General features: G+C 40.2%; 2 protein-coding genes across 8 annotated transcripts in view; both read left to right on the plus strand.

Annotated features, from left to right (window-relative positions):
• The first annotated feature begins 2,641 nt into the window (after positions 1-2,641).
• API5 (apoptosis inhibitor 5) lies at positions 2,642-38,503 on the plus strand. 3 transcript variants are annotated; one of them, XM_069091450.1, is made up of 14 exons: positions 2,642-2,799; positions 14,464-14,625; positions 16,487-16,580; positions 18,398-18,463; positions 19,240-19,391; positions 20,163-20,369; positions 23,174-23,278; positions 26,405-26,494; positions 27,547-27,728; positions 29,272-29,365; positions 30,700-30,756; positions 33,200-33,276; positions 34,811-34,947; positions 36,415-38,503. In XM_069091450.1, the coding sequence occupies exons 1-14, from the start codon at positions 2,731-2,733 to the stop codon at positions 36,495-36,497; spliced, it is 1,575 nt and encodes a 524-aa protein (XP_068947551.1). In that variant the 5' UTR covers positions 2,642-2,730; the 3' UTR covers positions 36,498-38,503. The 3 variants fall into 3 exon arrangements, with proteins under 3 accessions (XP_068947551.1, XP_068947552.1, XP_068947553.1); XM_069091451.1 differs by having other exon boundaries at positions 36,420-38,503; XM_069091452.1 differs by lacking the exons at positions 34,811-34,947; positions 36,415-38,503 and adding an exon at positions 33,794-33,934.
• Positions 38,504-43,761: 5,258 nt separating this feature from the next.
• The window catches only part of TTC17 (tetratricopeptide repeat domain 17), a 123,990-nt gene continuing 95,859 nt past the window's right edge, over positions 43,762-71,892 (plus strand). For 4 of the 5 annotated variants that reach the window (XM_069091453.1, XM_069091456.1, XM_069091457.1 and 1 more), the window contains exon 1: positions 43,762-43,963. In XM_069091453.1, the coding sequence (XP_068947554.1) occupies positions 43,793-43,963 (171 nt within the window). In that variant the 5' untranslated portion in view covers positions 43,762-43,792. The remainder of the gene's footprint in view (positions 43,964-71,892) is intronic. The other variant, XM_069091455.1, reaches the window with a different exon arrangement.

Below are 71,892 nucleotides of genomic sequence, written 5' to 3' on the forward strand. Positions count from 1 at the left end.
ATTGATTTTTTTTTGGAGGGCAATTGGGGTTAAGCGACTTGCCCAAGGTCACACGGCTAGTAAGTATGTCAAGGGTCTGAAGTCGGATTTGAACTCGGGTCCTCCTGACTCCACGGCCGGTGCCCTATTCACTGTGCAACCCAGCCGCCCCTAGAACAGTAGTTATTGAGGATAGAAAGGTCAGGTGAGTGATTTGGGGTGTTTTTTTTTTTCAGAATAACAGTGACATAGCTATGTTTATAGACAGTAGAAAATAAGCCAGTAAAGGAGAGATCGAGTGAGGATGGAAAAGGGGGCAATCTGATGAAGGAGATGAGATGAAATGAGATCACTTGAACAACTAGAAGGGTTACCTTTAGTAAGGGCTAAGGCTACCACTTCATGTGAGATAGGGGTGAAGGAGGAGAAAGTGACAGAAGGTGCCTGAATCATAAGAGATGGGGAAGAGGGGAGAATAGGGAGTTGAAGAGCAATGGCCTCAATTTTTCCCACAAAATATGAGGCAAGATTCTCAGCTGAGAGAGTGGGGGCAGAGAGAACTATGGGAGATTTGAGGAAGGATGAAAAGACTTGGAAGAGTTGCTGTGGAGAGTGGAAGAGTGAGCTGATAAGAAAGGTATGGCAGGATTGCTTAGCAGTAGTGAGGGCCCAGTAGAGTTTATGTAACATAAATTTGCAAAGGACCAAGTCAGAATAGTTGCAGGCTTTTCTCCACCTTTGTTCAGTATCATGTGTGAATGAGTAAAGTTAATGAATGGTGGGAGTAATCCAAAGGAGAGGCTTGGTTGGGTGTCATCAGGGATGTGATAAAGGGGCTAAGGGATTCAAGGGAAGATGACACTGTAGAGTTGAATGATTCACCAAGACGTTAAGATGAGGAGAAGAAGAGAGAGAATTTAGTACAAGGCAGATGGCCTGGGAGACAACTGAGGGGGTTAAAAAGATTTTACAGTGTAGATGAAGAGTGAGTTTATGTAAGGGAAGGCAGATGGAAAGGTGAAAAGCCAATAGATTGTGGTCAGATAAGGTCTTTAACATGGAGGGGTACATTTGTGGATGATGGCAAGATCAAGGGTGTGGCCATCTTTGTGCATAGCTGAGGGACCAATGATATATATGGTCAATGTAGGGAGGAAAGGGGAGGAGTGTAACACTCCCTCCAGATCCACATTCTCCTACCCCACTTGCTGCCCTCTGGGATAGATATGATCTGCCTCTTCAAGGTGCTCCTAAGCTTGGACCCCTCCACTAATTCACTGATTCACCAATGGACCACATGATTCTAGATTGATACATCTGTCTCCTCAGTAAGTACCACCACCTCTGGCAGAGTTGTTGATTCAGTTGTTAGTGGGACCTTGGAATGTCTTTGATGGATCTTCCAGTCCCACCAGCTGCCTGGGCACTCCCATCTCAGAATGCTCATTCAGCTAAGATCAGGAAAGAGAGGCACCAGGGGTTCAGGGACACACAGCAGCCAGGTGGGAGACGGGGAAGTCTCCCCCCGCCTCCCACCCAGCAGCTCTCAGCAGTCTTCCTCACTCAGAAAACAACAAAGAAAAGAAAGGCAAACTTTTCCACCCAAAACTGCTACATGCACACTCAGTTCTAGATCAGCCTCTCCATTATCAGTTCTTCATATTTCTCAGTCATCTAGAAGACCCTTCACCACTCCACAGTAACAGCCAGCCACTCGTGATCAGAAGGACGATCACCAGGCCTCCCATGGCCAATCAAAAGTGGACAAAGAAGACTGCACATAGTCTAATGTGAGGGTTAGGGCACTGCCATCACACAGCTCCAGAAGCAAGTTCACCCTAAGCTTCTACACACTTGCCTGCTATTTCAGGGAAGGAAAAGTGTTCCAAGGATTATCACATATATTCAGGGTCCTTAGTGAAATACAACATTTGACCCATCTTCAGACAAGATTGATTGTCTCTGACAAATGAATTGCTTTCAAGTACTTCTAAAAACTAACTCTAATGAGGTGATGGGAGGTGAATAGTCTTGGGTTGTCTGTTAACTAGATTCTGTATGGTCCTTGACTCCACACACCCTGAAGCCTTGTTTAGACAGACAGTGTGGAGAGGAAGAAAGAGTGACTGACCTGCAATCAGGAAGACCCAGCCTCAAATTCTCCCTCTAACACTTAACTGTGGTTACATGACCTTGGGCAAAGTATTTAACCTAAGCCTTGGGACCTTCAATATCACTCTCTTCCTGAATCATAGAGGCAAGAACAAGAGAGAGTGCCCTAGAAGCAGCACGACTTTTACAAGGAACAGCTGGGACGATTTGACGCCTTCCAGCTATTTAATCCTTCTTCTGTCGGAGCCTCAGTGTCCCTATTTGCACGAAGGAGCTATTGGATGAAAGGACGCGGGCCCAGCTCCCGGGAGCGTCACACGTGGCTTGTGCGGCTGCGTCTCGCTCCTCCAGTCGCTAGCGGGCGCAGGCGGCGAGCCAAGGCGAAGGCACTCGGAGGGGCGGCCGCTCTCGGTGGCGTCCGCCGTCAGGCCATGCGACGTCACGCCGTCACGTCGGCCCGTGGGCGCGGGGCGGGGCACGCTGGGCGGGTCTGTGCGCGGCCGCTGCGACGACGACGGCGGCGGTGCTAGGGGCGGCAGCGGCGGGACTGAGCGGCGGCGGCGGCGGCGGCGGAGCGGGAGCCCCGGCACAGCGGCGGCGGCGGGAGCGGCGCCCGAGCCCGGCGCGCACCTAGTCATCATGCCCACGGTGGAGGAGCTTTACCGTAACTACGGCATTCTCGCCGACGCCACGGAGCAAGTGGGGCAGGTGAGCGAGCGGGCCCGGCCGGGCCGCGGGAGCAGGCCGCGGCGGCTGCTTCTCGGGTTTGAACGCCGCCTCTGCCTCTGCTCCCCCATGAGACCTTGCGCGGGTCTCTCCTCGGCGGGCCTCAGTTTCTGCATCTGTAAAACCCTTCCGGCGCTCTTCCCGGAGCCTCGGGCTCCCCGTCTGGGGAAAGTCGTTAAGCTCCGTGGGCCTCGCCTCCCATGGGCGCACCCCTGCTGCTCGGGCGGCCGGCTAATGCAGTTATCCTCGGTTTCCCACTCTGTAAGGCGCGGCCCTGGGCTTCGGTTTCCCTCCCGGTACCAGTCCGAGGCCTCTCTCTTCGCCTGGGCCTGGCGCTGATCCATCGATGGGCCGACTGCTCCGTCCTTTCCCGGTTCCCCCCGCGACCCTGCTCAGCTCGGGATCTTCCCTGTTTCGGGCCAGGCCGGGCCCTCTGCGGGCAGGACCTTTTGGGGCCTGCGTGTGCGTGCGGCTGTGCCCCCGGGTGCTGGCAGCCGCGTCCGGCCTTCCCCGCGTGGGTGGCTCTGGCCGCCCGTGGCGGAGCGGACGTGGCCCCCTCCCGGGGCCTCCGAGGCCACCGCTCTTTCCGCGGCAAGACGCGGTCGGGGCCGCAGTAGAGGCTGTGCCCCCTCCCGGGTCGCAGCGTGGAGCTGCTCCGCTCGGCCCCGGGGTGCGCCATCGATTCCGGCCCTGCGGGCACTGACGGGAGCCCGTGACGGGGCGGGCTGGGCCTGACAGACGCCGCCGGCGTTCGTCCTGTCGCTTCCCGGGTTGTGCCCTGGCCCCCGGGGCCGGACCGCGGCCGGATCGCTACTGCCCACCACCCCCAGGCCGGCGCTGCGGCTGCCAAGGGCCCGACCCGGGGTCTGGGTCTCAGGAAGTACTTTCAGAAAAGGGGGACGCCTTTTCTTTAAATATTCGGGGTTTATTTTTAGTCAACCATGGGTGGAAATGTGCCCATTTCTGGTTTGAGTTTAAAACTCCATTTTGCTTTTTTCAAATTAACTGTTTTTAATTAATTAATAATTCAAATTAACTAATTTTCAAATTAATCTCTAACAAGTCTCAGGCGTTTATTAAGCTCTTGCTGTTTTCCGAGCTATTTGGGGCCGCTGGGTGAGGAAGTAGATAGTTCTGGGCCTGAGGTCAGGAGTTCAGAGGCGGCCTCAGGCACTTGCAAGGCTCTTACTGCCGTTTGCCTCAGTTTCCTCGTTTGTGAAACGAGCTGGAGAAGGACCTGGCAGATCATTCCAGCGTCTGCCAAGCAAAGCTCAGATGGGGTCACAGCGTTGGACACTGCTGAACAGTAGCAGATTGCCAGGGCTGCAAAGGAAGGCAAAAACAAAAAAGGGTAATGATAAGTATCTGTTGTTTATAGGACAGTGCTGGACGAGAATCAAAAATTTTAAGGTGCCAAATTTCTGTCCTTGAATAAAAGGGAAAGAGAGCTTACAGAGGGTTGGGTGAATATGGTGCTGGAGACAGGAGGACCAGCGGTGTGACCCTGGGCATTTTCCCTCAGCCTCAGTTTCCTTATCTGTAAGTAAGGGAGTTAGACTCGATGGCCTCTAAGGCACTTTCAAGCCCCAATTCTATGATCCTGGGCACTCAGCCTTGAATTGTTTGTGCTAATGGAAAGGAGGCTTGCCGATTTGATGATGAAATGCTTTGTGCCTGTGTGTGGTTTTACCTTCTTGATTATTTTGCTTCAGCTGAAAAAAGTTTATTTTTCCTTGAATACAGACCACCCAGAGGTGGTGAATATGTGAAGTGGAAAGAGAAACTAACCTAGGATTAATTTTTTGTGAATTAATTACTGAGGGTTGTTCTTGTGGCATCTCTATCTGTAAAACTACAAATTATTTTCTATAAAGTGTTGAATATAGCTCTCAGCACACAGTCATCCAGTTCTGAGTAAATAAATGTTCTCTGCTCAGTATCCTCATGACCACCCTGGTGCCCCAAATATGAAGTAACAGTTTTAGGTTATTGAGAGACCTTGTCACAATGAAGTGACTTTCCTTAAGTTTAAGTAATGGAGTTTTAAGGAAGTAGATACCATGATACTGAGATATAACCATGAGACAGGATTTTCTCCTGTTACTTCTCTAGAAGTAATAGGGAGACAGTATACACACATAAGAAGTGATCACGGAGTTTCTGTTTATTACCCTGAAATTGTGGGAAGTCTTTTGACCAAATGAGGAAGAGGGCAGAGCCAGGTTAATGAAGGAAGTACCAGTCATCCTTTTCATTTATCGCAGAAGGAAAATAACCATGCCTTTGATATCCATCCTTCCTCCTCTAGGACCTTGCTTCCACTATCATTCTTTTTTGATTATCTTCAGCTTATCCCTCTATTCCATTCTTCCCCATCTGCCTGCAGAATTGACAAAGGTTCCCTTCACCCTTCTACTCACCTCTCTGTCCTCTCCTCTTTACCAACAAACTTAGGGAAAAGTAGTCTTCTAATAACCATTACCTCACTTTTTTACCTCTAGTCTCTTTAAACTTTTACACAGACTTAAATCCACATCATTACTGAGACTTGCCTCAAAAGTCAACGGTGACTTTCTTATTGGCTAACAGAATGGTCTTTTTGTTCTCATCCACCTTGACATCTGCAACATTTAATGTGAATGACCACTCCTTAACTGCCTTTTCCTGTAGCTTCAAGATATCAGACTCCTGGTTCTAACAGCTTTCTCTCTAGTTCATTTCACTCTTTTTGGCCTCTGAAAGGCTATGTTTTCCAAGATTTGACCCACAGGTCTTATGGCTTTTCCCTGTGTTTTGTTCTGTGACACCTTGTTTCCCCTGTGGCTTCATCTGTCACTTCCTCCCAGATAATTCTCAAGACTGTGTATTCAGTGCTAATCTTTCTTCGTCTCTTTTTTTTTTTTTTAAAGCAATCAGGGTTAAGTAACTTGTTCAAGGTTACACGGCCAGTTATTTCTGGGTATGGTGCTGAGTATCTGAGTCCGGATTCGATCCCCAGGTCAGTCCAACACTGGAGCTGGTGCTTTTTACTGGCTGAGCCACCTGGCCACCCCTTTTCTTCATCTTTCTGGAGCATACAGGACACTTGTCCCTGAGGTCCTTCCTGGCAGCAGAGTCAGCATAAAGCATGGTTGGAGCATATACCTCTTGGGCAAGGTGTTTCTCATATATAATTTGAGGAGATTATCCTCACTGATTTCTAAAGCCAATTCTAGCCCTGGATTCTTTGAAATATCCAAAACTGAGTTTCTTGTTCTAACTTAACCTTTTTTGCGTTTGGCAAGATCACTGATCCCATTTTGCTTGTTTAAAGTCTCAGGGTTTTCATTCACCCTTCCTTTTCTTTCACCTACCTTAGTCAGTTATTAATTTCTATTTATTCCCCCTTCACAATATCTCTGTTCTCTTCTAGCACACGTCCAGACATTCAGTAATCTCTGCCTGAACTCTCTTGTGTTAGCCTCCTGAAATAAAAAGTTTTCTCCCTTCCACTTCCTCCCTAGTCTAGCACATTGTATGTGCTGTTGTTGAACTATTGCACATTTCTAATGATGTCCTTGCTCTGCTTTAAACTCTCTGGCCTACCAAGTAGAGTTTTCAGCCTGGCTTTCAAAACTTTCTCATGGGCACCTCTTATCTTTCCAGTCTTAGCTCTCTATCACTTCTCTTGATGTAATCTTTGCTCCAGTCAAACTGGATCATTCCTTCCCCCTTACATAGGCCTTGTTTTCCCATTTATGTCTTTGTGCATTTTCTCTATTCCTGAAATCAAACCCACCCTCCCTGTGCCCCTGAATTCCTAGCCAATTTTTTAAAGACAACAAACACAGCCTATTTCATACAACCTTTTCTGCATCCTTGTTCCCAGGCCTTTAATGACAGGGAATTCTTTGAATATATCAACTCACCTTTCCTTCCCAATCTCCTGAATTTGGAAAGGACTATTAGGGGCAGGTGGCAGGAGGGTATTCTTGGGAGTCCCATCCACAAAGAATTTGTATTTTGTATGATACTCCCACCCAAGGTAGCTTACCCACTTGTAAGTACATGACCCTCTGTCCAAGGGAACTTAATTATAGAACAGAAAAGTAGGTGGGGTGGTCAGTCCTTCTGGGGATTCCAAAGCAGGCCGCTGACCAGAAGCCTGTCTCCAGAGAGAAAGGAGGAGTGTCCATTAAGAATGACCCATCTGAGTCAGCCGTCTCAGTTATAAAAAAGTGGCTTCTGATGTATGGGTGCCATCCCTACTGGATCCCCAATTTTTTTATTCCAGATATTTTTGTGTGTGGTAGAACAAAATTTTATAATTAAAAGAACAAAAAGAGAAGATTATTGAGAGTGTTGGGTAATTTGAAGGAACATAACGAAAGGGGAATTTTCTTAGTTATAATTTTAAAACATAAAGAGGTAATTATAAAACTTTTATATTAGGGAAGAACTGAGAAAGTAGTTTAGTGGAACTGAATAGAGATCTCCAAAATGTTAATAGATACAAAAGGTTCCTATTTGAGAAACAGGTGGATGTTTAAGAGAAGGGAATGAAATCCTAATTCAGCAAATAAGGATGGTAAACAGTGGAGAGTAGTAAGATGAGAAATAAGCTTAGGTGTCTCATAGTATATATACCACAATAAATTCCCCCTGGACTTGAACATTAAATATTTTTGAAGTTCAAATAATAAAATTTATTTTATTGTTGAATGGATAGTCAGTTTTTATTTATCAACTAAATTCCTTTTAGTGAGAAAGCAATAGATTTGGCTGTTTAAAAGAAAAACTACTGGGGCGGCTAGGTGGCACAGTGAGTAAGGGGGGCCCCAGAGTCGGGAGGACCCTGGATGGGTTCCGGCCTCAGATACTTAACACCCACACACAAAAAAACTGACTGTAACCTTGGGCAAGTTACTTAACCCCAATTGCTTTAAAAAAAAATAAAAAAGAAAAACTACTCAACCAAAAGATTATCAAAATAAGAAAAGTCCATTATAAAAATTTAACATTCATTTTCTACAAGTAATTGATACAAATTCATAAGGACAGTGCCTGGTCACCAGTAGACACATAATGAAAGGCTAAGAATAATAGAAATTGTAAATAGATACAGTTATGAAACAATTTTCTTTAAAAGCAATGAAAATTATTAAACCAGTGTTGAAGTGGTAATCTCATACCCATCAAAATGGCAGGAAATAACTGAAAAATGATAACTAAGCCTTTCAGTATCTCTGGAGACTTTCTCATGCTAAAAGTTGTGAAGAAGGGGTTAACCTGTAGTGGTTCAGGGCGTTTCTTCCCTCAGGAATTGTCTCTACCCATAGAAATACAAGTAAAAGCTCAGCCCCAATAGAACCACACATCCATGTGGATATGAATCAATACATAGAAATAAGTAAGGGAGTTAGAGAGGAAGTACTGTGTAAGTTGTGATTCATTTGTTAGATTTTTTTTTCCTTTTAAGACTTTGTAAATATAAGATCATACGGTAGTTTTTGTTATACTATGCTCATAATATTTTTTAAAGGAAGAAGCTTCCCCCCTCAGACTTTTAAACATCCATCCAAAATGTAAATTTTCTAGTCAGAATATCCTTATATCTATCTTAAGTTTTTCTATTATTTAGTAAAAATCTGTTAGATCTGTTGTCATTCCAACCCTAATTTTTCCTATTAATTTTTTCTTCATTTGCTCTAGAGGATGAAGGAGTTTGGAAATGTAGTGATAATTCATTAGTCATCTTTTTGTAAGCATTTAAAAAAAATTTTTTTTTGTAAAATTGAGCCAGAAAAACTCATAGCTTACACTGACAAATGCAACTCCTGAGTAATTTGTAAAAAAAAAAAAAAAACACCTTAGTTTTGTGTGAATTGCAAAGTGAATTTTTCCTTCATTATAAGAAAGAAAATGGTAACTCAGCAGCATCTGGATTATCCACATGTTTGCTTTAGTGCATTGCTGAAGTAATTCATTGGGTGGAATCAGGCTCCTTTCTTACAGCACCTTGGACACAAAATACAGTCCATTCATCCTAACATTTGATGATTCATGAACTACTTTTAAAATTTGGTTGTATTTTGGAAATCACTACTCTGACTAATCACTGGAACAGTGTAGCTTCGTCACTTCATCACCATGGAGGTCTGGAAAGTCCTTTCTTTTGTGGTAGGTAGAGTCCTGAATCAGCTTGTTTGGATGAAGCATTTACTCTGATACTCTAAGGATTTTCTTAGGGCTTCACTCAGTTGTTCAGTTGATTTGTGAGGGGAAAGAGCATAAATATAGTTAATTTATCAAATGTTAAAAGTGATTTACAGTTTGTGAAAGAGGCGCTTCATTTATTTGAATATCTGAAATGTATTCATCAAACTGGAAGAAGAAAAGGCAAAAAGCAGGCCATGCTTTAGCTGTGAGCACGTTTCTGCAGTTACCTTCCCTTTGCCACTGACTCCCTTTGAAGCTCTCCAGAAAGCATCCCTTTGGGTGTGCTTCCTGCTTTGTCAAGCACAGATAATATCTACCTCGTGAAGGTATTGTGAGAAGTCATGCCTGTAAAGATCTTTGAGATCTGTAGATCAAAGAGAACAGTCACAACATTTTGTTGGGTTGGTTCTTCAAGAAGCTAGATGAAACACAGTTATTTACACCACCATCAACAATACACATGAATCTACCTGAGAATTGTACAGAGAAAGACTGACTTGTATCCTGGCTTATTAAGAACACAACTGCCTATAGAAAACCCATTAGCAACATCTTTTGAATTATTTTCTGTTTATCTTCATAACTGACCCTTATAAATGCAGATATAACAACTTTTGTTCCAGTCTCTTTATAAAGAAGTAAAATACTATTTGTTGTCAAAATGATTTAATCTCTTTAGCTTCATTGTTTGAATATCACAGCTGAAATTATCCATAGAATCCTTGCCTTCCAGTGATAGCCTGTGGATAGTCGTGGTAGACTTACCTTATGTCTGTTGTTGTATACTACTTCATTTTGTTAGCATCTAGGATCTTAATTAGGTTAAAAGGCTGTGTGTGGTTAAAGCTTATATTTGTTTTTTCTGGTTCCTTTTGCTATTAATTTCAAAATTTCATGTTTTAAATAAAATTTCTGTGCAAAGGGTTTAGGTTAGACCTAAGGAAGAACTTTGGAGCAATAATGATCATTACACAGTTTGATGGTTCACTAAAGAAGATTATAGGATTTCCTTTTCTGGGTGGAAAACTTAGAGTGACCTGAAGTTGGCAAGAAAAACTCTAGGAAGTAAAAGAAGTTTTCAAACCAGTTGATCACAAAAGGAAATTCAAAGACAGATAGGCTCACTCTTGGGGAAGGGAGGATGAGAAGACAGAATTAGAGCTGGTCTGTCTGTTCTCCCCTTCTCTTTTCTCTGCCAAGAAGTATGATGGAAAAACTGGAAGTACAGAATAAAAATGGCTGCAGTTCAGGTTACTGTACTCAGCATCCTAGAATTCTGAAAAAAATGGCAGATAAGATTGATGAACCATTGTCATTGATCTTTGAAAAATGGTAGAGAATTGTAGAAAGTATCACAGGATCAGAGGAGAACAAAGGTCCCAGTTTTCAAGAAAGAGAATAGTCTTCGAACTCTAAGCTAATCAGCTTCACTTTCAATTTGGCCAATATTCCAGGGCATAATATCCAGGACAGTTACTGAATATCTAGAAGAAGAAATGTGGTCACAGAGAGCCAGCAAAGTTTTACCAAGAGCACCATACCAGACTACCTTCCTTTCCTTTTTTGGCATAATTACCTGACTAGTAGGTCTCCACAGTGCTCTAGAGAGAATTTGCCTAGAGTTTAGCAAAACATTTGACAAGATCTCACATGTCATTCTTTCAGGGAAGATAGAGGAGTTTGGACTAGCTGATAGTACAGTTTCCTGAGTTTAAAACCAGTTGAATGCCCAGAGCAAAGTGTAGTCATTAGTTGTTCCAGATCAACTTGGAAGATATCCAGTGGCATTCCCCACAAAATTTTGTGCTTTGTTCTGTATTATTTCACATTGATAAAGGTATGGGGGAGGGAAGGGAGGGGCAGATCCAAGATGGCAGAGTAAAAGCACAAACTTGGCGAGAACTCCCGCTCCAATCACTTCCAATACATGTAAAAAACTGACTCTAAACAAACTTTAGAGCTCCAGAACCCACAAAGAGACAGAGAGAAACAAATATCATGCTGAAGGCAGCCTAGCAGGTGGATAGGAAAGATCTATCCCACTGAGCTGGGAGCTGAGCTCAAGTCCCACAGGAGCTGTGTGGTTTTGTCCCCAGGGAGTGAATCACCAGTAGCTGTGGTGGTTTCCAGACTTAACCCATAAATGCCAAAAACAAAGTAAAAGGTCAGTGTGGAACTCTGTTGGAATGGGGGGAGGGGGAGACAGAAGAGCCTGGTCTGGCCCCTGCCCCCTGGGGGAGAGCAGTGGCAGAGGTGAGGCTACCTCAGGAGTTCCTGGCCTACAGATAGCAGGGGAACCAAGTGACCATTCAGAGGGTAATCGCTCTTGTTTTAACCTGCATCACGGTCTTGGGTGGTGGTCCTGGGGTGTGTGCCTGTGAGCCAGAGCTTATGGGGGCTGTAGAGAGGGCACCCTCCTAATAGCTCTGGAAGCAGAGTTTTACCGTGGTAAAGAGCTCAAAAGTTAGGTAATTGGCTGGCAGTATAAGCGAGCAGAGCACAAACAGACCATAGAATCCTTTTTTGGGGACAGAAAGGATCAAGGCATGGAGCGAGAGGAAGACAGCAAAGTCAGAACTCCTGCATCAAAAGCCTCCAAGAAAAATATGAATTGGTTACAGGCCATGGAGTAGCTCAAGAAAGATTTTTAAAATCAAGTAAGAGAAGTGGAGGAAAAATTGTTAAGAGAAATGAGAATGATACAAGAAAATCATGAAAAGTGAGTCAACAGCCTGCTAAAGGAGACCCAAAAATACACTGAAGAAAACACCTTAAAAAAAAAGATAAAGGTATAGGTGGCATGCTTACCAAATTTACAGATACATATTAGAGTCTTGTGCTGCAATGGATCAAAGCTCTCTTGTTCTCATTTTACAGATGAAGACCCTGAATCCTAGAGAGTTGTTAAGTGACTTGCCCGTGGCCAAGTTAAAATCAGGTCTGGAACTTAGCTTGTCAGACCCCAAATACAGCCTCTTTCCCATTGTGCTATGCTACATTAGATGATGCCTTAGACCTGCAGGGCTTCTTAAATTTTTTTCCACACACCGCTTTAGCACTTCTTAAACTGTGGGTCTGGACCCCACATGGGATTTTAGGAGTTTGAGGCTCTGCTAGACAACACAAAGCCAGCAATGACACCCCTCAGATTTGTTTGCCAAGTCAGGATTGAGAAATGGCTTTCAGGCTCTAGAACATTTGGATAATTCAGATAAATAATTTAATACAGTAGGTCATCTCAGGTTTTACCAAAATAAACCACAAATAGTTAAAGGAAAAAAATGAGAAAACTTTCAAAAATTAGAGCTGTCCCAAAATAGAACGAGTTGCATGTGTAAATAGTAAGTTCCTTAGGTTAAAGATCCATAAGCAGAGGTTGACTGACCACACATCAGGTATAGTGTAGACAGTATTCTTGTTCAAGTACTGGTTAGACTGTGCAGTCTCTTCCTTAGCTAAAATTTTTGGGGATTTAAAGTGCATCTCTCAGGGGTGGCTAGGTGGTGCAGGGAATAGAGCACCAGCCCTGGAGTCAGGAGGACCTGAGTTCAAATGTGGCCTCAGACACTTAACACTTATTAGCCATGTGACCTTGGGCAAGTCACTTAACCCCAATTGCCCTACCTTCTCCCTCCAAAAAAAAAAAGCAAAAAAAATTCATATTCTTGTGAAATTAAGAGGTGAGAGAAGAATATAATGAGAGGAGATGAGGAGAGACAAAATGGGGTAAATTATCTAATATAGAAGAGGCAAGGGAAAACTGTTAGAATGGAGGGGAAGAATAGGAAGGCAAAAGGGAATGAGTCAACCTTATTTTCATTGAATTTGGCTTAGGGAGGGAATGACGTACACACTAAATAGGGTATCTCACCCTACAGGAGAGTAGGGGGGAGGGGAATGAGAGGGGGGATAATGTAAAGGAGGGCAGACTGGGGGGGGAGTTGAAAGTACCCACTTTTGAAAAGGGACAGGATCAAAGTAGAGAATAGAACAAGTGGGGGGTGGGATAGGAAGGAGAGAAATAGTCTTTTACAATATATCCACTATGAAATGTTTTGCATAGCTATACATGTACAACCTATATTGAATTGCTTATCTTCCCGGTAAGGGTGGGTGACAAGGGAGGAAGGGAATGAATCTGGAATTCAAAGCTTTAAAATCAAATGTTTAACATACACACACACACATATGTATAGACTATTATTAATATTATTTTACATGTAACTGGAAAATAAGATATACAGGCATTGGGGCATAGAGATCTACCATGCCCTACTGAAAGTCAGAGGGGGTTAGGGGAATATATGGGAGAGAGCAGATTGGGGGAGGGGATATTCAATGGGATCGCTGTTTTTGGGTGGTGGGTAGAAAAAATGGGGAGAAAATTTGTAACTCAAAATCTTGTGGAAATCAGTGATGTAAATTAAAAAATAAAAGAAGCATAAAAAAAAGTTCATCCCTCTAAGAGGAAAATTAAAAGGAAATGAAATGTGGGCTCTTTTTGTGGGGTCTTATATAACCATTAGTTTTGATACATCATTTCACTGACTACATCACATGAGAATTTGATTCTTGGTGGTCATTGTTGTTTCCATCTTTTGAAATGAATGAATTTGTGAAAAAGCATTGATCTACAACTGAGTATGTGTCAAGTACTTAGGACACAAGTGAAACAGGCCCTGCTCTAGGAGCGAGTGCATGCCCTAACTAGGGGAGAATATATAAAAGGAAGATCAGCTGCAGAGCAGATGAAAGAAGTGTGAAGGATGCCAAGGGCCAGGGTCTTCGATTATATGAGGAGGTCAGATGATAGTAGCAGGGGACTTGGTAAGACTTGATACTCTTGCTTCTCTTTGGAAGGAGTGGAATTGCCAACACCAGTCTCATCTAAGCTCTGTGTAGTCAGTTTAGCTGCTTAGGAAAAATAGAGAGGGTGCCCCCAACTAGTGGTCAGTCTTTCTGTTGCTTAGATGATTCACTTGGTTCATGGGACATCAGGACTGGAAGGAGGGAAAGCTTGCTCCCAGGGGGGGTAAGTCTTCCAAACATCCTTTAAGTTGCTTGATTTCAGAATGACCTCATTCATATCCATTTTGATTTTTGTGCATTTGCAGGTGTGAATTTCATGACATTCCTTGAGGTGATTGGGTCTATCTGGATCATGTAGCCAAATTAGGGATGATAATTATGACACTCAAAATAGTTGGGAATGTTTCTACTCCTAATTAATAAATTAATTTGATCTTTTTTCAACTTAATTTGAGGGGACCTAGCCCCTAAAATGGGGATTCTTGTGGATTTTGCTCATTTAAAGAAAAAATTCATAGAATAGTCATACTATTTCCTCACACTGTAAAATTCCTATACAGTAAAGGTTCAGTCTTGATGCAGTTGTATACTCATCCATCTCCTAATCAGCAATGTCATTTTTCTGTATTTTTTTTTCAGCACAAGGATGCCTATCAGGTGATCTTAGATGGTGTGAAAGGAGGCACGAAGGAAAAAAGATTAGCAGCACAATTTATTCCAAAATTCTTCAAGCATTTCCCAGAATTGGCTGATTCTGCTATTAATGCACAGCTAGATCTCTGTGAAGATGAAGATGTGTCAGTAAGTATTTTATCAGAAACTTTTTAGGAGGCCTAAAGATGGCATTTACTTAAAATTCTCCCAACAGATTTTCTGTAATTGTCACTTTAATGGGTATATTGAGCTTCAGAAGTGCACTGGGAAGTCAGACATGATTTCCATACTTTAACCAGCAGGCTTTATTACTCTTATGAAAAGATAATTAGCTCTTTAGTTCATTTTGCTAGGTAATAACAGAAATAACTCACATTCCTATAGCACTTTTTAAGTTTTTCAAAGCAGTTTCTTTAAAGCAACCCTGTGAGGTGGGTGGTACAATATTTTATCCTCCCTCTTTTACAGATAAGGAAATTAGAGTTCAGAGATGTTAAAGGAATTGCCCAAATTAAACGAGCTAATCTAAAATGTGGACCAAGATCCTTGGCTCCTTTGCTTGGCCCATGATGGCAGGCTGCTGCTGATAGATACATGCACAGCATAGAGCAGGATGTAGGATGTTGTAAATTCTGTATATCTGGTAGTTGGGATTTGTCACATGTTGTGTGTCTATTTGATTTGGTACTTTAAGAATCCATGACTTCATCAGTCTGACTTTTCCTTCTACCAGTACACAGTCTTTCTGTGACCTAATCTTTGAGATAGGATATGGCTGATAAGTTCAGCACCCTATGACCATCCTGGTGAGTCCACCCAAACTTAGCTAGTCTAGTTTTGAGGTGATGGGAACATAGGCCACCAAACCTGTACTTAAAGGCTTTCCTCCCTAGTTGGAGCTGACAGAACTTGCTCCACTGAAAACTTTCTGAAAATCCTTCACCTTAGAAGGAGGTATCAGATGAGGACTTTAGGGAAGAGGTCACTATGCTTGTCAGCTTTTAAGTTTAATAAGTCCTCCCAAAGCTAATTTATAAGAGAAAAAAATTGTCACCATTTGCCTTTTCTGCAGTCCTCTTTATAACATATATTTGACCTTTGATTCTAGAAAACTTTACCATTGGACTTTAGGCAGGTCCTGCCTGTTAGATTGAAAAGGCTTTTGAATGCAGGCCCATCAAGCAATGGCCTCACTTTTTTTGGAGGGCCAACTCAGTTCACCTCATTAACATTTCTTACCAGAAGGCTCACCACCAAATGAGGTTTTGTTTTTGGGTTGTTTTTGGGGTTTTTTTGAGCCACAAGACCTCATAAAGACTGCTTTAGCACTGTTTTTCACAGTCAAAAGTGCCCATACTGATTCGACCAAAGATCCTTAGAGTGAGTACCTAGTAAACCTAGTAATAGGCAAGGTAAAGGATTGTTTTTTTATGCCCTTGTAATTCTTAGAACAAGTTACAAGGCTCTCCTCACACAGATTCCTAAGGAAATGAGGAGCTGCTTAGACTCCAGATGAAACTAATGAGTCATCCGCATTAGGTACTGCCTAATGGGCCTAAGAGAGTTTGGATCGGGGTGTTTTTGTTTGGCTTTTGGCTTTTTGATGAATCATTTGGAATTATTAATTCATATAACCTTCCAACCCCTGGGGAGTCAGTTTGCTGAGCAGCAGCAGCTTTGTCTTCTCAGATCCCACAGTCTGCAGTTCACCTTTTGTTGTGTTACTTTCCTTCTCTGAAAATCTTCCTTTTGGAAGCCTTTCAGTCACCAAATGCCAGCAGATTTCTGAAACTACGAGGGACACCCGTGTGTTTCGCCTCTGAGACTTGTCACAGTGGCATTACCTTTTCTCTGTGGTTCAGATTGTTTACCTGTTGTGGTGCACCATATATAGATTGTATAAGATCTCTACATAATCTAAGATTATTTAGGATGAATGATTTCTTTTTGCATAAGAATAAATTTTAAAATGATAAATTTGTGTTACTTTTTCTTCCATTAACAAAAGATTAGACGACAAGCAATTAAAGAATTGCCCCAGTTTGCTACTGGAGAGAACCTTCCCCGAGTGGCGGACATTCTGACTCAGCTTTTGCAGACAGGTGGGATCTCAGGTCCTCTTTTTACCTTTATAAGTCTGCTATCTTAAAGGCAAGGTCTGGGTAGCTAATAATCAGGGCTGGGCAGGAGCTAGCTTGGAGCTGTAGGTTTTCAGTGTGAGCATTTTACATTTTGGAAACCAGCAAAGGCTACAAATCAGGGTTGGATTTATTGTTGTTGTTTAGACTTAAGAAAGATAGAGAAAATAGGTATCAGATTAGGCGTAAAATTTAGTGTTTAGTGTGCAGGTTTTCTTCTACTTGGAGAACCAGTCACGAAACACTTATCAGCACCCCACTACGAAGAGCCCTGTCCATGTCAGACAGTGAGTCCTCTGTTCATCCCCGAGGGGGCTTGATTGGAGGTGTCTGGTGGCCCGACCTAACTTCTGCTTGTGTTTGCGTCTAGCGCTTGCCTGTAGTTTTTCATTGTTTCTTTAGCAAGACTTGAACTATACAAAGCCTTAAGGACATAGAGTGCTCTTCATTTCTTCCCATGACTCTTGTCCATGATAAACATTTCAGTGCTGACCACATGCCGGGAGCTGTGCTGAGCAGTAGGAAGAAGAAGACAAGAAATGAAATAGTCCCTACCCGCAGGGAACTTGCGTTCTGTTGAGGAAGACTCTGTGCACATATATGCAAAATAGAAAGTCATGGGCTGGGGGATTAGGAAAGGCCTCGTGTGCCATGTGACAGTTTGAGCTGACCTTTAAAGAGTTGGGGGAGTGAGAGGAGCCGATGCCAGGGCTGAGCACAGTCTGTTTACAGGCAGAGATGAGAGATGGAGTATTGGAGATGAGGAACAAGAAGACCAGTTGGAGTAACCTGGAAGTTTTCATAGCTAGTCCACACCTGCCTCTCACTAAATTAGCCAGCACTGCTGTTTGGGCAGCGAGTCATGTATATGAGGAGGCTGCACAGATAGGTTGGAGCCAATCTGTAAAAAGTTTTAAAAGCCAAAAAGAGGATTTTCTGTTTGATCATAGGGGTAGTAGCCATTGTAGTTTATTGAGTAAGAGACTAGCATAGGGGTGGGGAACCTGCAGCCTTGAGGCCACATGTGGCTTTCTAGGTCCTTGGCTGTGGCCTTTTGACTTGAGTTCAAGTTTTACAGAGCAAATCCTGTTTTTAAGGGTATTTGTTCTGTGAAGTTTGGATTCAGTCAAAGGGCCATACTTGACAACCTAGAGGGCCACATGTGGCCTCAAGGCCACAGGTTCCCCACCTCTGGACTAGCATAAGCAAGATCTGTATTTAAGGAATGTCACTTTGGCATCTATAGGGAGAGGAGTTTGGGGAGGCAAGAGATTTGAGGGGAAGGAAAGACCAAATACAGTAGTCTGAGAGAGGTTGAAGGCCTGGATAAGCACGGTGGTCCTAGGAGTAGAGAGAAGGTAACTGATAGGAGATATGGTTTATAAATAGAATGGAATAGATTTGGCACCTTATTGGATATGTGGGGTGAAGGAGAGAGAAGAACCACTGACTCTGAGGCTGCAACCCTGGGTGGCTAGAAGAATGGTGGTGCCTTTAAGCATAATAGGGGTTGATTTGGGAGTTGTTTGAGACGGATTCCAGTTGACAGTTTGTGACAGGACATTAGCTCAGGTGGGAGATAAGGGCTGGATGTAGAGACCTGAGAGATATCTGCATAGAGAAAATAATTAAACTCATACCTTTCTAGAAAAGATTGTGTTTCATGAAAATCAGAAATGAAACAGGCTTGCTTTTTGAGGTTTGGGTTTTGTTTTGGTTTTTTTTGCTTGGTTTTTATCTTTTTTTTTTTTTTTTTTAACTTTGTGTGACTTCTTCTCCAGATGATTCTGCAGAATTCAACCTGGTGAACAATGCCCTGCTGAGTATATTTAAGATGGATGCAAAAGGTAACAGACCAAATTCTAAGTTGAGAATTACCTTCTTTTTTAATAGAGAGGAGTATGTGTTTAATGTATGATTCTCAAAGGTATGATTCTTGTAGGGATTAAGAAGATGATCTACAATTTAGTATTGTTCTCCAAAACAAGATTTTATCTCCAAGTTTATAGAAATTCTGATATTTACTTTTTTAAACTATTTAGTTGCATAGTTGATTTTTATATATTGATAAAGCCATCAGAAATGATGACAGAGATGGAAAGAATTCAAAGTTTTCCTTATTAGCAGTTTGTCATAAAACTTTTTTATCCCCCTTTTTTTGTTTTTTTGGAGGCAGTTTAGGGGTAAGTGACTTGCCCAGGTCACACGGCTAGTTTTTGTGTTCAGTGTCTGAGGGCAAATTTGAACTCAGGTCCTTCTGGCTCCAGGGCCAGTGCTCTACTCACTGTGCCACCTAGCCGCCCCTTTATCCACTTTCAAGAAACATAATATATAAGCCATCTTTAGGAAAAAGATGGTTTAAATAGAGTATGGGGAGTACCTGAAAACTCACAAGTACTTTACATGTTCACATGTACAACACAGGTCCAGCTTTCCCATACCAGAACTCATTCTGAGCTAGGATTTATTGGGGATAGTTTGTTGGCACTTGGTGGATTCAGGAGCAGACACTCTGTGTCTCTTGTGGGGATGCTTTGAAGTGCATTTTGTTTTGCTTCGATTTATCTCAGACAGTATGGCATTGTTGGCATTGCTTCGGTTAATCTTTTTTGTGTGTTTTCAGGGACATTGGGCGGCTTATTCAGCCAAATTCTTCAAGGGGAAGACATTGTCCGAGAACGTGCAATCAAATTCCTTTCCACAAAACTGAAGACTTTGCCAGATGAAGTGTTAACAAAGGAAGTAGAAGAACTCATATTAACTGAGTCTAAGAAGGTAAGTGCTGATCCTTTCTTGACCTAACCTGTGAACCTGTAAGATCTGTGTTCTTTGAAGTAGTTGGTGGCGGTATTTTCAGTTTTCACCAAGAGTGTCAATGTCTTTTCTTATTTAGTGACTTGGTGTCTCACTTGGCTGATGATTTTTTGATTGAATGGTACTCTAATTAAGTACTTTCAAATATTATTCTTAAAGGCACATTGTAAACATTCATTTTCACTTCAAAGCATCCCTTTCATTTTTTTTTACAGCACAGTCATTTCCCAGATATGCCCTCCCTGACAGAGCCTTCCCTTTTCACATTGAATAGCAAATTAAATGGTACTGGCCCAGTGACTGCATTTGAGAGCCTGTGCAGTGTCTGTCTGCCCACATACATGTGGAGAACATTCTGTGATTATTCAGGTGTTAGAGGCCCCCTCCAGAGAATGACTTAACTTTGGCTTTCCTCAGAAGGTGCTATTCTGTGTCTTACTTTGTACGTATCAGAACACTCCCCTTGTTTTCCACTCCATTGAAATGGTGCCCCATAAACCAGAGCAATGCTTCTCTTCAGCAGAGGAAGCCAGACCAGATGGAGCAGTAGCTTCCCTGGCCTGATGATCCTGTACTGGGAGTCTGGCCCTGTGCTGACCTTTCTTCTTGGTGACATTGCATGCTCCTACTGAAATGACTTCTGTACGGTTCCAGTAGCAAGTGATACTGGCATCGAATTTAGCTGCTATGTGTTACATATGCCATATTCTGGATTTTTTTAATTTCTTAAAGGTCCTTGAAGATGTGACAGGTGAAGAATTTGTTCTCTTCATGAAGATACTCTCTGGGTTAAAAAGCTTGCAGACAGTCAGTGGCAGGCAGCAGCTTGTGGAGTTAGTGGCTGAACAAGCTGATTTAGAGCAGACTTTCAACCCAGGCGATCCAGACTGCGTGGACAGACTTTTACAGTGCACGAGGCAGGCGGTCCCACTCTTCTCTGTAAGTCCTTCTTCATTTTTCTCTTAATTAATTGAAGTCATGCACAAAGATAGACAGAAATACATGTAGAGGAAAAATTAGGATTGTTCTGTTTGGGCCCTGGGTTGCAAAAGGAGGACCAGTCGTTGAGCATTCTAGGCAGCACATTTCACTCAGTCATTCAAGGAGCTTTCCCAGTCTCAGCAGCCCACAGGAGCACCTGGGCTCTGTGAGAGGCCCAGGCTGAGATCATCACCTGTCAGGAGTATTGAAGAGGAAGTTCATGAACTGACATCTCTGAGAACTCATCTACTGGACCTCTCTCCTTTTTGGAAAGTGGAGTTTCAGGTCACGTCAGCAGCTTGTCAGCACTCACTATGTACCTGGAACTGGGGATGTAAAGGAAAACAAAAGCCATCATGACGGAGATAGCGTGAAAACAGCCATGTTCACAAGAGATAAATCTGAGCCAGTCAGCAGAGGGGAGGGCGCTGGCATTAAGAGGGGTTTGAAGAAGAAGCTTAAGGTGCTTAGTGGGTGAATCTGAAAGGATAAAGCAGCTTTAAAACCTTGGACTCAACTGAACTTTGGAAGAAAATGGAGATACTAAAAGGCAGAGGTAAGAAGAGAACACATTCCAGGTGCGAAGGACAGCCTTCAGAAAGCCACAGACAGACTGTTGTATATGACAGCTGTACCTGAGATGGCATTGGCATGCTTTTCTGCTTTGCAGATGACACCAAGCTGGTCAGGGACCAACATGGGCAGCCATTGGGCCAAATTTGAATAAGATGGAGTTCAGTAGAGTGAAATGAAGTCTTATACTCACAGGTACAATATTGGAGAGGCAAAGCAATTTGTTGAATTGCATTGGAAATGCTTAAAATATTTTTGTGGGTGGAGAAAACCACGGAGTCTAAAAGTGTGGATTGTAGTGTACTTGGCAAGTTCTCTGTTAGTTGTTCTTGTGATATGGTGGCCAAGAAAGTGAATACAGTCTTGTGATGTACTCAGAGAAATGAAATTTCACTAAGAATAAAGGGACAGTGAGTAGTCCTGCCTCACTCTGCTGTCTTCAGGCCCCATCTGGGTTTGGCCCAGATTTTTGGGTGTCTCATTTCAGGAAGGACATTGCTAAACTGGCCAGTATCTCAAGGAAGGCAGCAAAAAGACTGCCTTTTGAGGTCATGCTTTATAAAGGTCAAGTGAAAGACTTGGGTGGATTTAGTCTAGAGAAGTATTAAGGGACAGCCACATGATAGTTCTCTACAAGTATTTGATGTGGAAGGGCACACTAGGCTTGCCATTCTTGACCCCAGAGGACAGAACTGGGAACAATGGGTAAAAAGTGGGGAAGAGACAACTTTAGACTTGATTTGAGGCCATCCTCAAAAGTGGAATGAGCTGCCTTGGCCAGTAATGGACTTTCTTTCTTTGGAGATCAAAGCCTAGAAACCCCAAGTTAGGGAGAAGATTCTTTATTCAGCTGTAGATGAGACTAGAATCCAGATGGTCTCTGCCGTCCCTTTCCAGGGCTGAGGTTCTGTGACTTTGTGTTGTCTTTTTGAGACTTTGACATTTCTTGCCTGTACATCAACCTTTCTGGATGTGGTTCCTCATCTGTAAAACGGGGGAGCAGCTCCCTAAATGACTTAGACTTTCCATTGCAGTTTAAAATCTGTGATTCTGTGGCTTTTGACCTACATCCTATTAGTGAAGTACAAACCATAGTGAGCTACAGTGAACTTTCCTCTCAGACTTAAAGGGCTAACCTCAAAAGTCTCCCTTTTTCCTCTGCTTTTTATATAACTCCTGTTTTCCTGGAGCTATGAGACATATAAGAAATATTTAACTTTCAAGCCTCTGTTTGAAAGCAAGATGCAGCACAAGGTGAACTCCCTTGGAACATCAAAAGGTTTAAGTAGATGGAGCTCCGTTGAAAAGCACAGCTCTACCCAAAGTGAAGAGTTTCGAGAAACTGAATAAAATAAATGGCCTTGTTGTAGAAGAAAATAGTCAAATAGAGGCTGTCGAGAAGGTCATCCCCAAGAGAGTCAGCCTTGAAAATGGCCCGTGTCACAAGGGCTTAAGAAAGGACTGATGAGTAAAATTGACCAGATCATTCAGTTTGTTGATTTAACAAGTAGCACTTTTAACTTATGGTTTGACATATACAGTATATACCTGGAAAAGTTAAATTCCTACCTCAGTTTCACTCAGGCACATCTCCTCATCCCAGATCAAGCCACTGCTACAGCTGTTGGGTATTTTGTATTCTAGTACATCCCTCTGGACTATCCCGTGACTCACCTGAGAATGGAAAACACATCATGGCTAAACTTGTCTTTCTCCCTATGCTGCATATATACACATGCATATATGCATACAGGAGGTGCTCTAGGAATGGAAAACCATGAATGAGGACTTGAGGCCGCTAGGTAGCACAGTCTATATAGTTCTGGGTCTGGCATCAGAAGCCCCCGATTTCAGATTCAGCCTAAGAAATTTCTTGTTAACATGACGTTGGTTAGACAAGTCACTTGATCTGTTTACCTCAGTTTCCTCAAGTGTAATAATGTGGATAATAATATGATCTGTGTTCCAGGATTGTTGTGAGGATGAGATGAGATAAGATTTGTAAAACTCTTAGTACCATGCCTGGCACATAGTAGGTAGGCACTATATAAATGTTGCTACTTTATAGTTATTACCATCAAACAATATCCATTCTTTTTATATTTCTACTTTTCTAGTGAATTTGATTATGGTTTAAGTCAGAGTTGTGCTGGTACTGAATCACTAAAATTATCTTAAATTTTTTACAGAAAAATGTTCATTCCACAAGGTTTGTGACTTATTTCTGTGAACATGTTCTGCCAAACCTCAGCTCCTTGACTACTCCAGTGGAAGGCCTTGATATACAGCTAGAGGTAAATTAAATTTCTCTCCTTACTAATGAAATATATTCTGATTTTATTAGTGGCTTTAATTTAAAATTATTTATAATTACATTTACATAAGAACATAGTTTTCAATATTTACCAGAATGATTTAGACATCTTGGTTAATCAGAAGTTTCCTAGGTCACAAAGTAGCATAATTTAGTACATAGAGAAGCTTCATACAGTGTTATCAGGCAGTTAGCATCTAATAGTGGAAAAGCACTGTCTGTATTTGTGGTGATTCTGCAATAACATGTAATGCATAATAAATCACTTTAACTTTATAGTAACCAGAATAACAAATAATTCACCATCATGGACTATTAAGGGAGTATGATCCAATGAGTAGAGAGCTGGCCTCAGAACCAGGAAAATCTAGGTTCTAGTCTTAGCTTTTTTTTTTTCTTTTATGGAGGGCATTTGGGGTTAAGTGACTTGCCCAAAGTCACACAGCTAGTAAGTGTGTCGAGTGTCTCAGGCCAGACTTGACCCCAGGTCCTCCTGACTCCCAGAGCTGGTTCTCTATCCACTGCGCCACGTAGCCGCCCCTCTAGTCTTATCTTTGACACGCACTGGCCTGTGTGACCTGGGCACATTTCTTATCCTCTCAGTGCTCTAAGTACCCTTCTAAGGTACACACTGGCATTTGTTCTCCTAGGAATTGCCTATGCCAGTTAAACCCCAAGTCCAGTTAATATCCTGGTGTTTTAGGCTTAAAATTTGTTAATGCGTTTTTCAGTGTGTTTTTAGGCATTTAATAGTATTTAGCACTATGTTTTTATAGCTCATGTGTGACTCTCATCATAGCTACAGATCAGAAAAGCGTTTTTCTCTTAGGAATTGGCTACAAGTAGTTTTTGAAGTACAAGTACTATTGCACTATCATAATGGTACCACAAGCACTGTTTCAATAAAGTCCTCTGGTGACTTGTGTTGTGGAAGCAGCCTAGAGTTCTCTTAAGATTGTACCATAGGACCCTGTTGATATCTCTTGAGGGCCCACCAGCCAGTGTGGCAAAGTCCAGACTTCCTTTTCAGCAACCAGCCCATCAGGCAATAGGCATTTAATCAGGGACCAAAAAGTTAGCCACTGGCTGATGCATTTGGTGGCAACTGCAACTTGTAAAACTCCTGCTAAGATATAGGGGAAGGAAGGTGCTCCTCCTGATGAAAGCTTTTCAAACATTGAAAGTATTAATTAGTGCCGTAACTGTTGCATGATTCTTCAGGACTGAAAAACTCGCATCTCTTTTTTACATGAACAGTTCTGCTGCATTGTAGCCCAAGGGTGCTGGTCTAATGAATGGGTGTAGAGAAATCATACATAAAACGCTGAGATCAGTAATTAGAGGCAAGTTTAAAGAATAAAATTGTATTGATAATAATAGTAACAAACATCTGTTCAGTTAGATACTTCTGTAACTTCTCTCATTTACATTTAATTGTAAGGACATTTGCTTAAGCTTAAAGACTTAAATGTGCCTGATTTTTGTGCACTACCTTTTAAAAATTGTTTTGATTGATTTCTCCTTAAATCCTTCCCCTCCTTCCTAAAGAGTATTCCTTTATCACAAAGAATTTCATTTATTTATGTTAATAAAAGGAGGAATAAGACAGGGTAGAGAAACCTACCATCATCTGGCTATTGTGCCATTTATATCCCTTTACTTTTTATTTCCCATTACATAAATGACAGTGAGTAGACTTTTCTTAAATTGATGTGTCCAGCATCAACAGATTTTAGAATGACAGGATATCAACCTATTTAGAAATAATCATGACCCATCTAAGGACATTAATGAAACTATAAAGACAAATAAAGAGAAACCTAAAGAATTGGAAGAAGATTAAGTGATTGCAAATGATTATTATACTACAGATGGTGGGGTTTTCCATCAACAAGCATTTATTACCTACTATGTTCAGGCAAAGTATTTCAAAGTTGATTTATGTATTTAATATAGTACCAATCCAGATATCATGGTGGGTTTTTAAAGTAAATTATAATGAAATTTAAAATAAAATATGGGCAGTGTGGTCTAATGCCCTCTAACTTTAAAACATTACAAAGCAGTAATCATCCAGGGGAGTTGTCTCATCTGGGAGTTTCCTCCACCAATTAAATCACAAGTCCAGTCTCCATCCTGTTTTATATCACCCTTTCTGAATATATCCTTCCCCTCCCCAGAGAGCTATCTTTTGCAACAAAGACTTATAAAAGGAGGGGGGAACAGAGAGAGAAAGGAGTTCAGTAGAACAATGAGCACATAGGCTCCTACCCATCGAACTGTCAAAAACACAGAAAATTCAGTGTTGTTTTTGGAGAAACTTTCATTGCAAACTAATAGAGTCTTTTTATAAAGCAATCTGACAAAACACCTTAGAAGTTACAAAATAAGCATGCCCTTTGACTCATTTCCAGGGTTTGGGTTACTTGGATTATTTTTTCTTAGTATAGGAATTTTTAAAAAGTTTTTTGTGTCTTGGAACCCTTCTCTGAATAATACTTTTAGATGCATAAAGTATAATATGCAGGATTACAAAGAAGCCTGATTATATTCAAAGTGTTTTTAAAAAAACAGTCATGGACCCCAGATTAAAAACCCCCTCTGCGCCTTTGCACATTGGGAATAGGTTCAAGGAGTTTTCAGATTATACCCTTAGAACCTGATCAACCCCAAAGAGAACTATTTCATTCAACAATTTTTAACAGAAACAATATTTGTAATTGCAAAGCAATTTCATACTACCAGATGTCTTAATTATAGTATGTAAATGTAATGCTGTAATGTAATTAGATCAATAGGTATGAGGTACATACAGCAATCTAAAAAGATATTTATGAAAGAGTACAAAGCAAAAGACAAACAGAAAGTTCTCGTTAAAAGATTCACCGCAGAAGAGAAAAAGTAAACAGTGTCTTGGTGAATTCTTAGAAGAACTAACCGAAAAATTAAGACTTTTATACTTTCCTATTTGTTTAAATTCAGAGTTACAAAGCAAATTTAATGTGTTGGTAATTAATATTGTTTATATTCTTATTTGAACAATTGGTGAATATGAATTATAACCAAGTATTTGGATTCTTATTTAACAATGAAATATTTGTTTTAGGTTTTGAAACTACTTGCAGAGATGAGTTCATTCTGTGGTGACATGGAAAAATTAGAAACAAATTTGAAGAAACTATTTGATAAATTGTTGGTAAGAAAGAACTCTTTTTTTCCCTTGTTAATATGCAACTAAAATTGAAAATATATCAGTTTCAAACTGAATATTCTCTTAACTACCAGAATGCAATTTAACTAAAGGATTTCCTAATTGCTACTTTTATTCCTGAACTGCAGTTTTCAATAGTGTCATTTTTTTAAAGCAGTTTTGCTTTGCTTTTAGGATAGTAAAACAGGTTGAAAAAAACTTCATGGGGGATTTTAAAAAATAGTCTTGGCTATTATTGCCATTCTTTTCTTTAATTGGCTTACAAGAATGGTATCACATCCTCATCCTTACTTCTTTATCAAAAATAGTATCATGTTGTTGATGTTTGCCTTCAAGAAGTAGTTCAGACCCTTCTGGGAATGTTGGATGGTCCTAAAATTGGTTAGTTTGAACCTTCAGGGCTGACTTGCCTTACTGGGATAGTGCCAGGTTGGATATCAGTGGTACTACACCACCATTTAGCAACCAGAAAAGAAATTCTTGATTCACATTCAACCTTCCTGCGTTGATACCTCAATGGAACAGTAACCTCGATCACAAAGGGTCCTCCCACCAATGGTGTGGCTTGTACCTCCTCAGTCTTTTCGCAGCTAGGGCTGTTCTTATTTGAATCTTCCCATGAATCTCCTATAAAAGATCTATTCCCTGTGCATAAGAGACCTTTCTTGGAGTCTTATCTTTTCATAGGAAAACCATTTTTGTTTAATGACAGTTTCAGACTTGGTCTGAGTGCCACATAATGAATAGACCCCAGAGTTATAAATTAAGTTTTGTAACTGTGAATAGTCATACATGAAAAGTAAGGACTTTTTTTAGAATAGAAAATACCTGAAGCTTTGGTGACCACTTATCATTCTGCAAGAGATTGGCTAGTATATTGGAAGAATCTCAGTGGGGTTCTGGTTTCTTGTCATTTTTTCACCAACAGTGCTAATAGACATCCCTGGTTTCTCATTCATGTATTTCCAATTAAAAGTGTAAAAAGAGCAGATAGTCCCATGTGAAAATGTGCCCTTTTTCTCACTTTTATCTATCAGGAATACATGCCACTCCCTCCAGAAGAAGCAGAAAATGGGGAGAATGCTGGCAATGAAGAGCCCAAGTTGCAGTTCAGCTATGTAGAGTGTTTGTTGTACAGTTTTCACCAGCTGGGCCGAAAACTTCCAGATTTCTTGACAGCTAAGCTGAATGCAGAAAAACTGAAAGACTTCAAAATCAGGTGATGTATGACTGAAGGGATCCAACCCTTGGGGAGCAGGGGAATTAGCCTTTACTTAATCTCTGAAAAGAACAGCTTCTTATTTCATGCCAACGCTAGGTAACTGCTGTTTTGGTTTTCAGATAGGAAAAAAGCAAATGTCACCAACTATATTCCAGTGAGCATGCCAGTCTATTCTAGGCATACTGAACAGCTAAAAGAGACTGGACAGACCCCAGAGAATCAACAGGGCTTCCCAGAGCAAGTCAGAGCAGAATAGCCTAAAGCCCAGGGCCAGCAAGGCTATCAGATAGATGTGTGAACGGGGAATGTGCCTAGCTAGGCTAGCTTGCCTAGATATCAGTAAAAGACATGACAGGAACTAATTTATTACTCTCAGGGACAAGATAGGGTGATGTGACCTAGGCAGTAGTATGGTTAGATCAGGGGTCAACAGGGCATATGGGAAAGACAGGGAGGTTTTGGTGCACTGCAGGTTACCCAACATTAGTGGTGAGATTAAGGCAGGCCAGAAATCAAATACAGATGGACTTTGTATTAAAGGAAATTTGAAGGCCAGAGACTAGAAGAATAACATTTCTGCTGCCCTCTGCCCCAATCTAGTGACATCTGGGATATTTTCATTTCTGGGTACCCATGTATTCAAAAGGGCATTGAGAGACATGGGAGTTTATCAAATGATGTTCTGTGAACCCACCAAGGGCCTGAGATCAAGTGCTGCCTTTGACACATATTGACTTTATAACTGGGCAGATCACTCAACCTTGCAAGGCCCCATACAACTCTCTGAATCTTAAAGTTGCAGAAAAGGTGGTGACCTGCATTGGTAGAAAGGAGTTACCTATTCCCAGTGGGCCCACAAGTCCACTCTCTTTACCTGATTGAACTAACTGGTCTTTGGGGTTCCCTCTGACTTTTGAGAGTCTACAATTCATTGACTTAGCATTTCTGCTTCAGCAGACTTTATTGAAATTTCTTCCTAAAGATACTTAAATTTGTTGTTAAAAGCCAGGAGTTAACTGAATGAACATCAAGGCATCTTAAATCAGTTAGAAATCAAATCACCATTTCACAAAGCTTTTCTGAATTTTGCTTGATCTGTTGCAGAGGTGTCAAACTCAAATAAAAGGATCTCTACAGGCACATACTGACTTAGAAAACCACAAATTAACTTTACACTATGTTGTATTGTTGTATTGGATTAAAAATTTTTTTTTTTTTTTTTATTAATTATTTTCCATTTGCATTTTTAATCTAATTTGGGCCCCGTTTCAGGCTTCTGTCCCTGAGAGTTGACATCTCTCATGCACTGGCCTCTTTATCCCTGTGTAACAAAGGAAGGAAACTTATTTTTTAGGACCCAGAACTAAGCTAAAGTTTTTGGTTGTATATCAATCACATTACCCAAATGGATAGAAATTATTTGTTCTGATTCCTTGGGTTTTAAATACTGTATGGGCTTTCTTTGTTTAGTAGTTAATTTAAAAATTGATTTGTAAATGTCCTCAGGTACCATGAATTAACAATCATCTCTTTGTGTTAGGCTGCAGTACTTTGCCCGAGGTTTACAAGTTTATATCAGACAACTTCGTTTGGCTCTCCAGGGGAAAACAGGTGAAGCCTTAAAAACAGAAGAGGTAAGAATGCTAAGCACCTTCCTGTGAAGGAAGCTGCAACTCTAATAGAACAACCCTCTTTTAAACTATGGCTTCAGTCAGTAGCTGAATGTGTGTAGATAGCTCATTCTTTATTGACATTTTTTCAGATAGACTTTATTTGGGCCAATAAAAAAGAGCCCAGTAAACCCTACCACAATTTTGCCTTAGTCCAAGAAATGATGTTAGAAGATGGTTGGAATCTCATGAAATTAAAAATGAGTTTCTCCTTTTCTGAATGGCATAATAGAAGGTTATATAGTAATTATTCATGCCATTCCTGCCAGATATTCTCTTTGACACTTCTAATGAGCCCGGATATTTTGTTGAAATACAGTTTGATTGATATTTTGATATATTAAGTAACTATTAATAGTAACATTAATTACATTATTATTCTGATCTTGTTCAACCTGAATATTTGGAAGAATAATAACAGGGTGTATAAATGCCGTGTGATAAAATCTAGTTTTTATGATCATTTTGAAAATAAACTCACATTGCACATTTAAGCTTCCATCTCTCAAAATTGATAATCATATGTAAAGTAAAGCTGTTGATGTAAAATAATATAGATTATTCTCTTTTATAGTCCTTTTTCAGTAGAGGGGGGAGAATTTCAAATAGACTGTTTGAATAAGTGTTCTTAAAAATTGGCTTACCAAGAACAGTCCCTGTGCTGCTGCCCACCCCAGGCCCTCTCCCCATCCAGCGTGATTCACATTCACCTTTCACCAAAGCCCTTGACAACAGACGTTTGGGTTCTTGCTTTTGTTTGCCATGCATATAGTAGATGCTTAATGTATGAATTTTGTGTGGAGAGATTAGACTGTTAATACACATCAGAGGAGTTTGCTCAACCAGACTCTCCAGTTATATTGTAGTTTTAGCCACTTAATAGTCTACACTTTTGCCACAGTTGTACCTTATTGCCACAGAAATGGGACAAAAGGTTTAGGGGGTGTTTCTGTCTTTCAATAAAATCATAATTGATTTTTGCCAATTCTTAAGAGCCTTGTTTCACTTACTTTAGATCTAAATTGTAAATCAGGCTTTATTGATCAAGTCAGTCAAGGTAAAAAGAAGGATCTTAATCTCTGATGCCACCATGAAAGTTCAGTGGGGTAGAACTGACTATATGGTTGTTCATTGAGTGCCAAGGAATATAAGTAAACCTCTATAGATTTAAACCAAGGAATTCCCTCATTGTAGCAGTTGTTCTGAAAGATGAATACGATTATTAGTATGTTATTTCTGAACTAAAATACATAAAGGCAGATATTAGAATTGTTACTTACATTGTTTTCCTTTTACAGAACAAAATTAAAGTTGTTGCTTTGAAAATAACAAACAACATCAATGTTTTAATCAAGGTAATTCTTCCCCTTTTTCCTCCATCCTTTCTTCTGTTCATATTTTTGTTGATACCTGCTAAGGTTAGATGTTGTCATTTTGAATAATGAAAAAAAGCCCAGGTGCATAAAAACATTATGTATATGGTGCCTACAATATATATAGCACATTCTTCATAGATATCGTGTACCTAAGTGATGTAAAAATAACATCCTTATTTTACAGTCTCATGTGAAACTAAAGGCTCATGTCATTTACAGAAAGTCACAGTAATCAAATCTTTTAAATCAGTTACTTATTATTCCCATTTTACAGATAAGAAAACGGAGACTAAGTGCAGGTGCAGAGGCTTGACCTTGGTCAAGTAGTAAGTGGCAGAGCGAGTCCTCAAACCTGAATTTTCCATTTCTGAACTCCCATCACCATATTTGACCACTAGTTTTGCTAACCAGAGAGATCAAGATGCCTATTCTGTACTCACCCATTTTCCTCCCACGGAAACACATCTAAATCAGCCTTTCCTTCATGCCTTTCTGTGGAGTAGGCCTCAGTTGATTGACTTTGTTTCTCTGAACCACAATGGACTTTTCTTTCCTAATCAGTTCTTCAGAATAGCTTAAAGATTCCAGTTATCCACCAAGCTCTGGCTTTGTCTTTTCTAGGGAACAACTCTCCTGTCTAGGCAGCTCTCCTTTCTTCCCTTTCTATCTCAACACTCGTATTTCTGGTTCAGTGGATGAGAACCCCATATGATTGCATCCCACATTACAAGAAAATGAGGAAAGAGCTAAAAATCTATTTACAAGTGAATTTACAAGAATCATCTTTTTAAGTTAGTAGTTTAAAATAATGTTTTCATGTCCATTGTATCCATGACTGGTATAAATGATACCCATTTTTGCTGGTTATTACATATACTTAGTATGTTAAACCTTGAGCTTTTTTCCTTTATATTAGCATCAAAAATGCTTCTAGTAGCAGTTAAACAATAAGTCATTGTTTTTAGATGTTACACCCAAAAAAAGGCTTCAGCATCTAGGTGGTGTTTTTGTCACCAAAAATTGTGGTGTAAAATTGGGGCGAATCTGGGGACCTAATGTCTTTTAACAATTTTATTAAATGCTTTATCATAAACAGTATTACGCAGCAAGAGGCAGGATGAACTAGCGTGCCGTCCCTGGCATCATTAGGCCTGGTGCCCAACTCTGACATGTAGGGATCCCTTGGTACACCAGGCAGTTTCTTCTTGGAGAGATCATGAAATCCCTCCTGTTGAATATATTGTGAGCCACAGTTGGTGCTGGTAGATTTTCCTGCCACCCTGTTTTGGTGTGTTGTTTTTTAAACCTGTGTTATAATGAAGGCCCCTGAATGAGAGAAAAAGTCGATTAGTAGACATTCATTCAGTGCCTGTTATGTCAGCACTGTTAAGCACTAGTGGTGTAAAGGAGGCGAAAGACAGTCTCTGCCCTCAGGGGGCTCACAATCTTATGGAGAAGGATATATTCAGAAAGGAAGGGGGCAGAAAAGAAAAAAAAAGCTTCCATAAAAGTTTTAAATAATTAACTTCATTTCCTCAAAGTATCATCCTCTTCAGTCCCCAGCAGGATTCTCCTTGTTCTCCAGTATATTGTCATTGGTCTTGTTCCTGCTGAAGCACCTTAGTAAAGGTCATGTTTCATAGAGAAGTGTATATTCATAGGCTACGTTGTGTGAAGGTCTAGGGGCTGCTCATCATTCTGAAGCCTGAAGCAGTGGCCTAGAAACCATTACTTATGCCTTTAGCCTTGAGCTCCATGCACTTGTTAGGCACACTTTATAAAGAAAACCATCCACTTTCTCAGTTGCTGAAAGGCAGTGTGATGCAGTGTGTAAAATAGTGGGCTTGTAGGTAGGAGGACTTAGGTTCAAATCCTGCCACAGATATTTTCCTTCCCCCGACCATGGAAAAGTTGCCCTCTGATTCCATTTCCTTCTCTGTAAAATGAGGGCATTTGGACCAGATGACTTTTAAGGCTCCTTCTAACTTGCCTGCTCACATGACCTTTCTCTTGAATACTTTCATTTTCAGGCCATATTTCAGTCATTTGCTTAACAATTTTTCAGGGTTTAACAACCTTGTCAAGAATTCTCTTTTTAAAAGAGATAATAGGTGAAAGAACAAAATCTGTGTTTTAACTCTTGCTTTAACACTCGTTGCCTGTGTGCCTCTGTAAGCCATCTTGGTTTTTTCATTTGTAAAGCCACATAGTGTCTATGTGACTCTTCTTAATTCACACAGGACTCTTTTTCGGAAAATTTTAAAACATCGATTCTGCATAATTGTGAGCTAATGCTGTAGTTGCCATTCAAGAAACATGGGGGAATTCTGGTTTCTGATTTCTCTGCATTCCTTGGAGGGTTTGTATTTATTTTGGAAATTGACTTGCATTGAAGAATTGTCCATCCATTTTATCTTTTCAGGATCTGTTTCACATTCCTCCTTCTTACAAGAGCACAGTGACATTGTCTTGGAAACCTGTACAGAAGGCTGAGATGGGGTAAGGAAAGTCATTAGGGTTATTAAGATGCTCTCTTTCTGAACGTGTCAAAATAGGATGCTTAAGTATTCTTAGAAGTGAGTCTAAAATGCCTAGTTAAATTGTAGTATTCATAAAACAGATTTCTGTAGAATAAATTCCTGATATTTAGTTTTAAGAATTGTATTTCTGGGGTGGCCAGGTAGCACAGCGAGTAAGAGCACTGGCTCCAGTGTTGGAATGACCTGGAGATCGAATCCGGGGCTCAGACACTTAGCAACCACCCAGAAACACCTGGCCGTGTAACCTTGAGCAAGTTACTTAACCCCAATTGCTTAGGGGCGGCCAGGTGGCTCAGCAAGTAAGAGCACCGGCTCCAGTGTCGGGATGACCTGGATCAAATCTGGGCTCAGATACTCAGCACCACACCCAGAAATAACTGGCCGTGTAACCTTGAGCAAGTTACTTAACCCCGATTGCTTTAAAAAAAAAGAATTGTATTTCTTTGGCATTAAGTAGGTTTTAATTTATTTTGCAGATCGGTAAATGTCCTTGAAAGAATATTGCACAATAATATTAGAGGCAGCTAAATGGCAGGATGAATAGAACATTAAACCTGGAATCAGGAAGACCTGAGTTCAAATCCAAACACTTACTGTGTAACACTAAGCAATTCACTTAACTTCTGTTTGCCTGTTTATTCATGTTAAAATGGGGACAATAACAGGCCCTACCGTGTTTCCCCGATAATATGACACTGTCTTATTAAATTTTTTTGGAAAGAAAAACACCAGAGGGCTTATTTTCAGGGGAGGGCTTATGTTGTCCTGCCTCAGCTCTCCTCCGCAGCACTGCTCTCAATGGGGCCAGCAAGCAAATCACTGGGGAAGAACAGGATGACGCGCTCACTGCTGCAGCTCTGATTGGATGCAGTTCGGAGCGCGGTATGCGTTTCAACGGGGGGGGGGTGCATACAGAGGGTACCGTAATGTAGCGTGTAGCGCAGGGGATCACCTTCACTACAGTAGCAATCTCAATAGGGCTTATTTTAGAGGAATCTTACACAGTAAGGGGAGGGCTTATTTTCGGGATAGGTCTTATTATTGGGAAACACGGTACCTCCCAAGGTCGTTGTGAGGATCAAATGAGATCAGATTAATAAAGCCGCCCTTAGAGTATGTGGCACAGAGGAGGCCCACTCTTTAAATTCTCATTTCTTCTCTGTCCTTTAATGTTGCTGATATCATATATTTACATCCTTCACAAGGCGTCTCATCACGTTTTTGCTGCACAACAAATACCGTCCCTGAGGTGGGCTGCAGCAGCTGGTGATGCTGTTCCCTAGGCAAGCAGTAGTATTATTGTAATGTACGTAACTAAACACAGCCTGGCTCAAAGATTCCAGAGTAAGCTTTAGGTCCTGTCCTCTCCTGGGTCTGTTGTTTGTGATGCTGGCTTCAGTGAAGTGTATCAGTGGATTAGGGGACAAAAGAATAGAACTTTTAAGTTTCTTTTTCTTTTTTTTTTTTTTTTGTTTTAAATCCTTTCCTTCTAGTCAAAAGAGGACAAATGAAGATACAACTTCAGGTTCACCACCCAAAAAAGCTGCAGCAGGACCAAAACGGGATGCTAGACAAATCTATAATCCTCCTAGTGGGAAATACAGCAGCAATCTGGGCAACTTTAATTATGGTGAGCGTTGGCGTTTGGGTGCAAGTAGCACGTGGAATTAGACAGAGCATAGCACTTAAAAGCAAGTGTCATATTTGGATATCCTGACCCAGATTCCCTCAGTGCCTCAGTGACTCCCTGGTTGTAACAGGCAACTTCCCACCCATTGGGATATAGTCTTAGATATGTTAAAGAATAGTTCAGGGAGTTACCACTTCATTAAACTGTTTTGGTGACAGTTACCAAAGGTGCCAACTTTAAAATCAAGGAGTAATTTAGGCACTGAGAGAATCTACCTTAATATACTGTATGCAGAGACTGGCAGGATGCAAGGTAGTATATTCCTTTTCACTTGGGGAGGGGAATGTTTAGATGGCAACATCCATTCCCTAGGATTCTTGGGGAGTGAGCGTTTTTGCTTTTAAGTGCGATTTATATGAACTGATTTGACATAGGGTAGCAGATAAAGAAAACTTATTTCTTCAGAGCAAGATCCTTTTTGTTTTCCCCTCAAGGTATTTCTTGAAGAATCGGGTGGCTAAGTATTTAATTTGTGGACCTCCCTGGCCTGACTTTGCCTTAGCTCCACTATGGGTTACCTTTGTAGCTCTTGCATTTCATGATTGGGAGGGAGGAGGGGGTCAAAGGTATTGTTATTTCTTTGGGATAGGGAACTCACAGTGTGGAAATTCTTACCAACACAAATCTGGACCAGCATTTCTTTGTAATGGGAGAGTTACCAGGAACCCTGGGAGTTTACATAACTTTCCCTTGATCTCACAACCTTAGATAGGGTGTGAGGAAGGACTTGAGCCCAGTTTTTTCTGACTTAAAAATCTGCCCATCGTCCAGTACATCACTGCCCCTCTGAAATGTGAGGCTTTCTTTAAAGCACTGTATGTTGAGGAGATGTGCAGTGGCAGCAGGTTGCAGATTTGTTTTTCTTTGAGGTTTGAACATTTCCCGAATATCTTTAGCCCACTTGTTCCACTCAAAGTAGTTCTTAATAAAGTATATATGAATAGATAAACATCTTAGTATACCCTTATTTTTCCCACCTGTTTTTCTTGCTCTTACCTTGGGGGTCTTTGTGTATATTGAATCCTATTATTTGATGTCATGAAACTGTTACATCTGTGCCCGCTGTATCTGTTTTGAAAGGCTAATGGTTTTTTGATGCCCATTCAATATAGAAGTCATTTTATAGTACCAAAAGTATTTCAATTTCTAATTACTTGTTGATGTTAGGCTAACTATTGTGTACAAATAAAGCAGCAGTGTGTATTACAACTTTATTATTGTATAGTAATAAAATAAAGGTCTGTCTTGTGCATCAGAGTGCATGCTCTACCTATTCTACACAAGGAATACACCGTTCCTGTAGTAGGGCTTACCTTCCAGTTCTGCACTCAGAACCAATGTTTCTTCCCTGTTTGCTGTACTATAAATTGCTGAACGAGAGCTAACTCATTGTTCGATTTTTCGTAGAGCAGAGAGGGGGCTTCAGGGGAAGTAGAGGTGGCCGAGGTTGGGGAGGACGAGGAAATCGTAGTCGGGGAAGACTCTACTGAATACATCACATTCTTCAACGCTGTCACAAGCTTAAAACACTCTTAAACTACCACTCATTGGGTTGCTGGGAATAGCCCTTTAAAGACTGCTGCCTTCAGGTAAAGACTTCAATGTTCTTTATACCTTTGTATGTCTGATCTACTTTTCTAATGGAATACAGACGTGTCCAAGAAAAAATTACAGCTGTATTTTTGGATGCTTTGTCAGCAAACTTGGGTTTTTGCAGTGTCTTCGGGGTTTATTCAGACTTGGAGGACCACAGTGTATGTGGTTTCTCTTAAAACATCTTGACAGTTTATATATTAACCAGAGAGCAGTTTGTGGCTAAAACATGTAATATGATGTAGAGTCTGATGGAAAGGATCCTTCATGAAGGCTCACATCAGCTATGATGTGTTACCGGCTTTCCTCTCCCCTCCATCTTCCTCCCACCCAATATATGGAGAAGAGTGTAATAGTCAATGTTCACATTTTTTTACTTTTCTTTCTTTTAACTGAGCTGCCATGCACTGATGCAGGCCTACTGATTTCTTTGTCATAAATGGAAAATATTTACCAGCTTTTTCTTAAAGACAAACATTGATTTAGTTAATCTCTGGGAATGACATTAATGGGGCAAAGTAAGTTGCTTTTATACTGCTTACATAACTCTTCTCCATGTGTTGTGATGCAAACTTGTTTGGAATATGGGGTTTTAATGTTCAGTATAAAAATATGTGTGTGCACATATATATATGCTGTGAAACTTGACTATACAAAAGAAATCAATAAAAAGTAGAAACACTCCAGGAATGGGTGGTCTGTGATGCAGTGATTGTCCTCTTTGGAGTAAGTTGGTCAACTTTTCTCCCATCAGTGAGGGGTTTTGAATCAGCTTGCACTTAACATTATTGTTATTTGAAAATGAAAACACATAAAGGCTACATATACAAAACAAACCATATAACCAAATACTAAATCTGACTTGAGAATAGCATCCTTCACAATGTGGGTGGTGTAATCTAGGATTCTGTTGACCAGAGCTTCCCTGAAAAAAAAATTACTTCAAGAGTGGATAATAGGGAAAAGATGCTTTCTTAGTTTTTCTTTGTCACTTTTGGAATTTTTAACTTCTCAGGTTAATCAAAATTCAAAGTAAATGCAGAATAAGTTATAGAACAGTGGATGAAGCAAATCTTAAATGCATCACCAGAAGTGATTTTGAGGAGTTTCAAATGTCATAGGTATTTTTGAATAGCATAGGCTTTTTCATATTTTTTGGTTCAGCAGTTAGTCTTCCCCTTCCCTAATTTTCACCCCCAAATCAAATGCCTAGATGATATTTCCTAGGTATTTTCATGTCTTTGTGGAGAATAGTTTGTGATTCCAATGCAGGTGTCTTCATTAATGTTCATTGTTGTGCTTTAGTAGTTATCACTGCATTGTGGGAAAAGTAAAGCCCCTTTGTTGGTACTACTGCACATTCTCATGGCAAAAAAAAATGTTTTTTAGGCTAGAATAATGATAACAAGTGAGCAGAGGTAATTGGTCAGTTTGGAGTGGTAGCAATAATACTCAAACATTCCATAAGCTTCTGAATTGAACCTGAGCTCATTTGGAATCTGGGCAAACATAGGAAAGGCCAGCTAGTCTGTCCATTTTGGATGTAGAAACTATTGGGGCTACATCTTTGTAAATTTGGACATTTTTATGCTTATTTTCCTCTTAGTTTGAAGTACATGTTTAAATTCTTAGAACTGAGCATAAGTGATTTTGCTCACTGAAGGTTGATGTTCGTTTGAGTGTCTTCCTCTCTATTCTCCTATACCACTGCTACTATTTCCCTACCCTTTAGTCCTTTCAGAGGCAATAGTGTATACTATAGGAGGGTTATTTTTGCTCCAAAATTGAGAATGAAAACTTCACACCTGTGATTATTTTCCCCTTTTTAAAGACACCTGTTTATCACCTTGTTCAAATGTAAATGTTCCCCTATGCTTTTGGAATAAATTCATTTTGTAATTTTGTTTGTGTCTCTGTGTTGTGATTTATGTTATCTTCAGATTCCATCCCTCTTCCCAGTACTGTTTGGTAATTTGCTTTGGGTGGCTAGATGCAGTTACATTGAGTCTTCATCAGTAATTTTTTTTTCCTAAAACAATCAGTGGGAAAATAACTTGGGAAGGTAGAAGAAGCCCATAAATTCCTCAGTCATTCAGATCAAGTGTCATTCTTAAGGAGGCCAACATTCATAGTGGCCAATATGCAGGCCACTGTCAGGGCAACTGTTACTTCCCAAAGTTTGGTCAGACGTGTACCTCTGCCACTGTATTTGTAAGCTTAAAAACAGAAGTAGAAGATTACAGACATCGTGGACCATTGGTTTGTGATAAATGAAGAGACGGTAGGGAGGAATGTTGCATATATATGAACCCAGGACAAAGGAGGAACTTGGCATAGAATGTGCCCACCCACTGTTGTAGGCACTGGGGATACGAAGAAAAGGCACTTGCCCTCTAGGAGCTGCCGTTCTAATGAGGAGGAAGGTATATGCATAAAAAAGTACATTAGGAGATAAACCTTCCTTTAGGAAATTTAAATAAATCCAGATTTCATTACATTATTCCCAAAATTGGCTCTGATGGGGGAATAGCCTCAAGCCATTGAATGTATTATATTCTCATTTCCCTGGCTGAGAATCCCAGTTTTCCTTCAAGACTCAATATAAGGGTCAACCCAGCCTTCCATGATCTCCCCAGTTAGAGTCATCCTGCCTCAAATTACCCTTCTTTTAAGGCCTGTGAATGTTATATTTCTACCATAGAACACAGAAGCTCCATATTGGCAGGAATTATGTAAATTTTGGTTTATGTAACCACAGCACAGAGCCCAGTGCTTTATACTGGATACACACCTAATTGGTATTCGTTGAATTTAATTAGTTATGGCCTCTCTCAGGAATACTGTCAGATATTGTCAACTACTTCTGAAAGCTCAATCAACACACAGTGGATGTACATTTGGTCATCAGTTGTGCAACCAGATGCTATATAGGTTTCCACACTGAGGCTTGGGTTTTCTATTTGCTTAGGTTACTTTTAATTCTGTGAAGTAATTTCGAAGAGTTTGAAACAAAACTTCCATAAAGGACATTGGAAACAAACTCAGACAAACTTTGGAGTAAGTCATACAGTTCTGGTTGTACAGTGCTAGGGAAGGCACAGAATAGAACGGCTAACTACAAAGGTGTGGCTGGAGTAGCTTCTGTATGAACCAAGGGGAAGAAAAAGTAATGATCTCCAGGTTGAGATGTGAAAGGAAATTATTAAATTAGGAAGAAAACAGCAATCAAGAGTGTGCTCCATTGAGATCCTCACAACCTCAAGGGAGAATGTGAGGGCAGGGCCTTAGCCTTGAACTGAGTGGGCAGTGTGGACCAGAGGCCCACCAGGCAGGCATGGCCAGCACCTCCACATCAATGGGAACATGGATCCATATGATAGTCAAATATTCAGGAAGCCCCCTAATACCAAGGTACACCCATCAGTTTCAAAGAAGTAGTTTAGAGGTAAACTATATAGTGATTTGTAAATATGGAAGTTGTTTCCCCAAGAAACTCTAGAGTTCAAGAAAGATAAGCATAAATTCATGGCTAAATCCATAAAGGATCATGAAACAGAAATTTGTCTTTTTTTTTTTTTTTTGGAGGATAGCTACCATGAATTTCCACAAAACATTCCTTGGTGAAACTATGTCGACTGCTGAGCTACTCCTTTCTGATCGCGGCAGTTCTTTGTCTCAGATTACCTGACCTGTTTTGAGCACAGTGTAGTAAATAGTTTTCAAGTCTAAAACGTTGGCACTCAGGTCACATAGTTCTCACTGGCCCCCAGGTAGCTCTCTAGCATTCTAAGCTGCAGAGCAGATAGTGATCTGTATTGGTTTAGGGAGTTTCCTTACTAAAGGTTCCTACCAACCAGGATTTTTTGTTTGTTTCATAAATACATAAGATTACAAAGAAAACCAATTATATTGAGATACATTTGTCAAGTTTTGTTGTCTGTTTTGTTTAATGTTCCTGGACCCTTGCTAAGCCAGTGAAATCACAGTTTGAGTGGGGGGGGGGAGGCACGGTGCAGAAGATGAAGACTTTTGTTTTCAGTTCCATTGGTCTCTCCTTTACCTCCATCTGAGGAAGTGCTTTTCTACCTTCAGGCTTACATTGCCTTCTTGGAGTTGCCCTAGCACTCCCACTATTTGTAGAACCTTCCTTCAGGGGTTTTGATTGGATTCAGCTTGAGGACCTAGAGGGCCACATGTGGCCTCAAGGCCACAGGTTCCAAACCTCTGCCTTATGCTTTAGGTGAAGCTGGCCCTGGTAGAGAAGTGTGTAATTCTGAAACCTTATTTTCCTGTTATCAAACCCTTAGTTTTATATCAAATATTTGAGATTAGAAGAAGGTACCTTGGAGGCTATCAGGTCCAGGCTTCTATTTCAGAGATAAGGACGTGCTAAATGATTTACCCAGGGTGACACAGTTAATAAACCTTAGACAGCATTTAAACTCAAGTTACAGGATCACAAAGCTGAAAGGGATATCAGAGGTCATCTAGTTTAACATGTACCTCCCCAAGGTCCCCCCTACAACATGCCGAACAAGGGGCTGGGCTATCAACTCCAGGGAGGTACTTTGCCATAGCACAAATCAAAAGAAGCTTTTCCTACACTCTGATGAATGGATGCAAAATGAAACGAGCAGAACCAGGAGAACATTGTACACGTTAATGGCAGCACTGTATGATGATCTACTGTGAATAGGTTACCTAGTCGCAGCAATATAATGATTCAAGACAGTTCGGAAGGACTTCTGGTGAAAGGTGCTGTTCATCTCCAGAGAAAATTGATGGAGCCTGAATGAAGATCGAAGATACTTTTTTTTTTGTCTGTTTTCTTTCAGTGACTTCTGATGGAAATGTGTTTTGCATGACCACACATGTATAACCTATGTCAAACTGTTTGCTTTCTCAGTTGGGAGGAGGGGAGGGAGGGAGAGAATTTGGAATTCAAAATTTGAAAAAAAAATGTTAAAATTGTTTTTACATGTAATTGAGGAAGAATAAAATACTAAGTTTTTTAAAAAAGCTTTTCCTTAACTTCAGTCCTAAAGCTGTCATGAACAACTTGTTCATGTTGCTACTTGTACCATTTTGAACCAAACAGGTCTAATCTTTCTTCCATTTGGCAGCCCTGAAAATAGCTTTTATGTACCCTAAATCTTGTCCAATCTAAACAAGCCCAGCTCCTTCAGTCAGTCCCCATATGGCATTATCTTGATCACACTTGTCCTCATCACCCTTGCTACTCCATAACTAATAAATGCCATTCCTAAAACATGGCAACCAGAATTGGACAAAAGTAAGATTTGGTCTGAACTGAGAAGAGGGTATCTCTGGACACTGCTGCTCAGTGCAACTCTAACTCACAAGTGACAATCACTTAAGGCTGCAAAAACAACTTGTAACAATACTGGTCTTTAACGTGTAACACTGTACCAAAATACATTCATATTCTCCAGGCATTCCTCATCTCTGCCTCCTGACTTCCCTGGTTTCCACGGGAAGTCCTTCCCAATCCCTTTTAAGTCTGATGCCTTTCCCTCTGTTGATCACCTGTTTATCCTGTATATAGCGTTTTTTGTACATAATTACCTGTTGTTTCTTTTGTTAGACTGTAAGCTCCTTGGGGGCTGGGATTGCCCTTTGCCTTTCTTTGTATCTCCAGTACTTGGCACAGTGCCCAGCACAGAATGATGTCAAAATATAAATTTATTTATAGTAAAAGCATGCTTATTAAGGCACTTAACTAAAGCTTATTGACCGAAATCACAAATACATTTATGCAAGTAAGTTGTACCGTGGTATGAAATATCAGTCGTTTTGATAACTTTCCAGCATCAACTATTTTACATTGTTATAGGAGCTATACAAGGCAAAAACTATGATGATTGGGAAGTGAAGCTGTGGTGGGACAAGGGTAGAGGAAAGTTGGATGGTTAAGTACAATGGGGGGCAAAAGGTATTCTGTTGTATAAGTATGAGCAGTTCTCATTATACAGAGGATCACAGCTGGAAGGAACCTTCCATCAAGCCCCTCATTTTACAGATGAGGAAACAGGCTGAAGATTTGTCCAGGTTCACACAACTATTAAGGGTCTGAGGCAGGATTTCCCCATACTAGAAATCTAGACAGCTGGGGTTAACAACCTCAGCTCTACTGTACCCCATGCAGCCTCTCCTGCCTGCCAGGTACACAGAAGGCGCTTAGGGCATGGATTTTTTTTCCACCCAAGTTCACAGATCCCCTGAAATCTAGGCACCCAGATTAAAAATTTTGTATTCTTCCTAGCAGTCTCTTAATAAACGCTTGTTGTTTAGCTGGTGTGTATACACCGGGCAGCTTGTCAGGTGGAATAAATGAATGAAGAATGAATGAGTGAACGAAGTAATGAATGCAGCATGAATGTTTAAATGAAGAATGAATGCATCGATAAATGAATGAAGAATTAATGAGTGAATGAATGAGTACATGGATGAATGAATGAATGAATGCGTGAATGAAGAATTAGTGAATTGAGTGAATGGACAAATTGAGGAATTCATGTGTAGATAGATGAATAAATGAGTGAATGAGTACATGGATGAGTGAATAAAGAATATGTGGATAAATGAGTGAAGAATTAATGAGTAAATGAATGCATGAATAAAGAATGAGTGAATGAATAAATGAATGAGTGAATTAATGCATGAAGAATTAATGAGCAAATGACAAGTGCATGGATGAATAAATGATTTAATAAAGAATGGGTGGGAAGAATGAGTGAATGAATGAGTACAAGGAGGAATTAGTGAATGCAGAATGAATGAATGAATGCACGCGTGCCTGCATAAATGAAGTCCTATGGGGCTGAGGGAATGTCGTTGCAGCAGTCAGGTGCCCTGGTCCTTCCATCTCTGGGAAGGCAGTTTCTTCCACATCTCCCCGCCCACTTCAGCAGCTCTCTAGAGGAGGAAGAGCTTACAGTTTCTCCCGACACCTCCGCTGGTGGAGGAGTCGGGTGGGGTTGGGGGATGGGGTGGAGGTCCGAGGCGGGGGTCCAGGAAGACCGGGGAACTCCCGTCGGAACCGGGCCGGAAATCCCGCCCCCAGCAACGCCCCGCAGGCCCCGCCTCCGCCGCCACCTCCCTTACCAAGATGGCGGGTCGCGGGGCCGTACTTCCGCTTCCGGCGCGAGCAGCCGAACTGGGGGGGGGAAAAATGGCGGCGGCGGAGGCAGTGGCGGTGGGGGTCCGCGACCGCTCGGGGCTGTGGCCTGCCCCGGGGCCCCGCTGGCTCCTCGGCCTCTCCGTCTTCCTGGGCGTCGCAGCTCGCGGCGCCTCGGCCACCACCCACTGGATCGTGACGGAGGACGGCAAGATCCAGCAGCAGGTAGCGGCGGCCCCTCTCGGGGGGCTTCCGGGCCCCAGCGCCCTGGGTCCGGGCTCCTCGCAGAGCCCCCTTCTCCCCTCCTTCCCTCCCTCCCTCCGCGTGGGGCCGCGAGCCCGGAGACTCGCGCGTGCGCCCCCCAGCCCCGGCCGAGCCCGCCGCGCCGCGTGGGCCGGGCCTCAGTTTCCTTCTCTGTAGAAGGAGCGCTGGAGCTTCCTCAGCCGCCTCTCCTAGAAAGCCGGCGGCAACGGCGGCCCCTAGGGGCCCGGCCTCGGCCGGCGAGCCAGCCCTGCCTGGAGGGGGAGAGCCCCGCGGCTGCGCGGCCGGGATGGGCTGGGACAGGATTCTAACCCAGGACCCCCGACGCCTGCTCCAGCCTCTAGCGCAGGCAGCGGGGCTTGGCGCACAAACCCAGGATTTCTTTTCTGGCGCCCATTCATTCCGTCAGAGCGAGTGCCTGGCCCCGAGCACTTCTTCATCCCTTACTAGGTGCCAGGCACCGCGGATGCCAATCAGTTCATTAACAAGCGTTTATAATGCGCCTACTGTGTGCCAGGCATGAGAGTCAGCACGGTGGGTGTGATGGATAGACGCCCCACCTCTAATACTACTGGCTGAGCGACCCATGGCCGAGGCACAACTTCCCAGGGTCCTGTAGGGCTCCCAGCAGTGGCCCCAGAGGAGTCTCTCCAAGACTGTTGGCACTGAAGGGTCTGGTGCCCACCTGCTTTGGAAGAGGGAGTTTCCTCACCTGGAGTTCTGTTTGACCAGTGAACCATGTCCAGTGCCAATTCCTATCCCTTCCCCCATCTTACAGTCTCCTGAAGGAAAGACTTATTGCAACCCCCCCCTCGAATTGCTTGTAGGATGATGAGAATTGAATTGGCTTAGGCCAGTTACAAACCCGTAAGAATGGGCACTGGAATTTTAACCCAGGTCTCCTGTCTCCCAAGTTTTTATTCTTTCTAACAGCACTCTGTTTTCTTGATTCAGAAGTCGTTTGACAAATACCTAGAGACAGAATATGTTATTGTCGCTAGTGTACTCTATCTTCAGTAGCTATTTAATATTCCTCTTTAGCATTCTACGATCAGATTTTTATTTTAGCCTAAGCCACAAGTCACATAAAATGGAATAATGAAATATCTAAAAAATGCTAGGTAGCTGGTGAATCTGCCCCGTTGTAATGATTTCTATAACAATTAGGTTTTATAATTACTATTCTGCTCCCCTGAATGCCTGGTGGATTCTGGCTTTTGAGCATTCTGTCGGTTGGAGCTGACTTTGCCATTTGATGTCACATTTTTATCTGAATGAGGGAATTGATGGTTTTATATTTAGAATCATCAGTTTTTCACCGTCTAGCGGGTGAAATGACGTGCTTTTCATTTAAGCGTATATTGTTTGGTCACACCTGTCTTCTCAACTCTAATAGGAAAAGTTCCCCTGTTTCCAAGTTAGTGGCCACACTCCTACATAAAACTTAAAAAAAAAAAACCCACTCTCGTAGACGTGAGAAAGCAGCCTTTACAAATCACTTAGGAGTGCTTGAAATTCAGTGGGAGAGCCAATCGCTGTGTGTGCTCCACGCGGTTGTTGTTTCCTGGCTTTGGTTTTCCCTGAGGCCCTTCTGAAATCTGCCTGGGAATGGTCACACTTCGTGCAATTTGGGGAGCCTTCCTTTGGCTTCCTTCCATTGCCTCTTCTGCTGTATTGTTCTTGGCTACAGCTGTTTATACCCAGTGACATTGTTTCTCTCATGACGATGTCCTGTCGCTGAACTGAGAAGGTAGTCCATCAGGAAGATGCAGACTTATCCACTGACCCTTGGGATAGGAAAGAGAGGATCTGCCCTCATTTAAACACGTGTCTTTTTTGTCAAAAGGCGGAAGAGCATTTCCTCCTTCCTTGCCACAGTGACCAGCCTGGAGGGCTTTCTCGATCTGTTCTACATAATCCCTGAAATGTGGGGAAAAGTGTCTCGTTGAGAAAGCAAACTCTCCACCCAAGGGAAGGACTTTGAGGGGGCCCAGTGAGGCACAAACCCTTTTGGGAGTAAGGAGTCCTGCTCTACGTTACACTTTTGCTTTCCTGTAGATGCAACGTTTTATACAGATACAAATAAGATTCCCTGGGTTTACAATGTAACGATCCACAAGCTTCTACTAGGAAAGTCAGTGTGGACGCAAGGAGTAGGAGCTGTGACCCTGACCAATCCAAGCACCTGCTGACCCTTGCTCCCATTGACCATTCTATCAGTTCATGTAAATTCAGGCAACATTTATTAAGTGCCTGTTGTGTAATAGCCACAGAAGAAAACATAATAAAACAGGTCCTTGCCCTCCAGGAATCAGTTGTCTCTGGCAGATAATTAGATTGACAGTATTTGGTTGGGCCACGTTCTTGGCTTCATGAAGCATGCCAGTCAAGTTCCATAAACATTTATTAAAACAGCCTCTGAGGAAGGTTTATTCCAGTCCCCTGGCTCCACTGGCACATTCTGACTGTGTGACCCTGTTTGCTATTGGTCTTGTTTTAGGATTGTTCCCATTGTAGGAAGAGAATGGAATACTTTTTAAATTCCGGATCTAATTTGTTGTTAAAGAACATGGAGCTAGAAAAGAACTTGGGGATCTAGTCCAACCCCATTGTTTTAAAGATAAATGGAAGTACATCGAGGCCAAATAATTTGTTCAAAGTCACAGGCTAATATAATGACAAAAGTGCCATTCAAACCTAGTTTTTCTGTCTTTATATCCAAATCTTTCTGCTACACAACGTGAAGTTTCTCTATTCTGGAAATGTCTTAAGAGCCTCAGGAAGTTGTTACACAGTAGAGTTTGTGTCTTTGCAAATCCCCACATTTATAGTTTTTATTGTATTTTTTGGATTGCCTGGGATAAGCAGCATTAGCACAATGGGATTATCCTCATGTGATTTGTCAAAAATGAGATCAATGAAGAGTTTCAGGGAAGGAGATGTAGGACTCCATCTCTTGAGTTGTAAACTGGAACTTTTAAATTTTTAAGAAACCCCCCCCCAGAAAACTCCTGTTTTCTCTTATCATAGGAACTATAGTCATACCTTGGGTAGTCACATCTGCCTCTAGCTGCTTGTTTTTGGAAACAGTGGACAGCAGAAATGCGAATTTGCTTTAAAAATAAATAGCCTAAATCTTACAGAAAGGCCTTAAGTTTCTCCTTGTATTCCCTGTCCTTAGGCCATCAGGTGAATAGTGACATTTGAAATCATCATCCTGATGTTTTGAAGTGTGTCGTAAATGTGCAGTAGGTCACCATTTTTTATAATATATATTTTAAAGTGCTCATCAATTAAATATCTGGATTGCCAGAAGCATTGATTTAAACAGGACAGTATGTTCTAATCTCCAATGATGAAGGCATTCAATGAGGTAATCAGTTTTCCCCCTAGAAGAGAGCTTTTGGTTTCAGTTTTTTATCTTAGCACAGCAAATACAGGCATTTCCCTGTTAGCTAATTTATGATGTTGACAGGCAGCTAGGTGGCAAAGTGCTTAGCATTAGGTTTGGAGTCAGGAAGACCGGATTCCACATTCCATAAATGCTTAACCTCTCTCTCTGCCTCAGTTTTCTTATTTGTGAAAATGAGAGAATTTGACTTGCTGACCTCCAAGGCCCCTTCCAGCTCTAAATCTATGATTATATAATTATATGAGGCTATATCTGGACGTATGAGCAAAACTGTAATCCTTGACTTTGGGGTTTATTATTTTTTAACTTGCCTGGTATTCTGTTTTACTTTGTAAGCATATAGTATTTGTAGGGAGATACTAGGATTCTAGCAGCCATTTACATCACTGATAACTTGTTCTGGAGAAATGAGTTTCAGTTCCAAACAGTGTACTGACAAATGGATTTTTGGGAGACCACTGGTTTCTAAGTTGGGACTTCCATATATATTAAGAGTAGTCATTTGCTTTGTCCCAGGTATGTTTGTTATAGCCCATTCCTTTTGTAAAGTCACTGAGAATTTCTAATGCAGGAAACTACCACTATAAAGAAAAGCGTTTTTCTTGCAGCCACTCCTACCAGCTTTTCGAAATTTTCTTTTTTTTTTTTTTTTTTGGTATCTTCTAGCACAAATGTTTTTCCATCTTGATCATTATTTCTTATTTAACTCTTTGGAGCATTTTAAGATAATTTATCTAGAAATATACAGGCTGTCCTAAAAGTCTTAGTAAAGTTTTAGGCTATTGTGGTTTAAACTGTAAATGTTTATCTTAATCAGTAAAGATTTATTAAACACCTACTTTGTTCCAGTATGAGCTGCTAGGTGTCAGAGTGGATAGAGTGCTGGCCCTAGAATTAGGAAGACTCCTCTTCTGGAGTTTGAATTCCATCTCTGACACTTAACTAGCTGTGTGACCCTGGGCAAGTCACTTAACCCTGTTTGCCCCAATTCCCTCATCTGTAAAAATAAGCTGGAGAAGGAAATGACAACACTCCAGCATCTTTGCCAAGAAAACCCCAAATGGGGTCATGAAGAGTTGGATTCCACTGAACAGCAGCATCAACAGCAAGGTCCCTTCTAGCTCTGAATCTAAGCTCCCGTTATATAAGTGAATATCGAAATACATACAAAGTAATTGGGAGTGGAGAGAGGATAGGGAATAGGAGGAGGGTTGATAAAGGCTTCCTACCATTTTATAAAGTTACTAAAATAAGAACTCAGTGATTTAGATTTAGTAAGTAAACCAAATCCTTTATCTATAGGACTTTAATAGCTTGTAAGCTCGTGGGTAACTGGGTCTGTCTGCTCTTGATGTGGTTTTGATTAGGAAAATCAACTGTGCAGTTAACAACTCCTTCAGCTATTTTTTTTTTTAAAGCAATCGGGGTTAAGTAACTTGTTCAAGGTTACACAGCCAGTTATTTCTGGGTGTGGTGCTGAGTATCTGAGCCCGGATTTGATCCAGGTCATCCCGACACTGGAGCTGGTGCTCTTACTCACTGAGCCACCTGGCTGCCCCTCCTTCAGCTATTTTCAATGCAGTTTGTTAAGATAGTCTCTCCCCCCAAGGTGTTTGCAATAATAATAATAACAACGATAAATTATATTTTGCAGTCTGTTTCACTAACTTGGTTTTATCTCCCTCAATCTGTAAGCATTTGTTAAGTACTTACTTTGTACTAATCTTTGTAATTAGAAAAACAGACCCCTGCCCCTGAGGACTTTATATTCCTAAGTGGAAACAGCTTGTACGTATACAAAGTATAGTATCATAATCTGGTTTGTTGTTGCCTTTTTAGGAACTGGTTTTACCAATGATTTACCAAAGAAGTTGTGGAGTCACAGTGATGATTCACTAGCTAGTAGAAACCCTACTCACCTTTTGGTGGCTTCTTAGAGATTATGAAATAGCCATTATCCAGTCCATTTTCTTCAAATAAATAGTCTACTTTTGTAATTTTATTTATATGCTACAATGAAAATTTGGAAATGTTTCCTAATTCATTCGAAATGAAATAGGCACCATCCTCAAGAAGGTTACATTCTAATGGAAAGACATGTACATAGACACACACACATATACATATATATATACACACAGATATATATGTATATGTGTATGTATATAGAGTATGTACCAAAAGAATCCAGAATAGGATGTAGGGAAGGTGGTCAGGAAAAACTTGATAGAGAAGATAGCTTAGGTTGAATTTTGAAGGAAACCAGAGATTCCAAGAAGCAGAGACGAGGAGAGAACTGGAATGTTGGATGTGAGGAGCAGCCAATATGAAGACGGAAGAAAGGAGTGATGTGTGAAGGCTTGCTTTAAATGCCCTTCAGGTAGGAGTTTGTCCCTGGGAAGTGACAAGATTCTGTTGAGTAGAGGACTGACATGGCCAGACCTGTACTTTTGGAAAATCCCTTTGGCCACTGTATGGAGGATGAAATAGTGGAGAGAGACTAGAAACAGGGAATCCAGTTGGGGGCTATTGGAGTAGTCTTTTGTCTTTAGCTGGATGCATAGTTCTTGACTCCTGTAGAATGTTTTCCACTTGTGGAAGCCATCCTTCCTAGTTTTAGCCTTTATCACCTATCATCTGAACTATGGTGTTAGCCAGACTACTTCGACTCCATCCATCCAAGGTTCTTCCCTGGGTCCTCTTCTGTTCTACTGTACTCTCTCTTAGTAGCTCCCATCATTTCTTTGCAGATGACTCATAAATATGTATAAGTAAGTGATCTCCAGTCCTAGTCTTGTTTCCTAGGCTTTAGTTCTGCCAAGATGAAACATTTGCTGTATACAGGCATGGGTCATGACTTAGAAGCCTTTACACAAATTCAGTGTACGGGGCAGTTGACATAAAAACAGCTATTAGGCACATTCATTCAAATATTTCTGTTGAGCTGACAGTTGATGAATGCCTCTCATAGTCCTTAAATTTGACCAATACTTCCTCAGTGTCTGGTCTGCAAATGATTTGTCACCTAAAGCTCCAGAGAAATTGTCCCATCAGGAGGTCAGAAGAAAGCATCTTTCTTACCTTGAGCTTCAGGAACAGGTTGGTTTGACCATCAGTTAAAGAGTTTGCTCTATCAAGCATTGAGCCCACCACTTGATTCTTTCTGTAGATCCTTCCTTCCAGTGCGTAGTAGTCATTTCGTAAATGTTTGTTACCTGCCTATTGTTGCAATTAAACCAGATGGAGGAAAAAGAATTGTATCTTCTCCATTTTAGGAAGCTACCTTTTAGGTGCAGCAGGGTGTAGACATAGTGGATAGGACACTAGACTTCAGATCAGAAAAGGCTAAGTCCAAATCCTGCTGCAGGCACTTACTACTTGTGTGACCTTGGTCAAGTCCCTTAATGTTTCTACACCTCAGCTTCCTTATCTGTAAAACAAGGGGTTGGGTGGACATGGTGCCTTTAAGATCCCTTCTGGCTTTAAATCTATGATCCTACTTGACTTCTTTCTAACTTGTAGCTCAGTAAAACACAGTATGTAATTACAGCGTCAAAGTAGAGGGGGGAAAGTGTACTGAAGTTTCCTCTCTCATCAATTAACACATTTTACCAGGTTGTAGATACAGCTTTCTCTAACCTGATGGGTACAATTCCATTCCACAGTACTTAAAATTCCAATTAGAGGCTTTCCTGGCTGGAGTGGCTCAGTGTAATGGGAATGCAAATTTGGAAGATCTTCCCTGCCCCTAGGCTAAAATGCACCTGAAGCCTGGGGAGGGAGGCTTGTTTTTCAGTAGATACTTCTTGATTGGCCAGTGAGTCAATAAGGTTGTTACATTCTCTGAGCCAGGAGAAGGCTATATAAGCCCTGATGTGTAGCTTTGTTTTGGGACTCACTTTGAGAAGTGTTCTGTGATTTGATTTGAATTCTGGGAAGCCGTTGTTGAGAGTCCCCCAGCTTTGAAAAACCCAGATGTGGAAACCCAGATGTTGACTGGGTATGGATGTAATTAATGGTTGGACAGTTTGGAAAGCTGTCTACTTGATCTGTTAATGTCTTGATAATTGTGTCTGTAAATTTTGAAGTTTGGGGTGCTGACCTTTTTCCCCTGAACAAGGTAAACGATATATGTCTGACTGATTAAAGTAAGCTTGTTAACCCATTTTGAGTTGCTTTCCTTTAACAAAGCAGATCCAAGAACCTGTATGGGCAGCAAACCCTGAGGACCCTTGGGGTGCTTGCTGCTACACTCAGGCACAGGAAGTTTTCCAGAGGTTCCAGAGATAGCTAGTTCAAATACAGGTCAGGAATGGAATCATTTCCACCAGAATATTTAGAGGGAAAGAAGAGGGCAAGATTGGTTTGATTTGGCATGAAGCAGATTCTCCAAATAAGATTCTGAGTTGTACCAACCATATCAGATATGTTATTTAATAGGTCTCTGTGTTGTTAGTAGCTACTAAAAGGAAAGACAAGTCTTTCTTCAGTTGTTTTCAAGTTGAAATTAATTAATACTTCCTCTTATTAATCCTCATTTCATTTATGCTAGGACTTAGTAAGGAAGACACTGATATGTGATTATGCAGGATCTTTCTCCTTTTATGAGTAAGTGGTACTATCCCATTGTTTCTGGTTAAAGTGGTGACATCCACTGCTAGTTGACAAATGAATTCCCTAAATAGTGAGGCTTATGGTATCCTCTAAAGATATGGGGTTTCAGTTATGAGTAGTGATTTTAGCATCATATTTCTACTATTATGAGAAGTTTCCTCTCTTCAGAAGTTTACTTCAGTCATCTTAGTAAAAATAGCAGATCCCTGAGTCATTTCTTAGTTACATGTCATAGACTTTTCTCCTTGGAGAAACCGTATTGATTTTGCCTGTTTTCAGAAGGATGAGCTAGAAGCTGAGTATCATCTCCTGTGGCTTAAGGTATGGAGCAAAGATAAGCAGCATCCCTTGAGTGCTGATCCAGCCTTTGATTTTCCCAAGTGCCCAAAGCAAATATTCACCCATTCAAGCTAGAATTTCTTTGTAAAATTGAGTCATCCATCCCTTTTCATAACACAATTCTATTTTTGTATGATTGTAAAGGATAAATCTAAGTCCAGTGGAGTATATGACTATAATTAGAACTGTAGCCCAAATCTATGAGAAATATCGTTGTGGAAAATTTGTTAATTTGCTTCTCATTTGAGGAATATATATAGATAGATAGATATAGATAGATATAAGAGGTGATGTAGCATAATGATTAGAGAGCTGGACTTGGAGTCAGCATGACCTGGGATCAGATCTTGCCTCATACTCATACTAACGGTAAGACATAGACTGACTTTCTCTCAGACTGGTTACTACCATAGGTAGAGGGTGTTTGACATAGGATATTGCATATCTGGACTTTCATTAATTTTACTTAAACAGTGACTAACCTTATAAAAGCAACAAATTCACAAGAGCATTGATTAATACACTCATAAAGTTTAGTTAATGTTTACTTGTATTTTCCAGTGACCCTGAAAATGAGAGTGTAAAGTAAAAAAATAATTAGAAAGAGTAGAAATATATAAATATAAGTATTTTTACAATCCACTCAAGATGAGAAAAAAGTTGCTTGCATAAAAGAAATTTGTAACATTAAAGATAGTGCATAAATAATTACAAAATTTTTATGGTAGAAGGACAAATGATCTAGACTTTCAAGGGAAATAATGGGGGAAAAAAGTAGAAATAGCACTTCCCCAGCCTCAAGTTATATTATCATGCAGTAATCCATTAAAACTATTCTGTATGGTTGAAAAGTAGATTCATAGAACAGATAGATAAGGAAGAATCAGAAGCAACTGAATTCAATAACCTAATGTTTGATAAACTCCAAGAATAAAATTATTTGTAAAAGAACTCTCTTTAACAAGAATTGTTGGGAAATTTAGAAAACACTTTGGCAGAAATTAAGACCGATACCTTACACCATATATACTTCAATATACTGAAAAGGAATTTAAGACCTGAACGTAAAAGGTCACAACACCAAAAAAAAAGTTACCTTACTCTGCTACCTCTTCGTTATTATTGAAGGGAGAATTCTTTTTAGTTTGTTTGTTTTTTTGCTTTCTGGAGGGGGGGAAAGCAGGGCAATTGGGGTTAAGTGACTTGCCTGTGGTCACATGGCTAATAAGTGTTAAGTGTCTGAGGTCTTATTTGAACTCGGGTCCTCCTGACTCCAGGGCCGATACTCTATTCACTGCGCCACCTAGCCACCCCTGAAGGGAGAATTCTTTTTTTTTTTTTTTTAAGCAATTGGGGTTAAGTAACTTGCTCAAGGTTACATGGCCAGGTGTTTCTGGGTGGGTGCTAAGTGTCTGAGCCCGGGATTCGATCCCCAGGTCATCCTGACACTGGAGCCAGGCTCTTACTCACTGTGCTACCTGGCCGCCCCAGGGAGAATTCTTAACTAAAGCAGAGGTAGAAGTGATTTTTTAAAAAGGTAAAATAGATCATTTGAGTTATATGAAATTGAAAATCTTTTACACAATCAAAATCAGTGTGGCTAAGATAAGGGAAAGTATCAATTGGGGGAAAAGTCATTGCATAAAATATCTCTAATCCACACCTCATGTTGTATGACTTTTGTTTACTATCATCCCATAAAACCTGGATAGAGGGTCCATCCAGCATAGTCAAAGGCCTTTCCTCTCTGTGTCTTTTAACAGTATCTAGGCACTAGTGACTGACCTACCCCCTTCAGTGGATACATTTTTTGGGGAATATAACATCTTATGCCGTTCCTTGTGTACAGCTTGTCATAGTTAACGCTGTGCAGGCTACACACACAGCATGCAGCTTTCCGCTGCCAATGGATTACTTGTCACTTAGATTCTTGAGATTGTGAAGGTCCGTGATCTGCAGCCATGCAGCATCACCAGAAGAATATTGGCGTCAAGAACAGAAGGAGGAAAGCAGGGAACAAGCCTTTATTAAGCGCCTCTTATGTGCCAGGCACTGTGGTCAAGTGCTTACAGATATTCTCTCCTTTAATCCCCACAATAACTCTGGTTGGCTATTCTTGTTTTACAGTTGAGGAAACTGAGACAGGCAGAGGCTGAGTGACTTGTATACACAACCAGAGCCTAAGGCCAAATTTGAACTCAGATCTTCCTGACTTTAGGCTCTCATTTAACTTCTCTTTACCTCAGTTTCCTCATCTGTAAACTAGAGAGCATGTTTTATGAGACTTAGATGAGATATTATTTGTGAAGCACTTAGCACAGTGCCTGGCACATACTAGGTACTCTGTAAATGCTTATTATTATCATAATTTTTTTATAATTTTGACAGTGACAAAAACTTTGTTCGAGGCATACCTAGTTTATGTCTTGCTTGATATGAATAATTAGGAAGATGTTTAGAAAAATTATCTCTTGCATCTATCAAGGATTCGTATTTTTAACATATACTAGAAAAATATTGTTGGAAAAGAGTCTTTCACGTTGAATATTGTTCAGCAAAATCAAGTATTTTTAAATAATTGACCTATAATAAACAGTTGGATCTTGTTTTTTTTGCAACTGTATCAGTTGAGTAATTTCAGAGATATGGTCTCAGCATGTCCAAAACTGACATCATCATCTTTCCCCCAAAACGCTCCCCTCTTCCAGACTTCACTATTTCTTTCTAAGGGATCACTGTCTTTCTAGTCTCCCAGGTTTATAACCCCCACAATTATCCTTGACTCCTCAACGTTCCTCACCCTACACACTAATCAGTTGTCTAATCTTGCAGTTTCTTTCTTCACTATATCCCTCACAGCTAACTGACTGACCCCTTCCATCTACTCATTAAACTAGCCCCTTAGTTCAGGCCCTTATCCATCTCTCACCTAAATTATTGCAACAGCCTTTTAATTGGTCTTCCTGCCTCTGGGCTTACACCATTCCAGTCCATCCTACTCACTGCTGCCAAAGTAATTTTCCTTAAGCACAGATCTGACCATATGGACTTCCCTACTCAATCTATTCTAATATCTCTAGAATAAAATATAAGCCCTTCTAATTTAGCTTTTAAAGCCTCACTTTCACAACCTGGTCCCAGTCTTATCATTCCAGCCACATTGGACATTACTCCCCTGCTTAGCTAAATTAGCTTTCTCTCAGTTTCTCACACACAGCACTCCATCTCCTGACCATTCCTTTGCATGGGCCATCCCACATACCTGAACTGCATTCCCTCCTTTCTTCTGCCACAGAGGCCTCCTCTTCATTTTGGATGTCACTCATAACATCTTCTGCATTCAAGCCTTTCCCAATCAACTCAGTTATTAGTGCCCATCTTGTCAAACTACCTGAAGTTAACTACTTTTATACATTGGTGTTTATTCACTTTATATTTGTGTTGGGTATATTTATTTATATATAATAACAGCATAGGTACATATATATACATATAAAATATATTATATAACACATAATATAATATATTTATAATAGTATATTATTTATAATATATATTTGTTATGCTTTTGTCCCCAATGCTGTTCCTGGTACATAGTAGGTGCTTAATGAATACTTTTTGATTGATCTCTGAAAGCCTGCCAGTTTCCTTGTCATCACAGGTAACCTCAGTGTGTGTATACATTACTCTCATGAAAATGTTCTAGAAATGAGAATGCAGGCATTTGAGTCAGTAGTTCTTCATGTCTTTATCATTTGCCTGTTTCAGTAGTAAAACTGTCCACTTGCATCTTTTTCATTTGCTTTGAGAATCTGTCCCTCAGTGTCCTGAAACTTGTGTTGCTTCCATCAAGGATTTCCATTGTAAATACTTGGTTCAAGTCAGCTGTTCCTGCCTGTAGTCAGTTTCTTTGGTGCTATTTCCATTTTCCCATAGAGCTCATTTTATAATCCAGATTTTTAGACCAAGATTTTAGAACCCATGTATGGTGGCTTCATTTTTAATTGATCAGGGTAAAAAAAATTTGTTGGAGAAATACTAATAGAGCTCTCTTCCCTTTTTTCTTTTTTTTTTTCCATTTTCATCTTTAAATTATCGATCTAATTTGAGTCTCACATCACGCTCTCTACAGATTTATTTTTCATTCCACCACTCTTTTCTAAGGAGAATCATAATTTTCTACCATCTCAATAATGATAGCTAGCATTCACATGACACTTTAAGGTTTACAAAGCATTTTACATAAGTTGTCTCATTTGAGGCAGCTAGGTGGTAGAAAGAGTCCTGGACCTGGAATCATGAAGACCTGTGTTCAAATCCAACCTCTGCCACTTCTCTCTGTGTGTCCCTGGGTAAGTCACTTAAACACAGGGGATAACAATAGCACCTACCTCCTAGCACAATGCAGTAGTTCTGTAAAGTGCTTTGCAAACCTTAAAGTGCTATATAAATGCTATTATTCTTTTTCTCCTTATTTTTAAAATATGTCTTCAATGAACAAAAATCCACTTTTTTCTCCCTTCTGCCTCACTCTCCTTGCCCTTCCCCCCCTCCAAAAAAAGAAAAAGAAACACAAAACTCTTGTAACGTATATGTATTGTCAAGCAAAGCAACTTCCTGCATTGGTCATGTCCAAAAATATGAGTCCATTACTTCTTTGTCAGGAGATGGGTAGTATCAATCTTCTGGAACCATAGTTAATCATAAAGTTTATCAGCATTCTTAAGTCTTTCAGAGTTGTTTATCTTTACATTATTGTTTTCATTGTATAAGTTATTTTCCTGGTTTTGCTTATTTCATCCTGCATCAGTTCATATAAGTCTTCCCAGGTTTCTTTAAAACCATTCCCTTTATCATTCCTTTTCTTTTCTTAGGCAATCAGGATTAAGTGATTTGCCCAGAGTCACACAGCTAATAAGTGTCTGAGGTCAGATTTGAACTCAGGTCCTCCTGACTCTAGAGCCAGTGCTTTACTATACCACCTAGTTGCCCCACTTCATCATTTCTTACAGCACAATACTGTTCCATTGATTCACATACTATAATCTGTTCAGCATTTCCATTTGATGGACACTTCTTTAACATCCGGCTATTTACTACCACAAAAAGAGCTGCTGTAAATATTTTTGTATATATGAATCCTTTTCCTCTTTTATCTTTTTAAGGTATAGTTGTATTAGTCAAAGGATATGTACAATTTAGTAACATTTGGGGCACAGTTCCAAATTGCCTTCTATAATGGATGGACCAATTCACAGCTCCAGCAACAGTGTATTAACAGTGTTTCTATTTTCCCATAGTCCCTCCAGCATTTGTCATTTTCCTTTTTTTGTCGATTTTGCCAATCTGATAAGTATGAAGTCAAACCTAATGGTTGCTTTGTCTTTTTCTATTTATTGGTGATTTGGAGCATTTTTTTATGTTGGTATTGTAGGTTTTTCCTTACCTGTTCATCTCTTTGGACCATTTATTAATTAATAAATCTTTCTCTGTCTTGTAAAAAGAATCATTTCCCTATATATATCTTGCATATGAGAACCTGATCATAAAAATGCTGCAAAGATTTTTCCCTCCTGTTTATTTCCTTTCTAATTTTAGCTGAATTGATTTTGTTTGTACAACTTTGATACAATTTTCTGTATCAGAATTATACATTTTTATCATCTTTGATCTTCCCTATATCATGTCTGGTCATGAATTTTTTCCCCCATCCTTAAATATGAAAGGTAATTTTTTTATTTCTCCTCTAGTTGTTTATAATGACACCTTTTATGTTTAAATCTTATCCATGAAGAATTTATTTTAATATGTAGTATGAAATGTTAGTATATCCTGAGTTTCTCCCAGCCTGCTTTCCTGTTTTCCCAACTGTTTTTTGTTAAATAGTAAGTTTTTACTCCAGTAGCTGGGGTCTTTGGGTTTACCAAACACTTGACTACTATGCTTGTTACCTCTCCAAGTTTTTGCAGACGTGTTTTTATCACAGGGCTTCTTAACCTTTTTGTGTGTCATAGACTCCTAGCATTTTGGTGAAGCCTATGAAGCCCTTCTCAGAATAATATTTTTTTTTTCTTCTTGGAGGGCAATTGGGGTAAAGTAACTTGCCCAAGGTTACACAGCTAGTATTTTTGTATATTTTAAATCAGTATTCTTCTCTGCCTAGCCCCTTTGCTTGTCAAGATGATCAAGAGTTCTGGACTCTGTAAAACCTTTTCATTGTGGGGAGCATTTTATATCAATTAAATTTCTAGAGGAAAATGTTGATCATCTATGTCATTATCTTTTCCATTGTTTTTTTTTGCTATTTTTTTTTTATTAATAGTTTGTTTGAATAGGTCAGGTTGGATGTTATAATTTCATAGCTATAGTCTCAGGTTTATAATTGCTTCTGACTTCAGGGTGTGTTTATCTTTGCCCTAGCAAGTCAGTGATCTATCTATATACTCATAGCTGATTCATTAATGAGTCCTACATCAGTCATTTTTTGCCCATAGTCAACCACTTTTTGTGTGTGGAGGTTTGGTGCCTGCCATGCTTCACATCTCCGAGCTCTTTTTGAAGGAAGTATGTATGACACATTGGCAGGAGACCTCCATGAATTCTACAAACCTTTGACCTTTATCATTTCTTGATCCTTAACCAAGTTTTCTGACACTTTTTTAATTGTGCTTCTTTATTTCCTGCTCCTCTCCTCCCCCAACTTTGCGTTGAATTTACAGAGTGTGCACGCATAACTTGACTTGGGAGGATCTTGTCAAGTTGTTTGTAGACTTCCACTACCTCTTCATCTTCTGCAGCAAATATCGGCATATAAACTGCAGTTATCTTCACAGTAATGCTATGCTCATCATGAGTGTTGCGAGGCAAGATGGTCTCATCTCTGTCTGATGAATTTTCTTCTCTTTGGGCCCAAGATAAAACCAGTTGCTCCAACCCTCTTACTCTTACCTCTCTAAGCAAGCCATTCTTTCATTTAACAGCAACTACCTTATGTCCTGGTTTCTACTGCAGTGAGATCAATATTGACATGTTGTATGTCTGTCAGCTCTTTGGTCACTGGACAAGGTTCTCACCTAAAGGCTAACTATTTCTAGACAATTTGCATACATACTGCTTCCTTACCTTCTTGGCCACTGCCACCATCACTACAGAAGCAGAAAGGGACCGGCTGTATAGGACTCATGCTTATTTCAAATTGGGGTTTGTTTCCCAGGTTGTCTTAGCCAAAGAATTCCCTGCCTAGAGGCCAGCTGATGACAGCCCAGTATATTGAGCCCAGTACATTGGGCTGTGCTGGTTCTCTGGGAGCAGACACATAGCTTATCATTGGGTTAAGACTTAGAGTCTTGGGGCGACCAGGTAGCACAGCGAGTAAGAGCACCGGCTCCAGTGTCAGGATGACCTGGGGATTGAATCCTGGGCTCAGACACTTAGCACCCACCCAGAAACACCTGGCCATGTAACCTTGAGCAAGTTACTTAACCCCAATTGCTTAGGGGCAGCCAGGTGGCTCAGCGAGTAAGAGCACCACCTCCAGAGTTGGGATGACCTGGATCAAATCCGGGCTCAGATACTCAGCACCACAGCCAGAAATAACTGGCTGTGTAACCTTGAGCAAGTTACTTAACCCTGATTGCTTAAAAAAAAAAAAGATTTAGAGCCTTTTTAGTGCATTAGAAACCATCAGTACATGTAGTCTACTGGCCTAGCCTCTGAGAGCCCAGGGTCACCTCTGGGCCATAATGTTACTTTGGAGTAGGATTCATGTTGAGAGGAATTCTCAGTTAGAGGTAAAAATACTCTGATGTAAGAAAAAATTAGTGTGGGCACAAGAAAATTTAAGGTTTCATTTATCAGGTTCAAACTTCATGGGATGGAATAGATTTCAATTAGCGTTGCTCTAAAGTAATTCAAGTAGGTTAAGCCTAAAATTGTAAATAGAATATTTTTAATATAGAGAATAATTTTTAAGTGAGGATTCATGTGGAAACAGAAATGTCCAGTTTCCCATCAAAAGTGAATATTGATAACCCCTAGAAATCAAAGACAGTAAGAAAATTCCCATATAAACTATAAATTCATAGCAGGTTTTTTGGCGGTAGCAAAGAACTGGAAACAAAGTAGATGTCCATCAATTGGGGAATGGATACATAAACCTTTGTTTGTGAATGCAATGGAATGTTATTGCATAGTAAGAAGCCATGAATAAGAATTCCAAGCATGGAGAGAGTACATCATGCACCGAATGAAATGAACAGAAAAAGGAAAACTCTACACAATGGCTATAACACTGAGTAGAGCCAGAAAATATCGAACTTTGTATAATTATAATGATCAAGTGTGACCCAGGTGAAGAATTCAGAAAATGCACCACCCTCCCTTCTTTGTGGGGGTAGGGAGCTCTCGGTGTGAAATCTGGCTGATGTTTGGTTTGGCTAAAGTGTTTTTTTCCTTTGTTACAAGTAATCAATCACTGACTGGGGAGCTGAGAGGAGATTCGGAAATCAATGCTATGAAAACTAAAAGGCATTATTAATAAACATTTCTGTGAAAATATTAGATATATACATTGGAATACAGTTGAAGTAAATCTTACTCTAGCTGAGGTGGCTCTGAAGTTCTTTCGTTCTGATTATTCTTTTTGAGTTTTCAATGTTTGCCCTTTGCCTGATTCTGCAGTAATCACTCTTTTTGTAGTGACATCTTCAGCTGTTACTATGTGAATTTGCTGAGTTCATAGAAATATGGTTTCAAGTCGGAGGTACAGATGGTTCAAGAGAGTCTTTCTTTAAAGAACAAGTATCTTGCTTAATTAGTGAAAGTGGCGCATGAAATACGCCATGAAAGTGAGCTGGCTGAGTAAAATATTTGCTGGTTTTATATAGAATTGCATGGATATATGATGTGTAAAAAAGAGAAAGAAAATTGTACTATGTTCTCTGCTGTGCTCTTTTGTATTTATAAATATGAGTCCCTCACCAACTGGCTACATAACCTTGGGCAAGCTAATGTCTCTGGGGAACCAGGCACCTCAACCTGTAAAATGAGGGAGTTGGATCTGATCATCTCTAAGATCCCTTGAAACCAACTCCCCCCAAACAATATGGGATTCTTTGACATGACTACATAAAAACTTAGTCAGCTTTCTGGAACCCTTGGTGCATATGTTCTAGCGTAGTTGTTTTCCAGATGATTAAAAGTGGAAATTTCTTTGAGACAGTACTTTATTGTGACCATTTTGGATGAACGCATGTTTAACCTTTTTTATACACCCGTGTGTGTATGTACACACACATGAGCATATGCATATATATATACCTGCATGTGTGTGTGTGTGTGTGTGTGTGTGTGTGTGTGTGTTTGCGTTGGGATTGGAACCTGGGGCCTTCTTGCCCTCTTAGTTAATTCTTGTTCCACCAGACCTGGTTGTTTCTATATTCCTTGAGGCCTGTTAGCTTATGTTCCGTTGTTGGGTTATAGAGAGCTCCAAACTGGCAGTGTTTTTCAGTTTCTCTATCTTCCCACCCCCATCTCCACCTGTTGAAATCCTTCCCATCCTCCAAAGTCCTGCTCTGAAATGGCCTTTTCCCCTCTCTCTAGACTGCTCCTATCTCTGAAATCTCACAAAATATCTTATTTCCATTTGAGAAATTAGTCTTTTCATCTCTATTTTTTCTCCAGTACCATGTGCATGTGGTTTAATACTGTCTTCAAGTGGGATGGTAGTAGAAAAGAACTGAACTTGCAATCCAAGTGCCTGAGGCAGTCTGGCTCCTCCCCTCACTACTTCTTGGGCTTTGGACAACTCGCTTCTCTGTAGCCTCAGTTTCCTTCCAGAAAAATAAAGGGGTTAGACTAGATCAGAGGTGTCAGATAACTTAGCCCATGGCCAATAATCAAAAATACACTAAAACTGTTTTCAAATTGAGTCCATACGCAGCCCTCAGGATCCTTCTGTACAGATTAGTGGCCACTGCTTCTGTTTGAGTTTCATACCCTTGGACTGGATGATCTCTAAGGTTTCTTATAGCTTTACATCAGAACAAATGATCCTCCATCAACAAATTCAGTCTAACAGATTATTAAAGAATTAGTCATAAAAACAAGGAAATAGTGTCAGAGGAAGCCAAGCAGCTTAAAGAGAAGGGAGCAGAACCAGAAGGGTGTTTGCTACGATGGCGGTGACGTTTGTGCAGAAGGAAGGACTTTGGACTCTGATGAATGCTGGGACCCATCCCAGATCCAGATCACTGAAGATGAGACTCACCACTTGTGCCCTGCCAGCGTCATGATAAACCCAAAATGGAGAGTTCGGGGCATGGCCAGCGTAGGAATGTGTGTTACGCTCTTTACATGCTTATGACGACAGTTTTGTTTTTAGGATTATTTTTGTTTTCTTTTTGTTCAGTGGTGTATGAGAGGGACAGATTGTAAATACATGCAAAAATAAAGTATTTTTTTTAAACTAAATGTGCCTGTACATGAGGAAAGCAGTTGATAAGCATTTATTAAATGATTGTTATGTACCAGGAATTGTGCCAAGTGCTGGGGCTACAGCAAAAGCCCAAAACCTGGTCCCTTGCTTAAGAAGCTCACATGCGAATGGGGGAGACAACATGTAAAGAACCATTTCTGTATAAGGTATATGTAGTAGGAATGGCAGGTAGCTTTGGGTCAGATACTAGCAGGGAGAACACTAGCAAAGCAACACTGGCAGGAAGTGGGATGTGAGCTGAGTCTTGAAGGGAGCCAGGATGCTTACGTGAGGAGGGAAAGCTTTTAAGGCATGTGGACAGCCAGTCAAAAGAGTTGGAATCCAAAAGTGGAGAGCAGTATAAGACAAACAGAAAGAAAACCATGGTGGCCAGAGTGTCGAGTGCATAGAAGGGAGGAAAGTATACAGACTTGAAAGGGCTTCAAGTATAAAACAGGACTTTCTGTTTGATCCTGGAGTTTATTGAGCAGGGCCATGATATGGTCAGAACTGCTTTTTGGCAGTGGAGAGGAAGATTGCCCAGAGCAGGAGAGAGAGCTGAAGGAGGGAGATAAAGGCTATTGGAATTGTCTAGATGTGGGATAATGAAGGTCTGCCCCAGGGCAGTAGCTGTAAGAGCAGAAAAATGGGGACATTTATGAGAGATGTTATAAAGGTAAGAGTAACAAGGCTTGGTGACAGATTGGATATGTGGGGTGATCATGGGTGAGGAGATGAAGATAACACTGAGGTTGCAAACCTCAGTGACCAAGAGGATGGTAGTGCCCTCAACAGAAATAAGGGAGGGCTTGGGATGAAAGAGGATGCTTTCAACTTTGGATGTGTTGAAGTGCAGATGTCTATAGGACATCTACTTCAGAATATTTAATAGGCAATGATGTCAGACTGGATGTCAAGAGAGAGAGATTAGGGCTAGAAATTAGAATCAGCTGCAAAGAAATTGAACCCATGGGAGTTGATGAGATCGACAAAAAAGATAGTATATAAGGAGAGACATGAGAGCCCAGGACTGAGTTTTGGGGAGCACCCACAATTAGTGGGCTTGAACTATATGAAGATACAGCAAAGAAAGTTGAGAAAAATTGGTGGATAGAAATACGGGAGACAATGTAATGAGCATTTCCAGAGCAGAGGATGTGCAGAAAGAAAGGCTTTCAGGTATCAAAAACAGCTTTTATGTAAAGAAAGATGAGTATGTATGAGGTGCAAGAATGAAACCTTCCTGCCCTTAAAGAGGTTAGAGTCTTTTGTGAAGGTACAGCTGTATACATGCAGGTAAATTCAAGTAAGTGATTTGAGGGAGGGAGAGAATATTAGTAACTGAGAGATCAGTTCAAGGAACTTCACAGAGAAGGTGGCATAGAAGCTTATCCCTGAAACAAGAGAAGAAAAGGCAGTCTTGATATAAGGTTTGTGCCAATGTGGGAGAAGTATCAAGTCCCAGAAACAAGGAATAGCTCAGCTCATTAAGAATCTGAGTGGGTTCATGATTTAATAGGTTTGTTTACTACTTCTGGTTGTACTTAGCGTAGCTCATCAATTGTGATTTTCACCAGTGTCTTTCCATAAATACCATGTAGACCATCTACCCAACGTACTGGAGATATTCAATTGGCTCTTTTACCACTTGGTGGTACTGAAGTACCAGCCCAACGCTGACACTCCCCACAATTGCCCATGGACAACTTTGCTCACAGGTGTTTGTTAAGTAAATGGATAATCTGCTGTGGATTTGGAAACTAGATTAACAAATTTGTAGAATCATATGAGAAATAGCATTCACTTTGAGAGAAGACCTAAGTTCCTTCTAGCTCATTTACATCTACTATGACAGTTGTTCCTTAGATCCTGGTACTCAGCAGTATTCAGTAAATACATTCAAGTTCCTACTATGTGCCAGGCACTATGCTAATTAGGGGTTGGGGATACAAACAAAGCCTCCCCCAACCCCCACAAAATAGGATGGATTATAAAATGTTGGTAGGTCATGTTTGGTTGAAGAACCAACCATAAGATACAGTGGTAGAAGTTTACAACTTTAAGAAGTGAGTATTCAGTGAAGTATTTTAGTAAAACTTTCATAATAGAAGGAAGGAGTTCCTTTTCTGGAATCTGTGGACTTCTCTTTTTTGGTAAACTTTTAGGTACATAAGATTGCTTACAAAATCACTCAGAATTTCATTGTTCTAGTGCAGCCTATACTGTACAGGATTCCTCCTACAATCTCATAAATAATTGGTCATCTGGCTTGTGCATTCTATCATCCCAAAAGTGATCAGGGGGGAAAGGGACCCACTCCCTACTGAGGCAGTCTGTTCCTTCTTTACATTTCTTAACTGCTCTCATTATTAAGGTTTTCCTTATATTGAGCTGAAATCTTCCTCCCTGCATTGACTTTTTAGTCCTGTATTCCCAGACCAAGCAGAACGAGTGTCCTTCCTCTCTAAGACATTGATCATTCCCAGTTCTTCAGCTTCTTCAGTCAGTCTTTGTGTGGCAAGTCCCACCACTCCTAGACTTGTTTCATCCTGTGAATGTCCCTTTTAAAAGACATTGCACAGAACTGAACACAGCATTCAAGGCGTCCTGACCAGAGCAGCCTGTGAACAAATGAGCTTTGTTGGCAGCCATGTCACATTATTGACATATAGTGAATTTTAGTTTGCTGGAAAAAACATTGTATTTGGATTCATTTTAGATTTGTCTTCGTTTACAGGAGGAGGACCTGAGTTTCACGTAAGTTACTTGGTTTGCCCAAGATACACAGTCAACTCAAGTCAACAAGCATTTATTAAGTACTTACTAGATGCAGGGTACAGCACTGAGCATTGTTACAGTTACAATTACAAGCCATAGTACAATCTCTTACCCTCAAAGGGCTCACTGGATATGAGAAAAGACAATACATAGAAAGGAAGCTACTTTTTATTTTTTAAATGTTTTTGGTCTTTATCAATTTGTTTGTTTACTTTTAGTTTACAAGATTCAGTTCCACAATTCCTTGAGTTTCAAATTTTCTCCCCCTCCCCCCCCCCCCCCCCCCATTAGGCATACAGTCAAGTATAGGATCTGCAAATAGTTTCACATTAGACATTAGTCAGGTAATAAAGAAGGATTGTATCAGAAGGAATGAATAATGGGAAAGAGGAAACAAAACCAAACAAGAAAAAGAAAGAGAGCAGGTAGTTTGCTTCAATCTGCATTCAAACTCTGTTCTTTCTAGTTCTTTCTCTGAATGTAGACATCTCTCTCCATCATGAGTCTTTTGGAGTTGACTTATAACCCTGCATTGCTGAGAAGAGTCCAGTCTATCAAAGTTGGTCATCACACATACGTTGTGTCTGTAATTGTGTACAAATTTCTCCTGGTTCTGCTCTTCTCACTCAGCATCAGTTCTTATAAGCCTCTCCAGGTAAATATGAAGTCCATCCATCTGCTCCTTGTATTCTTATAGCACCATAGTATTCTATTATACTCATATACCACAACTTGTTTAGCCATTCCCCAATTGATGGGAACCCCCTTAATTTCCAATACTTTGCCACCACAAAAAGAGCTGCTATAAATATTTTAGTACATATGGGTCTTCCTCCCACTTCTATGGTTTCTTTGGGATATAACCCTAGAAGTGGTATTGCTGGGTCGAAGGGTATGAAATTACTTACAGCCCTTTGGGCATATTTCCAGATTGCTCTCCAGAATGGTTGAATCAGTTCACAGCTCCACCAGCAATGCATTAATGTTCCAATTTTTCAACATCCTCTCCAGCATCTGTCATTTTCTTGTTTTGGCATCTTAGCCAATCTGACTGGTGAGATGTGGTACCTCAGAGTTGTTTTGATTTGCATTTCTCTAATCAATAGCGATTTAGAGCATTTTTTCATATGCTTATAGATATCTTTCATTTCTTCCTCTGAAAACTGCCTGTTCATATCCTTTGACCATTTATCAATTGGGGAATGACTTGTATTCTGATAGATATAACTCAATTCTCTGTATATTTTAGAAATGAGTCCTTTGTCAGAGACATAGGTTGTAAAGATTCTTTCCCAATTTACCACTTTCCTCTTAATCTTGGTTACATTGGCTTTGTTTGAAAAGAAACTTTTCAATTTAATGTAATAAAAATTGTCCATTTTGCATTTTATAATGCTCTCTAATTCTTGTTTGGTCATAAAGTCTTCCCCTCTCCATAAATCTGACAGATAAACTATTCGTTGCTTTCCCAGATTGCTTACGGTATCAACCCTTATACCTAGATCATGTATCCATTTAGACTTGATTTTGGTATACTGTGTTAGATAATGGTCTATGCCCAGTTTCTGCCATACTATCTACCAGTTTTCCCAGCAGTTTTTGTCAAATAGTGAGTTCATATCCCAAAAACTGAGGTCTTTGGGTTTATCAAACAGTAGATTGCTATAGTATAGACTACTGAGTCTCGTGTACCCAATCTATTCCATTGATCCACTACTCTATTCCTCAGCCAGTACCAAGTAGTTTTGATAACTGCTGCTTTATAGTACAGATTAAAATCTGGTATAGCTAGTCCACCATCCCTGGCATTTCTTTTCATTAATTCCCTTGATATTCTGGACCTTTTGTTCTTCTAAATGAATTTTGTTACTATTTTTTCTAGCTCTATAAAGTAATTTTTTGGTAGACTGATTGTTATGGCACTAAATATGTTATTTAATTTAGGTAAAATTGTCATTTTTATTATATTAGCTCAACCCAGCCATGAGCATTTGATGTTTTTCTAATTAGTTAGATCTGACTTCATTTGTGTGAAAAGTGTTTTGTAGTTGTATTCATATAGGTCCTGGGTTTGTTTTGGCAGGTAGATTCCCAAATATTTTATAATGTCTACAGTAACTTTAAATGGGATTTCTCTTTCTATCTCTTGCTGTTGGATTTCATTAGAAATATATAGGAATGCCGAGGATTTATATGGGTTCATTTTATATCCTGCAACTTTGCCAAATTTATATATTGTCTCAAGTAGTTTTTTACTTGATTCTCTAGGATTCTCTAAGTATATCATCATAACATCTGCAAAGAGTGATAGCTTGGTCTCTTCTTTGCCTAATTTGATTCCTTTGATTTCTTATTCTTTAATTGCTATTGCTAACATTTCTAGTACCAGATTGAATAAGAGGGGTGATAGTGGGCACCTTTGTTTCACCCCTGATCTTATTGGAAATGCTTCTAGCTTATCCCCACTACATAAAGATGCTCCCTGTTATTTTAAAGAAGACTCCATTTATTCCTATACTTTCTAGTGTTTTTAATAGGAATGGATGTTGTATTTTGTCAAAAGCCTTTTCTGCATCTATTGAGGTAATCATGTGGTTTCTGCTAGTTTTATTGTTGATATGATCAATTACACTGATGGTTTTCCTAATATTAAACCACCCTTGCATTCCTGGAACAAATCCTACCTGATCAAAGTGTATTATTCTTGGTGATAAGTTGCTGTAGTCTTTTTGCTAATATTTTATTTAAAATTTTTGCATCTATATTCGTGAGGGAAATTGGTCTATAATTTTCTTTCTCCATTTTATCTCTTCCTGATTTAGATATGAGTACCATATTTGTGTCATGAAAAGAATTTGATAGGACTCCACTAATTTTCCCAAATAGTTTGTAGAGTATTGGAATCAGTTGTTCTTTAAATGTTTGATAGAATTCACTTAGTAAAGCCGTCTGGCCCTGGAGATTTTTTCCTAGGGAGTTCACTGATGGATGGCTTGTTCGATTTCTTTTTCTGAGATGGGGTTATTTAAGTCATTTACTTCCTCTTCAGTTAATCTGGGCAATTTATATTTTTGTAAATATTCATCCATTTGACTAAGATTGTCAAATTTATGTGCATACAATTTGGCAAAATAATTCCTAATTATTGTTTTACTTTCCTTTTCATTGGAGGTAGATTCACTCTTTTAATTTTTGATATTCATAATTTGTTTTTTTTCTTTCTTTTTTTATCATATTGACTAAGGGTCTTTCAATTTTATTGGCTTTTTCATAAAACCAGCTCTCAGTTTTATTTATTAATTCAATAGTTTTCTTAATTTCAATTTTATTAATATCCTTTGGTTTTCATTATTTCTAGTTTAGCATTTAATTGGGGATTTTCAATTAGTTCTTTTTCTAGCTTTTTCAATTGCATGCCCAATTCATTGACCTCCATTTTCTCTAATTTATTCATGTATGCACTCAGGGATATAAAACTTCCCCTAAGAACTGCCTTTGTTGCAACTTACAAATTTTGGTATGTTGTCTCATTATTGTCATTCTCTTGAATGAAGTTACTGATTGTTTCTATAATTTCTTGTTTGACCCACCCATTCTTTAGTATTAAATTGTTTAGTTTCCAATTAGTTTTTAGTCCATCTTTCCTTGGCCCTTTATTGCATATGATTTTTATTGCATCATGACCTGAGAATGATTCATTTAATATTTTTGCCTTTCTGCACTGAATTGTGAGGTTTTTATGCCCTACTAGCACATGGTCGATTTTTATGTATGTGCCATGTACTACTAAAAAAAAGGTATATTCCTTTTTATTCCCCTTCAGTTTTCTCCAGAGATCTATCATATCAAGCCTCTCTAAAATTCTATTCACCTCCTTAACTTCTTTCTTGTTTATTTTGAGGTTAGATTTATCAAGTTCAGAGAGGGAGAGATTGAGGTCCCCTACTAGTATAGTTTTGCTTTCTATTTCTTCCTCTAATTTCCTTAACTTCTCTAGGAATTTGGATGCTATACCACTTTGTGCATATATGTTAAGTAATGATGTTGCTTCATTCTTGATGGTGCCTTTTAGCAGGATATAGTATCCTTCCTTCTCTCTTTTAATTAGACCTATTTTTGCTTTTGCTTTATCTGAGATAAGGATTGCTACCCCTGCTTTTTTTTACTTTAGCTGAAGCATAATACATTCTTTAAGCTACTTTTTATGATGGCTAAGAACTGTAAATTGAAGGGTTGCCCATCAACTGGGGAATAGCCAGTCTGTGGTATATGTGATGGAATATTATTGTGCTATAAAAATACAAGCAGAATGATTTCAGAAAAACCTAGAAAGAGTTACATAAACTGATGCAAAGGGAAGTGAACAGAACCAGGAGAACATTGCACACAGTAATAGCAATATTGTATAATGAAGTACTGTGAGTGATTTAGCTATTCCCAGCAATACAGTGATCTAAGGTAATCCCAAAGGACTAATGATAAAGTATAGTATCCACCTCCAGAGAAAGAACTGATACTGTTTGAATAACAACTGAAACATGCTATTTTTCACTTTCTTTCATTCTTTTTCTCTTATTCAAGTCTTCTTGTACAAAATGACTAATATGGAAATGCTTTACATGACTGCACATCTGTAATTATATCTGATTGCTCACTGTCTTGGGAGGGGTATAGAATTTGGAGCTCAAAACTTAAAAAAAAACAAATGTTAAAAATTATTTTAACATGTAATTGGAGAAAAAATAAATTTTTTTAAAAGAAAGCTGAAAAGGTGGAAGGAGTGGAGAGAGATAAAGGCACCCATTGTGAGGGGCAGTGTAGAGAAAATTTGGGACAGTCAGGTCTGCAAGAGAGTGCATTTTGGGAAAGGAATGAAGATGGGGTTGCCTAGGCTTCCTCCTTAATGGAAATTCCGGAAGGAACTTGCCAATCAGAAGGCAAAGCCACAGGGTTGGAGGACATTCCCAAAGTATTAACTTTAAGGGTTAGAGTGAGCTTCCAGAGTTAAGAGGTTTTCTGTACCATTTTAGAGAAAATCCAGTAATTGGAATCAGGAGTACAGGAAGCAAAACCCAGGTCTTCCTAGCCCTGAATAAAGGCATTATTCCTGTCCTTTGGTGGCTATATAAACAATAATTAAAGTTTCCTTATCTCAGATATTATAGTATCTGAGATTATTCCCATCAGTGTCAGTTGGTGGCTTTAAAATGGCAAAGTAAACACGTTTAATCTGATCTTCCTACCTCCTTTTCCATGTTCCTCTCAGACATCCTAATTGCCCCTCTTCCATGTTCAGAGCCTCACCATGGTCCTGACCAGAGCCTGCTTCCTCTTATATATAATTTCATGCTAAATAAGTGACTGCCCATCGTAACCTTTTTATGGTATTTTGGATTTTATTTTATTTATTTTTATTTTTTTGCTTTTTTGGAGGGGGGAAGGTAGGGCAATTGGGGTTAAGTGACTTGTCCAAGGTCACACAGCTAGTTTTGTGTTAAGTGTCTGAGGCTGGATTTGAACTCAGGTCCAGCCGCCCCAAGGTATTTTGTATTTTAAAAGATCTTATTGACCCAATTTAATTTCTGATTAGAAGAATGTATGAAAAACTTTTATGGATCCAGGGACCCTTGCGGTGTCTCAAACATCTTTGTGCTCCCCAAACACCCACTTGCAGCAATGTGGTATGTTAGTACGAGCACTGGTTTTGGAGCCGGAAGATGAATGTTTGTACTAGCCAGGAGACCTTGAGTAATTTTTCTCATTTGTAAAATGGATCAGTTTTACTCAGTGATCTTTTAAGGTTTTTTTCAATTCAAAGTGCTCATGTTTCTAAACTGGACACCTTCCTGCTAATAGGTTTTCAGCCCTTTGCTTATATCATTTGTCATATGACCTCTTGATAATGTACCTGGATGTTTTGTCTCCATTAGCAGGACAGTTCTTAGGAGCAGTTTTTAGAAAAAGTAGTACTATTGACTCTTTCTTACTAGTGAGGGGATTTTTTCTCCTGGTAGTGTCTCATTGTCAGTAAATGATGTCACAGTATATCTTGATCAGGCTAGGTCCTCTGTTAGAACCTGCCATCCGATAACCCTGAGGCTGTTCTTTCCAAACCAAGGCTTAGTCCTGAGGCTCCAGTTGTGGTTAGGTCAGCTGTTACTTTATCTCAACACAACCCCTGAGTTCTGGGTTCCTGATCAGATCTGGTGGAACTTGGGGTTCCCCAGAGCCTTTAAGGGACCTGTGCCAGCTCAGCTGTCTTTGCAGCTTGCATAC

Source organism: Petaurus breviceps, unplaced genomic scaffold (genome assembly GCF_028583685.1).
Source record: "Petaurus breviceps papuanus isolate PSGF00001 unplaced genomic scaffold, PetGlider_PUasm1.0 188, whole genome shotgun sequence".
Classification (NCBI taxonomy): domain Eukaryota; kingdom Metazoa; phylum Chordata; class Mammalia; order Diprotodontia; family Petauridae; genus Petaurus; species Petaurus breviceps.

Coding starts and splice junctions, on each gene's coding strand:
- API5 (XM_069091450.1), top strand. CDS start 2,731: ATGCCCACGGTGGAGGAGCTTTACCGTAACTACGGCATTCTCGCCGAC. Junction 18,464..19,239: donor ATTTAAGATGGATGCAAAAG/GTAACAGACCAA, acceptor GTGTGTTTTCAG/GGACATTGGGCGGCTTATTC. Junction 20,370..23,173: donor AGGCGGTCCCACTCTTCTCT/GTAAGTCCTTCT, acceptor AATTTTTTACAG/AAAAATGTTCATTCCACAAG.